The sequence below is a fragment of the Haliotis rubra genome, unplaced genomic scaffold, assembly GCF_003918875.1.
Source record: "Haliotis rubra isolate DU_JTF1 unplaced genomic scaffold, ASM391887v1 Scf1028, whole genome shotgun sequence".
Lineage (NCBI taxonomy): Eukaryota > Metazoa > Mollusca > Gastropoda > Lepetellida > Haliotidae > Haliotis > Haliotis rubra.
Window position 1 is genome coordinate 14,610 of NW_025764924.1, and position 72,089 is coordinate 86,698.

General features: G+C 40.3%; 3 protein-coding genes across 4 annotated transcripts in view; 2 read left to right on the forward strand and 1 right to left on the reverse strand.

Moving 5' to 3' along the window:
* Nucleotides 1-1,994: 1,994 nt before the first annotated feature.
* On the reverse strand, nt 1,995-17,343 carry LOC124271612 (hercynylcysteine sulfoxide lyase-like). The gene is made up of 7 exons (XM_046706769.1): nt 17,204-17,343; nt 16,883-17,025; nt 10,909-11,022; nt 9,457-9,609; nt 7,848-8,056; nt 6,343-6,501; nt 1,995-2,174 (listed from the first exon to the last, which is right to left on the reverse strand). Exons 1-7 carry the CDS (start codon nt 17,341-17,343, stop codon nt 1,995-1,997), a joined length of 1,098 nt encoding a protein of 365 aa, XP_046562725.1.
* Nucleotides 17,344-33,611: 16,268 nt separating this feature from the next.
* LOC124271566 (hercynylcysteine sulfoxide lyase-like) lies at nt 33,612-51,173 on the forward strand. 2 transcript variants are annotated; one of them, XM_046706724.1, is made up of 9 exons: nt 33,612-33,699; nt 36,415-36,778; nt 38,558-38,700; nt 39,593-39,709; nt 41,154-41,267; nt 41,788-41,940; nt 46,223-46,431; nt 47,076-47,234; nt 50,844-51,173. In XM_046706724.1, the coding sequence occupies exons 2-9, from the start codon at nt 36,636-36,638 to the stop codon at nt 51,021-51,023; spliced, it is 1,218 nt and encodes a 405-aa protein (XP_046562680.1). In that variant the 5' UTR covers nt 33,612-33,699; nt 36,415-36,635; the 3' UTR covers nt 51,024-51,173. The 2 variants fall into 2 exon arrangements, with proteins under 2 accessions (XP_046562680.1, XP_046562675.1); XM_046706719.1 differs by having other exon boundaries at nt 33,616-33,699; nt 36,635-36,778.
* Nucleotides 51,174-64,792: 13,619 nt separating this feature from the next.
* The window catches only part of LOC124271622 (gametocyte-specific factor 1-like), a 13,655-nt gene continuing 6,358 nt past the window's right edge, over nt 64,793-72,089 (forward strand). The window contains exon 1 of the mRNA XM_046706780.1: nt 64,793-64,838. The gene's annotated coding sequence lies outside the window, so the exon portion shown is untranslated. The remainder of the gene's footprint in view (nt 64,839-72,089) is intronic.

The window sequence follows — 72,089 nt, forward strand, 5'->3', positions numbered from 1 at the left end:
TTCGTTCGAGAGCTATCGAACGAAGCCCATTTAATCTGAATTTAACATCCCACGTGGATTTAATTTCGTGTTTGCCTTGCGCATGTAAGTGACATTTTAGGTTTCGGAATCTGAAAAATTGGACAGTGTTTTTCGTGTTCATCATATCACGTTTGAAAATCCTTTGAAGAGAATTCAATACACTGGTCTTTCGCTTCTGAAACAGCCCAGTAATCAGGTAAAATTCATAACCTGAGTGACATGCGTACTTGATTGATTAATACGTAAACGGAATGAATTAATTCGATATACATCAAGGAGAGTGGAATGAGTTTGGATAGGAACAATACGCGAAATTAAAGTAGACTCTGCAGTGCGAGAACAGTGAGCAGTACGTTCCCTCTAATAACAACTTGGATCCTTTTGAGCAACGTGAAACAATGGGTATTCCACACTGAATCGTTTTTTAATCATATTTAAAGCTAACTTTACTTCCTTTACTAGGAGCAAAGATGGACTGACACGATGATTAACTGTTGAATTCCCAAATACATTTCACCAATTTCTTGTCGAATAGTTGTCAGGAATTTATTGCGATCAAACAAAATCTTCATTGAAATAAAAATACTTTTCTCCACATCTTGTATGTATCCAGCATCTTCCTTAATGTGTCTATGTGTCGTTTCAATACCTGTTAGAACGGATGAGACACGTTCATTTAGATTTAGACATAAAAGACGACATTTGACGAACTTGCACTTTAAAAGCACGAGAAGTATTGGTCACATACGACGATATTTGTTTGACATACTGCTCTAGTCGTTCTACATATTCGACTGTTCCAGTGCCAAAAACGACTAATTGATCCAATAAATGAACGAATTGTTCAGAAGAGGGTTTTGGGGAATGTCAGCTTCTTTATTATGAGTAACACAACGGTTCGGAGTATATCCTTACTCCTTCACCCAGGTGCAGAATGGTATGAGGTTTCCGGCTATCCATTGTTCATCACCTATCACTACTTAACTCTTAAGTGCTGGCTTCCACTTGTCATTTGCCAATCACACATCAACGCCAGTTAACTGTTGGTTTCCATTGTTTAGCCTGCATATCTGTTGTCTTATTACTTTCGTTGTTCTTGCGTGTACATGTTAATATCTCTGCCTCATATCATTCATTCACCTGATGAAGGAGTAAGGATATCGTTGTGTTCCTTATAATAAAGAAGTTGACATCCATTAAAACTCTCATTGTGTATCATTTTTTTTATGCCAATCAAGCATACGTATTGTTAAGATAATGGAATTGGCCATCACACCTTTTGTTGTTATCGTTTACTGCAGATTCGGCATCAAGGTGGGCGTAATGCACGACCCGTGGATGTAAGGGTGTCGGTGACGGCTGCAAGGTGGTGATTGTAAAAGTTAATGATGAAACTAAGCTTCTGGGAAGATTCGCTTGTGAAACAATAGAAGGCCAAACGAAAAAGACACAAAACACATTGCTACAAGGTGTGAATTTTTTCGAAAAAATATCGTAAAGCTCAAAGTTGCAATTAAAACAGATGTCTGGTTTTGAGATTCCACCCTACCAAAACAACATTGTCCCTACCCTGAGGTATGTTTTCAATAACTATTTACGAAAACAAGAAGGTGCCAATCTGTTTAATTCTGAAAATGCAACCCGTGAAGATCCGGGTTAGAATTGGTCTTCAGCAACCCATGCTTGTCGTAAGTGACTAACGGGGTCGGGTGGTCAGGCTCACTGAGTTGGTTGACATGTCATCGTATCCCAATTGCGTAGATCGATGCTCATGCTGTTGATCACTGGATTGTCTGGTCCAGACTCGATTATTTACAGACCGCCGCCATATACCTGGAATATTGCTGAGTGCGGCGTTAAACAACAACCAAAGCAAACCCAACCAAAGCTGAAAATGCAACTACTCAAAACGTTTGAACATTACACAAATTATACGTGGTATGTTCACACTTGTGAGGCTAGAACTATTTTGTCTAGGGTTTCCTGCTAGTTTGAATGACTTCCAGGAGACAGTCTGCCAGTCGCTTGTACTCCTCCATCGTGTTGTATATCTGGCTACTGATGCGGAGATGTAGATGACCCTGGATCAACTCGATGGCACACTGGATGTTGTACTTGTAGCGTACGTCCGTGTGGAATGCTATCGATCCTTCCTGTAATTTAAATGGCATGACTATTACGCTTTAGACTATGCCTTTGGATAAATATTAACAATGAACGGTAAATTCGACTGCAGAATTATGCTTAACCATTCAGACCTGTGATGATCCGGGTCAGAACTGGCCTTCAGTAACCCATGCTTGTCGTAAGAGGAGACTAACGGGATCGGGTGGTCAGGCTCGCTGACATGGTTGGCACATCTCATTGGATCCCAAATGCGTGGGTCGATGCTCATGATGCTAATCACTTGACTGTCTGTTCCAGACTCGATTACTTTCTGACTGCCGCCATATAGCTGGAATATTGCTGTGTGCGGCGTTAAAGAACACCAGACCAACTTAACCATTAAGTTGAAGAATGGCTTCCGTTATATTAACATTATCGTTTTTTATACAGAAGGGTTATCTAAATTTTAAATGATATGAATATGACTTTCATCCTTGGTTTAACATATCAAAGAGACACAGCGTCCTGTGGAACGGAATATAACCAGAAAATAGAATGACTATATGTGTTTCTTTCAATGAGCGCCCACATAAAGGTAAGAAAAATTACAGACATAATTTCAGGATGACTGTTATGTCATTACACTGTTCACCTTAGTTTTCTTATCTTGAAAGACATCCATGTATACCTGACTCAGATATAAATAGAGTTTCTTCGTCTATTTCACGAAAGCGTTTTGTAAGTAGCACGTTGAAAACACGTTGACTAATTGTGAGACGCGCTGAAGTACATTCTTAGTGCCACTTAGTCTTCCATCGTCTTCACAGCAGAAGCAACCGCCAACACCATATTAACAACTCTTAAATATACTCAGCAGCAAACAAAACGTCAGTACGAATTCAAAATTAGATAGGCACTGTAATCAAATCATGACAGAAATGGACATTATAAGCGGATCAAAAACATTGTTTTGTGTATAATCTCTTGACACATCAATGAATAACTCAGCACAATTCCAAGACATTATGTGAACGTTTGCAGTCCATTCAGACTCTGATTACAAAGCCGTCATTAGATCCTATATCCGTGATCTAATGCAAAAAGTGGGAACCTCAAGCGGGTATTAATAAATTACATGCAATTAAACCAACTATCGGTCACGCCTATATGGGCTGTCAGTCCAGATTTGAAGATGTCATTACACGACGATGTTGTATTGGCCACAGCAGATACACACATGAATATTTATTGAAAGTTGCGCATTATCTGTTTTGCATCCCTTGTGATGAAAGAATCACAGATAAGCATGTCCTGCTTGACTGCGTTGATTTTTCCATCACAATGGATAACAATTTCAATTTAAAAACGATTAAGGATCTTTTTAAACATGTACATGTTCATTTGATTATTGTTTTTATTAAAAAGAAATTGATTTAATTGATAATTCTCTATTTTGTTTTGTAATTAGTAAAGGAATTTTAATTTGTTAGAATGTATTATTGACTTGGACTATTTGTGGCAATACCTTCAAAGGAAGTAGCGTAAAATGATTGGCCCCCTGAGAGGGTATGTAAGTCTCTCTTCATTCAAAGATTTGTTCATACTACATGTTCTTAATCGTAGAAAATGTGTTCTTTTAATGTTTACTCTAAACTGGAATACAATCGCCAACGACTGAAGGGATGATGTAAATCCAGCTAGGGTCCATGCAGGTAGCAAAAGCATTGTAAGTCCCCATGGTCCCTACTATGGTGATCAACCTGTTTGTACATTGTAATGTGTAAGAAAGATTTAGATTCACAAACTAGTGATCTTCCTGGACAGGATTTTTATGATTCAACTCTGTATTTATCATGTCTTTAGTACTTGTTTTAGTCACGATATGGCTGAAATATTGCCGATGTGACTTAAAATATTAACTCACTCATTCTCCCATTGTCATGTCTACCACATGCAAATCCGGGTAAGAATGGGTCTTCGGCAACCCATGCCTGTCGCAAGAGGTAACTGAAGGGATCGGGTAGTCAGGTATTATCCTAGTTGGTCACACATTGGTACAGTGTGTAAAGCCCATTTCTGGTGTCCCATATTGCTAAAAGCGGCGTAAAACTAAACTCAGTCAGTCAGTCAGTCATAGTTGGTCACTTTTCACACGTTATTACATACTTAGGTGTCATACGTCTTTTCCATGATCTATATTCAATTGTAAGAAAGGGTAAAATTTTTGGTAACAGTTCTAAAAAAAATGTTTATGTGACTTTTGAGGTAACTGCATATTTATAGTTCGTGCATTCTACATATTTGTCTGAGACAATGCAGCTTTGGTATATGTGTTTTACACATTACCGCATGTTATTACTTGTTTAGTTTTAATCTTTAAAAAAAAAACACATTAATTCAAAACCTGTACAAGGACATTTGTCACAGCATTGAGAGGGAATAATGAACAAGGTGTATGAGCCGAAGGCTGCCAGGCTTGAACCTTGCCTCGACAGCAAACAGCCAACAAAACGATATTTTCTTTCTTATGTTTTTATGTCACATTCCGAATAGCGTTTCTTGCCATTGTAATTACTTAAAATGTAAATTTGAATTAACAATGCAATCTTCAGGTCTACTTTCTGGTGTTCCCAAATGTCTATGGGACTTGAATAGATACAAAGCATGTGCACTTCTGTCAACTGTCAAACAATTGTTAAACATTGTTTGATAGGCATTCTAGAAGTTGGTGAGTCAAAAATGAAACATGCAACGTTATGGGTGACAACGTTATCAAGCTTCGATGTAACGTCGCTCTATGCAATAAATAAGAAGTTGTCATCCATAAAGTTGTACGTTTCATAATTGTTCAACAGTTGGTTTGACTAATGGTTTTCCAATACAGAATTTGTTAAGGCAGTTTACTGAAATCATGGGAGGTGCCAAAGTGGCAGTAGTCAGAAAGAATGTGTAGATGTAACAGAATGAATTGAAACCAGAATTGTTAATATTGTTCTTACCAAGCCCGTGCTGATTTTGGGGAAATTGTCTTGTACATTTAATTTGTTTGCCGTTTCAATAAACGCATGATACAGGGTTGATGCCCCGCGTCAACGTTTTCTTGCAACAACTGTATGATACTTAAAAAGATTAGATGTTGGTTGCTCTGATTCAGGGTTTTCAAACCAACACATTACGAGTGAATATGCCCGAGTTGAAATAGTGTTAAAAACATTATTTCAACGAGTGCATATTTCCCGTAATCACTCGTACCTTGTTGGCTATTCTATTTATTACCCATAATGTAATTCAAAAAGAGGAACCACGAAATGCAAAAACACCCGGAGACAGGACCTCAAACAGCTGATTCCTATGCATGAGCGTATTAAACCTAACTTCTTCGGCTGTAATAACATAAATACGCTATGGAAAATAGTACTTCGTAAAACCGCTTTAGGATACAACCAAAAAAAATGTTTAACATTTGTTAATATGATAACAATGATCTTTTAAATGCAATATCATTGAACTTAATAACAGCTAAAACGTTATTTGATCAAGTCAGTGCGCTGGAACATCGTTAATTCACGACAGACGTGTGTGTAGTGACGGGTGACGGTGTAGTGTTGAAACACACTTTGACGAAAACCTGTCAATTTTTGGGAAAGTCAACGGTTAAAAGTTGGGAAATCTAAAAGTTAACCATCCCACGAATACATCTAGAAAACGTTTTCTGTCAAGAAACTCAACAAGTCTGAAGATAAAACAACGTTTTGTTCTGTGGAAGGCGTGTTACAGCAGTTCCAAGAAGGATAACTCTAGTCGGAATCCGAGTCAATGGGAAGAATACGCCTATTTGGAGCAGATGGTCGACTGACAGAGGAGTCATTCGAGATGTTGAAGTGGAATACACCATCGTAAATTGGACCTGAGAATAGTGCATGTACAGAATGAAGATTTACGGCATGCGACAAAGACTGTGACGTCATGGTTGCAGTCTGAGGTTGACGATGAGTGGGCAGAGTGGTGGCGTTACAGGGGTTTGACAACAATTTATTGAATTTGTCAATGAATTTGGATCATGAAAAGTAGTTCCGTCAACCAATCATATTTCTTCTGCTTAGCTGACCAATCAACGTTGAGAATCACTGAAAAGCACATGTGCGATTCTCACAAAAATAATCACCTGCGTATCCTAGCCCGTATGGGTAATAAATACAAATGTTTGGCACATACCAGTGTACAGGGGTACTGAGGCAAGTCTGGCAGTCGGATCACCCTCATTGTGGGAGACTCCATACTCTGAGGTATCTGTAATGGCTCTGCTTGGAGCTTCTTGAGAATATACTCATGTGCCTCTGTGGCGAGACTAGATGCGTAGCCGATGATCTTATCCTGAAACAGATTCACGACATGAACATGACTAGGTAATTTTTCCAATTGTGTCTGCAAGCATGTAACACCCTTACCAGTTGGTAATAATATCTTTTGAAAATTCAACACATTTTACATACATACAATCCATCACAATCAAAAATAAAAAAGCAATATACACATTTCCGTCTATATTTTTATGACCGTCTATATCTTTAGCATAAATGTTCTGTCATCTGCTATATCTGCATGTTTCTTTTTTCCATCACAAGGGATAAATATGTTAGTGCAAAAACAGTTAAGGATCTTTTTAGCAGTATTAATTATCATTGAATTATTGAATTTTTTAAAAGAAATTGAACTAACTGATAAATGTTGATGGTTATGTTTTGTATATAGATATATATTTTATCACTGGTTGTTAAATTAGCCCCTTAGATTGTTAGTGGCAGTATCCTCAAGGAAGGTTGAAGTACCGTAAAATTATTGTCCTCCTGAGAGGATACGTAAATATTCGAAGAAAAATTTAATCTTCCACCTTTTTACTTGTAGCATTATTATTTTTATTTTAATTGTGGCTAAATTTGCTTACAATCGCCAGCAGCTGAAAGGATGGTGTAAATCCTGGAAGGATCCATGCAGGTAGCAAAGGCATTGTAAGTCCCCTTGGTCCATAGTATGGTCATCTACCTTCAGTTGTTGGCGATCAATAGCCCACTTTTACATTGTATTTTACTTTTAAAATATACATGCTAGCTAGTTTTAACTCTTTTTTTGTCATACTCTATTTAGTTTACAGTCCGTTGATTACTAGTTATTTAACTACTTGTATTTATTGTGTATGTACAACATTTCTCGTCACTATATGGCTGAAATATTGCCGAGGCGACGTTAAATTTTAACTCACTCACTCACTCACTCTCCATGGTTCTCATTTCATTAAACCCTGGCCATTCCCGTGGTTCTCCCGATCCCAGATTACCTGCCCTTAACTTAACCAACCAGTTTGATGCTTCTCAACTCCAACTAACCAGAATGCTAAACACCAGGAAAGATGTTGTGTTGGCGACCTCAACAACATGGTGGCCTGTCCCATTCCATACGATAAGTTTTGCGATAAATACAATCTATAATATTCCCTGAAACGCTAGAAAATCCTAAAATTATTTTTCGTTCACCCAATTCTCTTCGGCTGGTAAAAACATTGATGAAACTTAAGGGCGTGTAATTTTAGATCGCAAGAATTACGGGGATATATTCGAGTGGTTTGGTTAGCCGAAAAGCGAGCAAATGAGTTATACACTGCAAGGATGTCGTTCTGGAAACAAAACCAAAATATATTCAGCCACCGAGCTGCTGTTAGTTACCATTCCTCCAATCCGCTGGTAGAATTCAACTGCATAGTTGGCAGTGGTGAATGGGGTCTGGTCTGCAGTAGCCACTAGGAAGAACTGTTTGTCCAGGGACAGTCCGTGGAACCAGCATGTCACCAGCGGGCGAACCCAGGTATGATGTTCCCGCTTCACGTATAACATTCCACAGCCCCTGGGAGTGAACAGCCACTTGTGGAAACTGCCTGTATAAGACATAAACATTAAAGCACCAAAAAGTGCAGAATTCAGCACCCGTGAAGATCCGGGTTAGAATTGGTCTTCATGATTGTCGTAAGAGGCGACCAATGGGATCGGGTGGTCACGCTCGCTGACTTGGTTGACACATGTAATTTTATTACAGATCGGTGCTCATGCTGGTAATCACTAGATTGTGTGGTCCAGACTCGATTATTTACAGACCGACGCCATATAGCTGGACTATTTCTGACTGCGGGGTTAAACAACAAACAAAACAAATACAGAATCCAGCTGACCGAGTTATTTCTCTCACTTCTAAGTACAGTCAAGTGTTCTCGTCACGATATGGCTGAAATATTGCCGATGTGACATTAAATAATAACTCACTCACTCACTCACTCCTCAGTACGATCACATTATTCCTGCTTTGGAATCTCAACACTGGCTTCCTGCTAAATTATATAGTTTCTGTATGATGTTTAAATGGCTTCACATTCTTGCTCCAGCCTCAACATCTCTCCTCACAGAAACCAACTACAACTCTCTGTTCTCAGGATCAACATCTACTTTCAGTTCCACCTGCTCGTTTCCGTCTTTTGGAGGAGCTTCTATCATGTCGCCCCACATCAATGAAACCCTCTGTTACAACCTATTAAACTATCTACATCTCTGGATTGTTCTTAAAGGAATCGACTGACTGACTGAGTTTGGCGTAAAACCAAACTCAGTCAGTCAGTCGATTCCTTTAAGAACAATCCAAAGACACAGCTTTTCACGGCTGCCTTCAAATGATTTTACAGATTTTATACTTTTATGTCTGTAGTTTACTTGCGCCATGAGCATGCCAGTGGACACTGGTACAAAATAAACATCCACTGTTATTATTTGATTATTAAAAACTGGGAACCTTATACAGAACATGTTAACAACAGCATTACTTCCGGATTTAGGAGAAGTGGTTTGGGTGAAGGTAGGGCTTAAAGGGTTAGGGATTCAGTTAGTTGTTCTTTGTTCATTATGTTACATTTCCAAACATAGACGGGCATCGAGTCAGTCTGATAATGAAGGCGGTCGCCCTTCATGCCGAAGGACTCGATTCTCGATTCTCACGTGGGAACAATGTTAGAATATAATTCATAGGTAATACTGCTGGAATATTATCATGGGCGGCGTAAAACCATACTTATTATGTACACCAAATTCTCTATGATTTGAGCAACACATTTCACAGCTGCAATACTGATGACAACTGTCTCATTTGCCCGCTCGAAATATTATCCATTTACGAAAATGCTTAAAGTTACTTTAATTTGTGTTACAATTTGTTTTTGAATCGGAAACAAAAACAATCCGTGAAAACCTGTCCGTATAAATTCTCTCTCCTAAGGTATGAGATCCAAATTACCCGTAAAGACATCGGCGCCGAGTTCGGTGAGATTGACTGGAAGCGTACCAACAGCATGTGCACCGTCTACAACGGCCATAACTCCATACCTGTGACACAGATCGACGAGGCGCTTCAACGGCATCACCACAGCTGATGGACTGGTGATGGCATCTGACATACAATTACAGGTTAGGGTCAATACATACATAAGACAATATTTACGTTATCCAGCAAAATCATTATTTTGGTCATTCATCCGAAGATGCTAAGATGCCGAGAAGATACCCAGATCCTAAGATGCCCAAGATGCTGAGCAGGTTCCTATTTCACGAGGAGTCGTAGAGCTAAGACTGTCATAAGTGTTCGTTAAAATGTGAGAATCACAGCTCTACGATCAGTTCGTGAAACGGAGCCCTGGCCTTTCTTTGGGTTTATGTGTCTGATAGAATCGAAATCATTATTAAGCGAGTGAATAGAGCATTTCGCAGCACTCCGATATCTCAGGGGGTTGCAGTTAGCGTTGCGGTTCGGCCAACTTCACTGATATACAAAGAAAGTACACACCTGGTGTTTTGAGACTATTAAAACAACGTAAATATTTTGCTAGCAATGTTCCAATTGGGTACGATATCTATGGTGCTATTGCAACACGTAGACAATGTGTGCGACTTGTGAGTCGCAGTCAAAACACTTTTCTACATAGTACGCTGTTTTCAGGAAAACATTTTACCAACGCATCAGGTGTGTACTTTCTTTTGTATGTCTGTTTAGTTTGGTGGACGGCTAACTGTCCACAGTGTCGGTATACAATGACACACTGAGACAGCATGGCTAAACATTACGAGGGCGATTTTGGACGACTCTAGGCGACTCCCATACAACATTTGATTACAGACATAAGTACGTGGCCATGAGGGCTGTGGAACATGTGCTTTTGAAGCAGATATTACTAGGTTTGGTCATGGAAACACACTCATATTATACTGGGGACCGATATTTGTTATGGGTATACTCTTTGGTTAGGTGGTTGGTGTTTTACGCCGCACTCAGCAATATTCCAGCTACATGGGACCAGACAATCAACAGCGTAAGAGTCAATCTTCACAATTGGAATACGATGTCAATCAAGTCAACGAGTATGACCACGCGATCCCGGTAGTCGCCTCTTACGAGAAACATGGGTTACTGAAGATTGATTCTAACCCGGATCTTCACGGGTTCAGGATGGAATGCATTTTAATACTGGTACATGGTTCATGTATGTTTCCATATTCCTTTCAAACATTATGGATTGCAATATTGTTAACTAATGAGTTCCGGAATATTGGTTACACAAATGTTTTAAAAACTGTTGTTCTCATTTAATTGAATAAAAGACAAAATTAGTCACAAATGATGTTTCCCTTGGGTTGCTGAAGATCAATTCTACCCGGATCTGAACAGTTTATGGCTATACTGAACAATACTTACCTATGATTGCAATTTTGGTGTTAAGGTTGGATTTGAAGAAGTCTTCATATTTCTCACAAATCTCATCCTCACTCGATATCGGAAATTGGATCTCCATCTCAAAGAGTTGAACTCCTGGGAATCAGAGGAATATAGTCAGTGGTTATGAGACAAACGCAGGTGAGACATTCTCAAAAGTTACAGCTATTTGGTGTACAAAAGACAACATAATTGAAATACAAAATCGTCAATCTTTTCTTTCACAAATGGCAAGATACGTTGTTAAGGTTCACATATCAATAGTATTTGAGGCTTAATTATGTGCCATATTTTTATGAAGACTAATTAAACTAATTAGGACGAAGACACAATGTCTTTCCTGCAACAACAGTAATATCCACATTTTTCTTAAAAATACATTGATATGTAAATATATTGTATTGTAAAATCTACCTTATGTGTTATTTTGTTACTCACACTTAAAAAATCAGTTCTAAAATTGCATTTTTATGAAATAAACCTGTTCTACACTGTGTCAGATGAAAAGGTGAAATCTGTGGGTACTTTGCCTTCCCTCAAAAATTATTGCACTGAAGGTGATTTGAAGAGAACATTTTGATATTTCTGAGTGATTTCTGACAATGTCTGACAAACTCTTTAGATTATAAAACATTTACTTAGTCCTGTTATATGAAATACAGTATCGTTATGCCAAAGACACCCTATGTTATTGGAAAGAAAGTATGCCAAATATATTTGAAAAACTATTTAATTGTAGCAAATATCTTTGATCAATCTGTAATGAAAGGAAGTTTTTTTTGCCTGTTACCATCAGAAGTATAGTAGGTGTTACATGATATAATTATATCTCCAAATAAGGCGAGTAACAATTACATGTTTGTTACAGAGAAGACAATTCAATCGTATATTTGAGCTAGGATAAGAATACATCTATGGCAGTGAAGATAAGATAGGTTCACATTAATCAATTTATGAAAGTATTGTTTTTACCATACTTGAAGTGCAAAATATATAGTCTGGTGTTCAATAAAAACTTTAGACATTGTGCTTGAATAAACAACAATAAAAGTAACAGTTACCATTTTGAAATTTGTTTTCTAGGAACTCAGAAACTCATTTCACAACAAGTTTGACTGTAATTGCCATGAATTTATCAAACTGTCAAACAGGTTTGCAACTAGCAAAAGTATCCAAGTTTGGATCACATTCCTCAAACTATCAAACAGGTTTGCAACCAACAAACGTATCCAAGTTTAGATTATCTTCCTCAAACTGTCAAACAGGTTTGCAACTAACAAAAGTATCAAAGTTAAGATCAAGTAACAAATCAATCACTAAAATTAATCTCCGCATTTGTCATACCCATCTTGCCAGGTCTGAAAAATATACAGAAATGAATGTTTCATTGAAATTTTGTTTCAGATTATGACACATTAACTTTATATAGGAAACTAGATGTTAACACTTTGATGGTTTTGCAGACTGATCATTACGATGTCATATTTATTATAGTCACAGTCACACACTGTCTTTCAAATAACAGTCTTTGAAAATGCATAGCATTCAAAGTTTCTAGAACAGACTTCTTGTGAAGCATAAAGAAAGCTTACGTCATATATTTGATGCTCATCTGAATGAATCAGGAAAGACAGAAAAATGAAAGATAATTAGTATTAAACTGTCTTTGCAGTAACAACATAAGTCTTTTAAGTAACAGCTATTTTTGAAAGACATAGCATACAAATTTTTAGGGAAAATAGGAATTGTTACTCAAAATATAATCTTAAAGGTCACAAAGCAAATCTACATGAACAAAGACCTACCAGAGATAACGTTTATTTTCAAATTTGTATTTAATTGTCTTTGCAGTTACAGAATTGTCTTTCCAATAACGACCTTTGACAAAAGTTAGTATGATTGCATTCAGACCAGAAAGTGTAAAATATGTTTCAGCCTCAGCATATATAAACCTTAGGTCATTACCACAAATCAACTGTTAATGACATTGACATTAAAATAAAAGAATATGTGACTAACCAATATTGATGTTTCTTTGAAGCAACATTCAAGGTCTTTCCCAATAACAAAATAGCTGTTACAGAAAGACTGTTATATGAAAGACAAATTGTAAGAATAAAATTAAGAGAAAAATAATGACTAGTCCCTTTCCAATTCAGGCAACATTCTTATGTTAAAATTATGGCTCTAAATGCAAAGTGGTATTTTTTGGATAATTGGTGTTATCTAAAAGGCACCGATAAAAAATACTCGCAAATGCTGACCTTTTCAACTTGATTTTCTTTAAAAAAATTGTCTTGAACTCAACACCACATGTTCATCACTCTCAACCAGAAGTTGTTGATAAGCATAACATATAGTTCCACTTTCACAGGATGAGGGATCAATAATTATTCATAATTCTATGGAACTGTTACTGGAAAGACATTTTTCTTGTATACAAGAGAAAAAAGTTGTTTTTTTTATATCAAAATTCAGCTTGAAAATGATGAACGTCTACCAGGAATGGGCAAAGGGTCTATTCTTTTCAACCACTCCAGAAACAATACCTTCTTAAATAAAATTTAGTGCGCAGTAGACACATGATGTTAGGTTTTTGCACCTCGATACATGGCAAAATGCATGTCCCTGGTTACAAAAAAAGGAAAAAAATAAACATTATTTGGTCCTTTTGTTTGTGATAAAAACATTCCAAGTAAGGTTAGATATTGTTTATGAAGGAGAAATCAGATTGTTAACACACTGATAAAATTTGACGGTTTTATTGAGGTTTTCATCCTGATACGGGAAAAAGCGGCATCTTTTGAGAATGACTCAGGTATGTTGTGGAACTTCTCCATATCACTAAGTACTACCACATCTACTTTCCAACATGACGCCTATGGAGAACCCTGTCTGGAGTCATTATGTTGTCAGTGTTTTCATAATAGCATTGTGGGTATTATGCTTCACAAGTTGCGAATTGTCTTTCTCATAATTTGGAGTTTCTGTGACATTCCCTGATTCCCTGCTATCCCCAAACATATACACACATGTATACACACACACAACGACACAAACGCACTCACATATAGATGCAAACCAACCCACACATACACACAAACCAACACACATACACACAAACCAACTTACACACTCACAATCCAACACACATACACACACAAACCAACACACATGCATACACATCAACACATTCACACAAACAGATACATGCACACCAAAACACATGCATACACATCAACACATTCACACAAACAGATACATGCACACCAACACACACACACATACATACACATCAACACATTCACACAAACAGATACATGCACACCAACACACACAAACCAACACACATGCATACACATCAACACATGCACACAAACAGATACATGCACACCAACACACACACACACAAACCATCACACATACATACACATCAACACATTCACACAAACAGATACATGCACACCAACACACACACACGCACAAACCAACACACATACATACACATCAACACATTCACACAAACAGATACATGCACACCAACACACACATAAACTAACAGATACATGCACACCAACACACACACACAAACTAACACATGCATGCACGCCAACACAGACACACCAACCAAAACACATACACACAGAGCAACACATACATGCATACACATTCACTCAAACTAACAGATACATGCAATCAACACATACCCACAAACTAACACATCCATGCACACCAACACAAAAACACAAACCAACACCAGTGTATGAAATAAGGCCCGTCCGACCGACCGAGACGGTCTAGTTTTCTGACGGACAGTCTACATTTACAGCTAGCCAGTGCGATGGTCCGGTAAAAAATTTATATGTTCAATATATTTGAGTAAATTCATCATATTTGGTCTAGTTAAATCCATTTTGGGCTGATAACCCTGATGTTGGACATTTGGCTTATTTCATACACTGCCAACACAAACACACACGCACACACACACACAGACCATTCGATACACCCTTCCCTTTACCCCAGATTCCTCCACGTGTAGTTTTAAAAATCCTGTTAAAATTTTGAAAAAGAGAAACGTATATATATTGACATGGCTAACTCAATCATTCATGTTTTCTTCACATATATACATTTGCATTCCTAAAATAATTGCTCACGTCACACGATAAAGATGCAATGCCAACCAGCACCATGTCAGTATCACATGTATCTTTCACTCTTCAAAATATCCTCGCTTTGTCTGGTTGTCCTATTTTAGCTCTGTATCGGGAAAGAGACGCCCATGGTGGGAGCTGAGAAGATTTGTTTGTTGTTTAGCCAATTTATCAAATACACTTTCAAAAAAAAATTGATACGAGTTTCATATGGATTACCGCATCAGCAGATTGTGGATCCGCGTTCCAATACCTTCAAGCTCATTATGATTATTATCTTAATTTTCCGCCGCCTCACCCTTAAAGAGATCCGCTGTGGCCTGACAGGTGTAGGCTACAGGCCTAAATGTCAGAGTTGTGTACATCAGAATATCCCCAGGCTTGTAAGGGCAGCACTTCAGCACTGTGTTTATACCTGTGATTAAATTTATCATGTTGTCATTAAGCATTGAATTTGCATTTACAAGATTTCCCTAATGTCAAAATGTGACTTTATTTTGGAAATAATTGCTGCATGATTCCTTAGTTGCAGGTGACCTACGTTTAAAAGGTTAACAGCCACTTTACTGTATCATTCCACCGGTACCGATTAACTGCATGGTGAACAAAGTGGACATTTAGACAAATGTCTTTTGTCTTAGCAGAAAAACATGGGATATATGCATTGAAGAGTGCGGAAGGATCGGTGCCTTGAGTTACTAAAAACCATGCTGGCGAACCTGTCTCTATCCCAAGGCCTCACTACCGGGTACCCAGAGTAAACAAAGGCATGTTAGGGTAAACGTAGTCTGCCTAATTAGACACAACATGGGTCTACCAATCTAAGAACCTCCCAAACCGCCCTCCCCTGCGGTTAACATTGATAAGGGCCAAAGTGAAACGATGATGATGATATCGAATCACAATGAGGAATTATCTTTAGTGAGTGAGTGAGTTATTATTTAACGTCACATCGGCAATATTTCAGCCATATCGTGACGAGAACATATGTGACATGGAAATATCTTTAGTGAAACAAATATGGTGCTGACAAACCCTGAATCCTGGACTCGAACCCGACCTGTACGAGAATCTAACTTAACATAACATATTGTATAATTCAGGAACAGGAATCCCTGAACCATCACTATATGCCTGATACATATACCTTTTTTCAGTTGATATACAGGGCACCGGCCCATTACAACACAGATAAGCACATAAACTGACCGGCAAAAGAACGAATACCAAAGGTTACCATTTCTCAAATTTTAAAGAAAATTTTTGAAGGTAAAATATACACTGAAACATGTCGCCCCAACGTAGTAATTTGATACCTGCAGTGAAATTCACTTGCGTATGTCTGACGCCACGTGTTTCTGTAGTATGCGTGTGATATTTATCTCAGGTTGAGTACAGATGTTGCTAACACCTCTGTATTATGTTTTGTGTGTCTAGGTAGTCTGGGTTAATGGTAATGACCTCTTGAAAACCATGTATACTTTCTTTTGCCGGTCAGTTTATATTAGTTTCTTTGTTCATGCGTGAATATAGATAATGCTTCTCGTACATGCATCAATTTCGAAGTAGGTACAGACTTTTAAATTTGAAGGCATGCAAATGACATATATACATAGCTACATTTTGCTTTGTATCAATGTTGTAACTGGACATTATAAGTGCAAACTGTTGCCCTGACGGATGTTGTATACTGTTTTGGCTATGTATTTGTGCCTGAAACATGTCTCCAACGTGTTAATGAATAAGGGCGACAAAAGCTGATTACAATGTCAGACCGGTAGAATCATTACAACTGCTACCTGTGGTCGTATTCTCCACAAACACCAGATCCTGCTGTTCACAATGCATGAAGTCTGCTGCTGCCTTCTGTGATTCCTGCCAGTACGTGTAAGCATTCCTCCTGTACCAGTCATCGGGGTGTCTTTCCATCTCATCCAGGAATCTGAAGTCACCAATAGATATGAAGTTTGCTGTCTTAGGCGTCTGAGTCCATGATGGAAAGTAAATCTTTTTCAACACTGATCATATTTTCAGTAATGTTAAGAAACAAAATTGATCGAATAACTTGGTGTTAGGTCGCACACACAGCCTTCCACAAAAGTAATCCGCTAGAAATTTACCTTCGTTGCACTTGTTGGACACACTTTGGAACAGCACCAAATGATCCATGGTTGAGAAATGTCTCGCTTTTCTGGAGGGAAAACTCTTTTCTAATCTTTGCCCCGTACTCTACAGATTCATTTAGACCTTCCAGTTCCATGCTGTGGAGATAAACATCGATATTGTGAGTCACATCGTTGTTTCATACCGATGAGATAAGAACTGATGTGGTTTGGTTGTGAGTTGACCTTCCAGCTTCATACTGTGGAGATAAACATGGATATCCTTGGGTTGTGAGTTGACCTTCCAGTTTCATACTGTGGAGATAAACATGGATATCCTTGGGTTGTGAGTTGACCTTCAGCTTCATACTGTGGAGATAAACATGGATATCCTTGGGTTGTGAGTTGACCTTCCAGTTTCATGCTGTGGAGATAAACATGGATATCATTGGGTTGTGAGTTGACCTTCCAGTTTCATACTGTGGAGATAAACATGGATATCCTTGGGTTGTGAGTTGACCTTCAGCTTCATACTGTGGAGATAAACATGGATATCCTTGGGTTGTGAGTTGACCTTCCAGTTTCATGCTGTGGAGATAAACATGGATATCCTTGGGTTGTGAGTTGACCTTCCAGTTTCATACTGTGGAGATAAACATGGATATCATTGGGTTGTGAGTTGACCTTCCAGTTTCATACTGTGGAGATAAACATGGATATCCTTGGGTTGTGAGTTGACCTTCAGCTTCATGCTGGAGATAAACATAGAAATTATTAGGCTGTGAGTTGACCTTCCAGTTTCATTCTGTGGAGATAAACATCGATATTGTGAGTCACATCGTTGTTTCATACCGATGAGATAAGAACTGATGTGGTTTGGTTGTGAGTTGACCTTCCAGCTTCATACTGTGGAGATAAACATGGATATCCTTGGGTTGTGAGTTGACCTTCCAGTTTCATACTGTGGAGATAAACATGGATATCATTGGGTTGTGAGTTGACCTTCCAGTTTCATACTGTGGAGATAAACATGGATATCCTTGGGTTGTGAGTTGACCTTCCAGCTTCATACTGTGGAGATAAACATGGATATCCTTGGGTTGTGAGTTGACCTTCCAGCTTCATACTGTGGAGATAAACATGGATATCCTTGGGTTGTGAGTTGACCTTCCAGCTTCATACTGTGGAGATAAACATGGATATCCTTGGGTTGTGAGTTGACCTTCAGCTTCATGCTGGAGATAAACATAGAAATTATTAGGCTGTGAGTTGACCTTCCAGCTTCATACTGTGCAGATAAACATGGATATCATTAGGCAATGAGTTGACCTTCCAGTTTCATACTGTGGAAATAAACATAGATATCATTAGGTTGTGAGTTGACTTTCCAGTTCTAGATCCTCTACTTTCTCTTCCTACAAGATCGAAAAAGTCTCAATAGCTTGTTTTCGTGCAGCAGTGAGGGGAGACGCGCTTGAAAATCAGACGCCATTTTTGTCACCTTGTCGTCGAGTCTCTTAAATCTATTGTTTAGATCCGAGGAGTTAGATTTTACGTCTTTAAACGTAGCCATCAGCTCGTTGCTTTTACTTTCAGTTCCCGATGTCCGATAATACACAGATATCTTCCTGGTCGTGACATGAATATGAGCAGCAGGTCATGTTAATATTTTAATATGAATGAATGAATATAATACACAGATATCGTCCTGGTCGTGACATGAATATGAGCAGCAGGTCATGTTAAGTTTTTAATATGAATAAATGAATATAATACACAGATATCGTCCTGGTCGTGATGTGAATATGAGCAGCAGGTCATGTTAAAGTTTTAATGTTATTTTTTGTCTTTTAAACAAGCCTCTATCCCAATTTGAGGAGATTGCCCACAGCATCAAGGAATTGCATTGGTGTTTTCAGCCCAAGATTGAGCTGCTCCTTGAGGCGACACAAACGATGCTCCATGGGTAAGTTCATTATGCCAGACAGGTAATGTCGTGTGTTGTTTTAACTAATTGTAGGGGTACTGGGATGTAGGGGTAATGGGATGTAGGGGTAATGGGAAACAACCATCCAGTTTTAGATACGGGCACGGTTGGCTGATTTCGAGCCGTGTGTTGAGCAGGATCCATATGAACCTGGGTTCGTCTCGACACAACCATCTACTACAAGTATTAGACTCAGACGGATCGGAAGTCGCCGGCACATCGAACAACACCTTTTCTTGATTTCAGTAGTGAGTGAGAGAGTTAAGATTTTAAGTCACATCCATAATATTTCAGCCATATCGTGACTGAAAACGAGTTATAATTTCATACTAACTAAAGGTGAATTATATAACCCTGTCAACGAAGGACAGTAAAATAACTAGTTTATCACAGATTTCAATTTTAAACTAGTAATGAACTCTAAAACATTTTAAATATATATGACAATACAATATAAAAAGCAGGCTATAGATTCCAAACAGCTGATAGTAGTCTTGATTTCAGTACCTATCACGCTTCTTCGCGCTTTGTCTGGGTGGCCTATTTTAGCTCTGTATTGGGAAAGAGATATGTCCATGGTGGGGAGCTGAGAGTTAATTTGTTTGTTTGATGTGTACGTCCACCCTCTTCCAAAACACGCATGCGCATCCAGGTAAATATTGTTTTTATTTACTTAAACAAAACATGGAGGCATACGATAAATAGAATATTTCATGCATCTACCATTTCGTGACGAGTTCCGTACGAGTGCAAATATCTAGGTTTCAGGTACATAAATAATTCACTAGGAACATCAAATATACTGTCATAATATGTGTTTTATTCAAATGTGCCAACGAAAACTGAATTATTTAAACGTTTAATGATTCTGGTTGCCCAGACTTCAATTCAGCCTTTTCCAGGTTATGAGACAGCATAACGACTAAACGTGTACATTCTCCGTCGGGAAACTGACAAAACACTTTCCACATCAATAAAAAATTACAATGTGTTACAATTCTGACAATATCATCAGCATGCGTTTATGAATCATTATCAAAAATAGATGATACCAGGTAAGACGAATCATGAACCACAGAAAGCACCCGTCATAAAAACATTCAAAGGCTAGTGAGTTGTTCACCATCGGGCCCTGGTGGCACAAGTTAAAATAAAGATTTGCATCGGACATCATTTTTGTCTCAGATGCATCCATTTTTGAAATTAAGAAAACAAAGCCAACCTACCTCCAACAGGGAGTTTTAGAACAGTTTGGTTTCCTACTGTGGTTTTCTATATTGATAAGTTAAAATCCCAACAGCCAGTACGAAGTCCTGGATCTCCTGTTGGTGTGGAAGCAGATGTTAAGTGATCTCTTTCATCAGCTTCACAATTACACATCCATATAATATTCCTACGCGCGTACCTGTAACGGAGTGATTGACACAAACTATAGTCCGTTGAAAAACACAATCAATTTGTACAATTGTAGCATTAAGAATAATAGAACTACATAAATAATTGATAAAAAGGAAAAGATGATATTATCGCAGATATTTGGCAATTTAGAAAACAGCCGTCCTACTTACCATATGACCGTGCCTGTTGAGCCCGAATATGTCCTAGGGTCTCTGTGTGTGTGTGTGGAAGAAGAGATGGGGAGGGAGAGTTTTTTATATAATTTTTAACACGAAATGATTATATTACTGATTCATTGTTTGTTCTCTGTCTTTCGGTTTTATCCTGGGATGAGAAGTGTTTGTGTGTTTGTTGTTTAACGTCGCACTCAGCAATATTCCAGCTATAGGGCGGCGGTCTGTAAATAATCGAGCCTGGACCACACAGTCCAGTGATCAACTGCATGAGCATCGATCTACGCACTTGGGATACGATGACATGTGTCAACCAAGTCAACGAGCCTGACCACCTGATCCCGTTAATCGCGTCTTACGACAAGCATGGGTTGCTGAAGAACAGATCTGGTGGCCAGAAGACGGTAACGTGTTTGTCTGCTTAGACGCTGCCTTAGCATATGCCAAACAAACATAGGCAAAACGAGACCTGCAAATAGGGTATTGGTCCTTCAGAGAAGGTTAAGTAGTTCCCTTCCACTGACAACCCTATCTGAACTAGAACTGAAAGAGACCGAGAATCGCCGTTTATGTCGAGAATTGTCCCAACCTCAGGCGCTTGGTGGCTACGTTTTATAACGGTTGAAATGCAATTGATCGGAGATCTCAAATGGCGTAATACGACTTTAGCTGAAAACATTCAAAATATAATTACAGCTCACGATAATAAATTCCTTTCTATACTTCATCCTCTCTCACATACATTGTACCACATGTGATAGCACCAGCACCCGCAATGCACATCTCAGGGTCTGAAACTGACAAAGCTGAGGAAAGAGTGGACTCTGGTATCCCTGGTCTGTTTTGGACGGGGTCAAAATAAAATAGATAAATATAATTTGTGCATTAAATACAAAGAAACGTATTATTACATTTCACGATAATGAAACACCACACGTGTTTCTGTAAATATAATAGAATAATGTAATAGGACGAGATACAAATATATATGTTCAAATGCAATATCGCAACATGAAATAAGACCGATTCAATATTGCACAAAAACATAATCAGTATGGATAAACACCTTTATATATATGGTGTCAAGGGCTTAACACACGGAGCGTTACAACAATCACAATAGACAATGGCTGTGAGGTAAATAACTGCTGAGCGGTGTGTTATCAAATATATGCGCGTTTTGAAAGTAAAGGGTCAACGCTTTTTTTTTGTTCCATGAAAAGTAAAATGACAAAACAAATTGAAGATGTATGATGTTCAGCTCAACTGGAAAAAGGCTATTGAAGTACCAAACAAAATATATGGCACTGAACTTAAGAAAATATATATATTCTCCGGGCATCATAACCATCACTACCAGCTACTGTTTCGTATGAATTTACTTAATTAGCTCTTTAGCTGGTAGGGGCGGTGGGGTAGCCTAGTGGTTAAAGCGTTCGCACGTCACGCCGAAGACCCGGGTTCGATTCCCCACATGGTTACAATGTATGAAGCCCATTTCTGGAGATTCCCGCCGTGATATTGCTGGAATATTGCTAAAAGCGGCGTAAAACTAACTCACTCACTCACTCTTTAGCTGGTAACGCTGGCAGTAAGTTATATATTAGCCGTCGTGTAACTCAACTAAGGGAACCTGGTGGTCAAGCTCTCTGACTTGATACTCTTAATCGTACCCAAGTACTTAGTCTGTCTCACAGCCCCTGAACCATATTATTTTCCCCAATGCTTAGCCCTCCCTGCAATGCTAAAGCCCTAAATGAAGCAAGTCTAGATTTCCTCAGGTTCAGGACCTCTGGTCTCACTTGGGCTCCTTTTCTATTTAAATGGGTTTATTTGCTACTATCAAACTTATATGTATTCAGGGACTAAACGTTAGTCTACCAAGTAGTCATTATTTCAATCACTGGATCCAGAGTCGATTATATTTAGTCCGCCGTTATATGGCTGAAACACTGCTGAGTTCATCAACAAGTAAAACAACAAACCGGAAGTGACAGCGGGTTGTTCATCTTTTACCAATACGTGATGGTTCTGTATGTTAGAGTCTACAGTCTGTTGTCGTCCAGATCAAAGCAATTCACCATGTAGAAAGCTGCGTCCCTTAGCTGTACCTAAATACATGGAAATCCGAGTTAGAATTGGTCTTCAGCAACCCATGCTTGTCGCAAGAAAGGACTAAAGAAATCAGGTGGTAAGGCTCGCTGACTTGGTGGACAAATGTGATCGTATCCCATTTGCGTAGATGCTGTTGATCACTGGATTGTCTGGTCCAGACTTCTTCATTTACAGACCGCCGCCATATAGATGGAATATTGTATTGAGTACGGCGTTAAACAACAAAGAAAATAAAAACAGTATTCAGCTGCCGAAGTTGGTTTTTTTTAAAGTTTTTAGGGGTGAGTGTAGTTCGTATTTGGTTTGGGATTAGGTTAGTGGTGCTTTGTTCACTGTGTTACATTTCTTATCGTAGACCGTGTATTTTATCCCAGTAACACTTTCCTTGGACACTCGATTTAACAAATTCCTCATCCCTTCTCCCTTCCCGTCCACACAAACTTGACAAGCAGTGACAGATGTGAGTGAGTTTAGTATTTACGCCGCACTAAGCAATATCCCATCTATATGGCGGCGGTCTGTAAATAATCGAGTCTGGGCCAGACATCCCAGTGATCAACAGCATGAGCAACGATCTACGCACGTTGGATACGATGACATGTGTCAACCAAGTCAACGAGCTTGACCTCCCGATTCGTCGGCTCTTATGATGTGAACCGATCCACATTGCAACAACTCAGACGATGCTGGCTGTAAACCCATCATCTGGCTAGTGGGATTGTATTTGCTTGATACTAATGTGAATCCAACACAATGGGAAACATAGTAACTCATCTGACATGCAGCTGTTACAACAAGCTGAAAGGTTATATTCAAACCATTTGTCATTCATCATTTCAAATAACTGCTTTTAGTTTATGTAACTTTAATAGCATATGTAGGTGAATTCCTGAACCATAACGCCTTGATGTTTTTCATGTCAGATGATGCCACAATGCCCCTGACGCCCTTTGTCTTTGAGGCATCAATGTTGAAGATGGTGTGCTGGCAAGGGTTCGTGTTTTAAAGCTGAGCAAGTTGCGATCTTCGCGTGCTTGTGACTGGACTTTTGAGGACCTCTTCCCCATTTCTTTGTCGAAAAGTCTGTGCCGGTCTGACACGTGCAGATCCGGGTTAGAATTGATCTTCAGCAACACATGCTTGTCGTAAAAGGTGACTAACGGGATGAGGTGGTCAGGCTCGCTGACTTGGTTGACAACGTCATCGTAAACCAACTGCGTAGATTTTTTTGCTCTTGATGTTGATCACTGTTTTGTCTGGTCCAGAGTCTATTATTTACAGACCGCCGCCATATAGCTGTAATATTGCCTAGTGCGGTGTTAAACAACAGACCAACCAAACCAACTCCCCGTCGGGCTTTATTGTATCAGTGATGGAATTTTATACACCCTGTGCCTTTCATCTGGTCTTTTTATGTGTGCATATTTCACACATATATATTTCTTCTATTATGTGAAAAAGGTACTGTTCTAAATGTATGTGCCATAGTCTCTCATACTTCTACAAGAATGGTTCATACGTATATGTCTGTCTGTTCCCATGCATATCCCAACTATCGAGGGGCGGTGGGGTAGCCTAGTGGTTAAAGCGTTGGCTCGTCACGCCGAAGACCCGGGTTCGATTCCCCACATGGGCACAATGTGTGAAGCCCATTTCTGGTGTCCCCCGCCGTGATGTTGCTGGAATATTTCTAAAAGCGGCGTAAAACTCAACTCAGTCAGTCACCGTGGATCAATCGAGCTTGCGGGTTGGCTCTTCGCGGGGCCTTCTTCCGCGTCGTTTGGTAAGCAACGGCCAACTCAGAACTGGCACGGACCAGGGGAATCCGACAGTGCCACAATTCATCGACCGACGTGGTAGGTGTGTTTAACAAAAACGTAATAAAATTATTACTTGGGGAATAAAGCACTATATCATAAAACACCTGTTTATTGAAAATAATTTAGTTTAGATGAGAAGTTGGGTTGGGAAGTTGATTGCGTATATGTTCAACTAAGTAAGTAGTGTAATGTATATTGTGACTTATTGTGCAGAACAGTAAAACTGTTGCTGATAAGCTAATAAGGAGTCTACTAAATAGATGAAAAGGGGTTCAATGTTAAAAAGTAGGGCTGGGGAGGCAGGGTACGGTGTTTATGTTTTTGGTTGTGAAACTGCGGTGTGTGGCCTTGACATTGTGAGTCTGGATAATCGAGTTTACGCTGTAATGTGTGGCTGGATAGGGATGTTTTAAAGGGTTTATTCTGAATTAAAGGGTGCCTTGTTTGTTTGGTGTTTTGATATTTTGTTTTCAGACCCAGTCTGGTAGTTATTGAGTAATTTGGTTTCTTCTAGTAACTACTAGGTATTATATATTGTAACGAGTTTAGTTTATCATGATTGGTAGGGGATGGAGAAGGACGGGAGCGACTCACTCCAGTGTGAACATGATAAATGTTTTGTATTGTAACGAGGTTAGTTTATCATGATTGGTAGGGGATAGAGAAGGACGGGAGCGACTCACTCCAGTGTGAACATGACAAATGTTTTGTATTGTAACGAGTTTAGTTTATCATGATTGGTAGTGGATAGAGAAGGACGGGGGCGACTCACTCCAGTGTGAATATGATAAATGTTTTGTATTGTAACGAGTTTAGTTTATCATGATTGGTAGGGGATAGAGAAGGACGGGAGCGACTCACTCCAGTGTGAATATGATAAATGTTTTGTATTGTAACAAGTTTAGTTTATCATGATTGGTAGGGGATGGAGAAGGACGGGAGCGACTCACTCCAGTGTGAACATGATAAATGTTTTGTAGATGTGTAGGAGGGTTTATTTGTCTGCATTCCAGTGAATGTCACCTATTGCTCTCATTCGATTTGAATCGGTTTGACATGAGTTGACCAAATTATAAACAAGATGATACAGGTAGATAGTTCCATGTATTGAACGAGTTTAAATTCCTCCTCTGGAAAAGAAAATGTTACGAAAGGTTAATTGGATACACGTGTCACCAATCAGCTTATCAAAACCTATGCGACCACGTCCAGCTGTAGCCTTTACTTTACTTCTATTCTCGATAGACCACCAATAGTGGTATAGAAGTACATATCACACACATCAATAATTACATACAGTCAAAATGGCAGCGGAGGGTAACAATATATTGAAGAAAATCAGTTGTTGGTATAACATGTGTATTATCTAACTTTTGTTAGAAGAAAACTTGGGGGAAAAGATGGGTTTTGATAGATATTTTGATAGCAGAACGGGTTTGAAATTGGCGGACCAAAACGTCGTTTACATTAATTTACTGTTGTATATCCATATAACTTTCCCCTGTTGTTCAGAACACCAACTTCTAAATGCCATCCAAAGAAGTTCACTATATATGGCTAGACCAGGGTTTAACTGCGTACTATTTTCACCTTTGATTAGACGAACGTTCGACTGCATCGTTTTATTTGCTTAGATTACACCATTGACTGTGGAATGGTTCTGTTACTACATTGAGGTACCAAGGTGCTTTACTGTCACGTGCGTCTCCTCTTTCTTTGTGTAGGAGCGATTTAGGTTCATGTAGGTGAAGATCTTCAGTTAATACATTTCATCCTCTTTATTAAGTCAAAGAAACTACAGCTAAATTTTGATCGCCCTGAAATACAATAAAGTGACATAAACATAAATGGTTAAGTTCCCATACCTCATTTCTAATTCTTTCACCTATAACCAAACAGCGAGAACTGATACTTATGGTAAAATTGTCTACATACGGCTCATTTAAAGTGTCACATACTTCAGAACTCTCTGAATGTGATGTATATGTAATAAACTGAGCTGAAAAAGAAACGCAAGTTCAAATTTGTTTGAAATGTCAGTGTAACTCACCATTCCATTAAGTAGGAATTGAACTGATGGCGTACAATATGGCGTCACAAAACCATCAACAATGAACCTAAAACATGAATAGTGCTCTTAGGCAACATATATTGCAATTCACACACTCACTCAGTGAATTTATTTTAGGATGATGGCTTGGATGTGGTTGATTGTCTTAGTGCAGGCCACTATTACCATGACAAGATACTCGTCACAATGCCTTATTTGTCATAGGTCCCTCCCTTTCATCTGGCACTTCCGACACATTTGTCACACAATATCTTAATTCAAAGAAACCCATAGAAAAGAACCAGCCAGACTCCAAAATTCGTAAACTTTTGGAAGCAGTACACATCAAGAAGATAGGATCCGCCCTCAACAGAGATGAAGGATACTACATTCCCAATGCCTACCATCACTTGATAAAGTAATCAATAATATTCTTGTTTCAATTCAACTATGTACATCAACCCCCATCCATTGTATATACATCCACCTGGTTTCCTCTCAGTTGTATAAGTTTTAATTCAGTCCTTGTATATCACCCTTCTGGCTTCCAATCAACTTACTCAATCTCTTATGTATACAAGCGTTGTACATCAACCTCATTTATTGTATGAACAACTCATTCCCTATCTACTGTAATAACAACTCATGTATATATTCTCTCAATTTGTTACTCATGTATCACTTGCTTGACAACGACATTAGAATCTATGTCGAAACGTCGCCTCCACAGAATACAAGAAGTTGTATATCCATAATAATTGTCATTATTCTTCATCAACTCAACTTCAAAAATGCCCATCAAAGAAATAAGTCAATTGGTTGGTGTGATTAAGTTGGTTCAGACAATTCGAATCCAGTCATGTCATGAAATATGTAATTCCCTTAGTCACATCACAAAATGAACGTTTCCGTTATTTCACGATATGACCATTACATACGTGCAAATTGCATGACAAAGGAAAGTCTACATCTGTATTAGATATCCTCTAAACGTCAAGTCATACAACGCCATTTATGGGCAAGAACATTACTGAAAACCATTTAATACTATCCAGAAATTACGAATGGCGACTGAGCTCCCGTTTGCAGTCGATCATGCGCAGACAGGACTGAATTGTGGGTAATATCGCTTTCTAGCGCAATGATATCGCTTTCTCGTCTCGTGCTGTCGCTTTCTCGTCTCGTGCTATCGCTTTCTCGTCTCGCGTTATCGCTTTCTCGTCTCGTGTTCTCGCTTTCTCGTCTCATGATCTCGCTTTCTCGCCTCCGAATTTTAAGGCGAGAAAGCGATGGCCCTAATCAGCCACCATAATTTTCCCCTGGTTATAGTGCCAATTACACAGGCTGCACGTAGAATACATACCTTAATTGGTTAATTCACATACCTCAGATTAACTGATCACACTCATTAATGCTTTAAGTAGTCAAATGGCTAGATATGATGCTAACGATGTGTTTAACCAGGATGAGACTGGACGGTTCTACCGCATGTTTCCTGAGGAATCCTTGTCAACCTAAGCCAATACTAAAGGGCAAAATATAAACAAAAACAGAGATTTACTGTTGTTCTGTGTTATAATTCAGATGAAGATTGTCCCATTTGTAATTTTGGTAAAGCACTCAATCCCCGTTGTTTCAAGCACTTTAATTACAAACATTATGTAGAGTATGATGTCAGCAAGAAAGCTTGGATGACAGGAGCCATCTTTGCTGAATGGTTGAACAGACTCCACAACCCATCTTCAGTAACCCATGCTTGTCGTAAGAGGCGACTAAAGGGATTGGATGGTCTGGCTCACTGACATGGTTGACACATGTCATCGTATCCCAATTGTGTAGATCGATGCTCATCATTGATCAGTGGATTTTCTGGTCCAGGCTCAATTATTTACAGACCGCCGCTATGTAGCTTGAATATTGCTGAGTGCGGCGTAAACCTAAACTCACTCACTCTTTTCTGAACACTAGTTCCCTGTGAACTATGAAGATTTCAATAGAAGAAGGGGCAGAGGCGGTGGGGTAGCCTGGCTTGTCACTTCGAAGATCCAGGTTCGATTCCCCATGGGTACAATGTGTGAAGCCCATTTCTGGTGTCCCCCGCCGTGATATTGCTGGAATATTATTAAAAACGGCGTAATACCATACACACTCACTCACCCACAACCAGGGGCGGGCATTCTTCAAAATAAATAACTGACTAAAATATGTCTATTTATATAACAGATAGATACACAATTTAAGTATTTATTTAGAATGTCAGAAGAGTTTAAAACATCACCATAAACCAATTATTACAACTGCATCTGGGCTAATAAATCAACAACAACAACAGCATCCCCTTCCGGAGAATCGAATGCACAAATCTGTGCCCAATTTTTAAACAGAATACAAACCGATCCTCCAGAACACGAGATGGTGAGTTTAGATTTACGCCGCTTTTAGTAGCATTCCAGCAATGTCATAGCAGGGACATCGGAAATGGGCTTCACGTATTAAACCCATGTGGGGAATCAAACCCGGGTATTCGGCGTGACCAGCGAATGCTTTATCCACTTGGCTACCCTCCAAGACACGAGGATCGAGTCAATGTCTTTCGATTGATAGACGTCCGTGCGTCTTACAGAGGAAATACGGTTAGTTCGATGCACACGACACTGACCTCGTTTCGTCTGACCAACTTGTAAACTTTAGGCGTTTTGACCTACTTCTGTTAACCGTTTTGCTTGGTACCTTACAAAACCCGGATTGCCTAAAAGCCGGGCCGGCCGGGCCGGGCCAGGCATAGACGGGCCAAATATGTTACTGGCCAAGTACTCAATTATCGACAGCTAAGATAACAATTTATTTATGTAACATACACACCTGACAATAACGAACAATCGCAAATAACATTCGTGCATCAATACAATGTCATTGCGACTAAAACGCTTAAAACTCCAAAGGCGAGAGGCCTGTGAATGGGGCTGAGCAAGGTTACGTGTAAATGAGGAATCGGCAAACGAAAAAGGATTTCAAATCAAGATTTCACCATCTACAGAACATTATTAAAAGATGTCTACGAGATAAAGAAATTTATCGAGAAGAAAAACGATAATATGAAACATTTTTACAGAAAATGGAATGTCCTAGATGCAGTCCTGTAATTTATTTTTTAGTCTTTTAATTCTCTGTAATATTAGCTAGCATCTCAATTATTAATCTATATTCCCAGTACCATATGTTATACATTGTCTGCTTTCTATTATGCAACCTGTACCGTTCTACTCTACCCACATATCTTGATCAAATGTAATCAAGTAAAGTGAATAAAAATACTTTACAAAAAAAAAGAAAAAGGATTTCAAACGTATGGATACTTTAATGGATCCTGATACACATTTCCATTTGCTTTTACATATACATGTATATCCAAGCAAATACCACGTTAGAAAGTCACTATTCATCGTATTTAAAGCATATCCACTGGTAAATGTCAAGATTGTTTCCCCACACTCTCAACATTATCGCCGTCAGTATACTGTTCTAGTCTAAGCAGGGATAATCTACAGCCTATTCTATTCTCCCTGGTGTAAGTAAACTTAGACTCAGTTTTATTCGTTACACTGCTATACAAAGTCTAACAAACCCTAGTAGAAAGTCGCGTCAGCTAACCTTTGAGCGAACTATGACCGTCCAATCAAACGCGAGACGGCCGAACGGATTTAACCAATAAGACAACGGCTGCTATTTAGGAATCGGCGGGACTTACAAAACGGTTTTTGGATTTTCTCTTCCCTGATCATGACACTGATCTGTCAACAAACGAAAATCCCAAAAAAACTAGGGCTGGGACGGGTTCTCGGGTACTCGAATCCGGGTCGGGTACAGCTGGAATCGAGTCCTATTTCAAGGAATCGAGTATCCGGAAAGGGAGAGAACTCAAGGTCAGACAATAACTTGTCTTTCTCATTATTGACGTAACACACATTTGCATCATTGGTATTGTCCGATTAATGGAGGTTATTATTAACGACTGTAATTTATCTGCGCATGAGCAGTAAGTAGTCAAGTTACAGTAACAGTAGAAACGAAAAGTTTATTTTAACGAGCAATGTAAGTAATGGTGTTACTCGTTATATTGGTTATACAGACGTCAACCATATAGCTTGAGATCATTCTTAATGTCTTATTGACACCCTTATAAGTTTTCTAATAATCTCTGTCAAATCGTGATTGAATATTCAGAAAGTTGACAGAAGAGCTGTATTCCTTACATTTCCGGGTACTCGATTCCGATTCGGGTAAGTACATGCGGGTGCTCGATTCCATTTTTTCCTACCCGTCCCAGCCCTCCACAAAACACAGATATTTGACATGCAGTATATACGCTTAATTAGGGTTCCTAATGACGCGGTTACTATTCCGCAAGATGGCACCTTGGAATATTGACGAAAACGCTATTTTCAGCGACTGTTTTACTCGCTGTTGTGAATAATGCGCCCTCCATGTATAAAACTCGGAAGCGATCGTGCGGAAAATAGCATTCGGAATCGTTCGAGTTTTCGAGGTAAAAGTTCAAACGGTATGTGCGAATGTTAACTTTTGCCATTTAGTAAGCTTTTTCTGATTGGTCAATCCAAAAGGTTAGCTGACGCGACCTTCAACTAGGGTTTGTTAGACTCAGTTTTAACAGTGTAACGAAAAGTACTGAGGCTAAGTTTACTTAGACTGTATACTGTTCGGTCCGACTTGACCCGAGCGGTTAAAAACATCTAAAACGTCAGAGATGTTTCATCATAACTGTTTACAGATGTAGATCAGTATTATATCTACATAAACACCACATTATAGTGACTTCAGTCAACTACACATGTTGCAATACTTTACCTACATGTGGTCGCACTCGACCTGTACACTGACCCCAAAAGTGGCCAGTGGGGATTCGCCGGGACATCAGTCTAAGTAAACTTAGGCTCAGTATTATTCGTTACACTGCTATACTGAGTCTAACAAACCCCTGTGGAAGGTCTTGTCAGGTAACCTTTCCAATTGACCAATCAGAACACAGCTTACCAAATCGCGAAAGTGGGCATTCGCACATACCTTTCGAACTTTTACCTCGAAAAAGTTTGTACCCGAACGATTCCGAATGCTATTTTCCGTACGATCGGTTCCTAGTGATGCACGCCACAGCAGTGAGTAAACATTCGCTGAAAATAGCGTTTTGTCAGTATAAAGCATGTCAACTTGCGGAAATATTAGCTAATTATAACCATGTCAACGGGAACCCCAAAGCGTATATACTGCAGGTTAAATGTCAGTGTTTTATGCGGATTTTCATTTGTTGGAAGATCAGTGTTGGCGACCGGGTACGAGAAAATCCATTTTGTAAGTCCCGCCGAACCCTAAATAGTAGCTGTTGTCTGATTGGTTAAATCCGTTCGGCCGTCTCGCCTTTGATTGGACGGTCATAGTAGGTCGCTCAAAGGTTACCTGACGCGACCTTCCACAAGGTTTTGTTAGACTCAGTATAGCAGTGTAACGAATAATACTGAGTCTAAGTTTACTTAGACTGGCCGGGAAATAAGTCAGCCATTGTATGTTCCGGGAAATTAATTACTTGCACTGTTGCATGCTCAATTTGCTCTTTAAGCTTCATACTGTTTTACGTGTCGGCCTTCAGTCACCTTCGATTGTTTATGGCGTTACGTCGTTCTTAGCAATATTCCAGTAATATCACGGTAGGGGACAGCAGAAATAGGCTTCACACATTGTTCCCATACAGGGAATTGAACCCACCGCCCCGCGACAACAGAAAAGGCCCTGAACCGCACAGGTGGTCCATTTGTACTTTGTTGTTGATTATGGGACTGTTTTGCATTCTAGGAGAACTATTTGTTCTCCTACGGAAATGTTTGGACGTTATGTTGGTGTAGGCATCTAGTCTTTGGTTTTACCTTAATCTGTCAAACCCGTGAAAATCCGGGCTAGAACTGATCTTCAGCAACCCATGCTTGTCGTAAGAGGAAACTAACGGGATCGGATGGTCAGGCTCGTTGACTTGGTTAACTCATGTCATCGTATCCCAATTGCGTAGGTCGATGCTCATGATATTGATCATTGGATTGTTTAGAGATCACCGCCAAATAGCTGGAATATTGCTGAGAGCGGCGTAAAACTAAACTCACTTACTAACAAACTGCCAACACAACACAACGTCCCACTCAGAGGTGTGAGTGAGTGAGATCAGTTTTATGCCGCACTCCACAATATTCCAGCTACATGGCGGCGGTCTGTAAATAATCGAGTCTGGACCAGACAATCCAGTGATCAACAGCATGAGCATCGATATTTATACAGATGACATAATGCCCATGTAAACAGATGTAATTTAAAAATTACAAAAAACTAATAATTTAAAAACTAGACAATTCCCTCAAATTGATTTGCCCATCGAAAAAAGAAATAAGGCAATGCCAACATTCACACGTTCACATAAAGGTACATCAGCAAAAGACGTATTTACATTCAACCAAAATATGATAAAACAAACACATTTCATTTATATTATCTCGGCCATAGTCCACGCAGAATGCTGGTGTGGTCAGGTAAAGCGATCGCTTTAGAAAAAAGTGAAATAACAATTATTTATTTATTTATTTATTTATTTATTTGAAAAAGTGCAATAACATTCATTCATTCATTCATTCATTCATTCATTCATTCATTCATTCATTCATTCATTCATTTATTTATTTATTTATTTATTTATTTATTTATTTATTTATTTGTTATGATTGATTGATTATCATTCATTCAGTCAGTCATTTATAAGTGTATTTATCCGGTTTCGTTTTAATATTCTGCAATCCATATTTTAGTATTAGACGAAGCCAGGCCCGGTCCGGCTTATATTGACCCCGGGTTTCGTGGATGTGGCAAGCGGTGCAGTGGGAACATTTCTTTAAGCGCGTCACGTCAAAAAAACAGAGGTAGGTCGAAAATGACATTGATCACAACTTGCGGCTGAGACTGCATAAGTGTATGGTACATATTTCATGCAATGACATAACACTATCACAGCACAAATGATGAGACAAACGCGCTATCACGTTGACAGCTGTTCCGCACTTGAACATTTGTAAAATTGGAATGGCCGATGCTGGTCGTATATTTTCGGATGCAATCGAGGCACGACGTGATCGACATACCCGCCAAATCTGACAGATGACAGATCTTGACCGACAAGACCACTGAACAGACGGACCTCATCGAACGAACCAAAAAGTCCGCTAGCTCTCCCCGATCATCAGACTAGATCTAAACTTCTTTCTATGCCACTGGGGGGGCGGTGGGGTAGCCTAATGGTTAAAGCGTTGGCTCGTCACGCCGAAGACCCGGGTTCGAATCCCCACATGGGCACAATGTGTTAAGCTCATTTCTGGTGTCCCCCGCCGTGATGTTGCTGGAATATTGCTGAAAGCGGCGTAAAACCGAACTCACTCAGTCAGTCAGTCAGCTATGCCACTTGGCTTTAGTTTCACAATCACACTAGTCACAGTCACTGCATGTAACTGGAATATTGTTGTGTGCGGTTTAAAACTAAACTCACTCACACAGTCACGTTATTCACGACAGAAAGAATTATAAAGATCACAAATAGTTAAATCAACCTGTCAGATATCCCCAAGTAGCAAAATGATAATTTGACGGGAACACATATCATGGATGGAACTAGAACATTAAATCACAAACTAATGCATTATCAATATCAAGGTTTATTACATACCTATTTAATGTAATCATGACAGCTACTCAAATACCATGACATCTCATTCAATGCGTAATGTCCAAATGCAATAGAATGACATTCATTTCATACTTAGTTGTACGTGAACAGTGCGACATAGCCACTGGCCTGCTAGCTTGTGGCTAGTAAAAATCCATTTGGGCCAGTAAATCTTCACAGTCACTGGCCCGACGGGCTAGTGAATTTTCATGGGGTTATTTTGTAAATATATCACTCTCTCCGACTTGTTAAGTTAAACTACACTTTTAAATCATGCAACATATTATGGCCTGATAAAATGTCCCTCACATAAGCAGCTTAAGGATGAATCTTGTGTCATGCCGACAATATCTTATTCTCATCTATTTTTGTAATCTTTTGTTTAGTTTCTACATTCAAATTTCGGGCTAGTGAATTATTTTGTGGGCTAGTATCTTTCAGGCATAGGTGAGCCGACTGGCTAGCACAAGTTGGAAACTATTTCACTGACTGATTGTGAAATACTGATATTTCTGATTTTGAGAAAGGTGATATTTTCACTGCAGTGACAGAAATTTGATATGTTCACTGCAGTGAAAATATCACTTTGCAGAACTACAACACAATAAATGGCAATGTAAACATGTGCATTTCATCGGATGCACTTGGTGAGCATGAGCATCAGATTGTCAACCTCCAGCGAAGAAAACTTGCACTGAACAGCTGATTGTTTAGTCATTCAGTGCACTGGTACTCGGCGAGTGACGCTGTGTGGCAGTCCTATCTTTGATAATCTCCAGGGTATGCACTCCAACAAATCTTCCCTACATCCTGGATGCATCTACAGCTTGGCCCGATAATTTTATTACCTCCCCTTGCTGGCTTTTATCATTAATCAACAAGCATGTGCAGTGAAATTTCAATTTCACACGTACAACTCGTTCACCTGTCTGTTCTACCAGCAAGCGGTTCTCCCTCGTAAGAAATAGCGAAAAGTGACAACAAAATAATGATCGTTTGTTAAACAACTTTTTTATTCGGGTGTCCAAAATTATGACACGAATCATCAGAGTTGGTCTGTCGATTAATACTTTTTCTTATCAATGATGTTTCTGATTATCGATCATTTCAGCCAGCCCTAGTAAATAGTTGGGTGGTTTTATTCTCAGTCACGCTCTTCAATTTCCCTCAGCGTACCATGTTTGTTTCTGGTTCGTATGTATTCGTGTGTGTGTATACAGAGCGAATGATACAGATATGTGTTATTTTTTATTAAATAATCAAAAAACAAATTATGTCATCTGCGTCACAGTGCGTGCCTGAACAAAGAAAAATCTTTTGTTTACAATTGATAGTATTTGAATTTCAGTAATTGAATTTTCTTGGATTGATATTGTTTCAATGTAATTGAATATAAATAGGAAGAATATGATACATAGAACAGCAATTTTGTCACGGTCAACTCACAGCCCAATGATATCCATGTTTATCTCCACAGTATGAAACTGGAAGGTCAACTCACAGCCCAATGATATCCATGTTTATCTCCACAGTATGAAACTGGAAGGTCAACTCACAGCCCAATGATATCCATGTTTATCTCCACAGTATGAAACTGGAAGGTCAACTCACAGCCCAATGATATCCATGTTTATCTCTACAGTATAAAACTTGAAGGTCAACTCACAGCCCAATGATATCCATGTTTATCTCTACAGTATGAAACTGGAAGGTCAACTCACAGCCCAATGATATCCATGTTTATCTCTACATTATGAAACTTGAAGGTCAACTCACAGCCCAATGATATCCATGTTTATCTCCACAGTATGAAACTGGAAGGTCAACTCACAGCCCAATGATATCCATGTTTATCTCCACAGTATGAAACTTGAAGGTCAACTCACAGCCCAATGATATCCATGTTTATCTCCTACAGTATGAAGCTGGAAGGTCAACTCACAGCCCAATGATATCCATGTTTATCTCTACAGTATGAAACTGGAAGGTCAACTCACAGCCCAATGATATCCATGTTTATCTCTACAGTATGAAACTGGAAGGTCAACTCACAGCCCAATGATATCCATGTTTATCTCTACAGTATGAAGCTGGAAGGTCAACTCACAGCCCAATGATATCCATGTTTATCTCCACAGTATGAAACTGGAAGGATTGAATGAAGCTGTGGAGTTCGGTGCTAAGATGAGAGAAGAGAACTTCTCTCTTCAGGAAGGCGAGACATTTCTCAATCATGGATCTTATGGCAGTGTTCCAAAATGTGTCCAACAAGTAAGACTAAGGTATAACTGATGATATTTTATATCAATTTCCACTTATCAGCTAAATCTGATTTCTGTACATGTAATGTTTGTTATAGTTCATGGATATAATTATCTAAACAACCAAATCTGATTTCTGTACATGTAATGTTCTATCATAGCTATTAGAAATGAAATAATAAAACCGACTGTTTGTTTAATGCCACCGTCGGCAATTTTCTAGCTACATGTATATGGCAGCTGTCTGTAAATAATCAATCTGGATCAGACAATCCAGTGCATCACATTAGTGTTGGGAATTGGTTGAAATCTCGCAATTGATGAGTGGTTCAATACCAACGGTTGTAGTTGCAAATAAGTATAAAGAAAAAAAACATTTGGTTCTCTGTTGTTGTTTTTTTGTTTTATTTAGAAACTGCACAAATTACATTTGCAAATTTCACATCCAGTGTAAAATGATTCAGTTCCATTGTAACATAAACTTCTCAGATTCTTCAAGAAATATTCAGTCATGACTTTTCAGAAAGTGAAGTGAGTTTTCTAAGAATTAAACACGGACAACGTCCTAAATATGTTCCATCATCAAGTATTTCAAACTCTATTACAGCGGTTCCAAAATCGTTTGTAATTTATGAGAACATGTGATCGATTGCTTGGTCGTTTGGCCACTGCGACCAATCTTCGATTATTTCAATTAATCGGAACACCACTACTTCACATCACAAGCATCGGCATACGCTATTGACACTCGATAACGTGCATTAACCAGTCAGTGAACCTGACCACTCCAAGTCTGTTTGTTGCCACTTGCTACAAGCATGGGTTGGTGAAAATTGTAATTGGGACTTTTAAGGGTCACAGGCTGAAGAGATTTCAAACCCTTCCTACTTATCTACTGAGAAGAGTGACGCGACAAATGGACTTTGCACATTGTACCCCTGTGGGCAGTCACACCTGGGACTTTGATGTGACGAGTGAATGCTTTAACCACTTGGCTACCCCACCGCCCCATGAAACCAATAAGTGATGAGACACATAGGCCCAGATAAGCTGCGTATCCGGGTAAAATACGCATAGAAAATTTCCAATTACGCATTGAAAAAATAATTGTTGCGTACCAATTACACATTTAAAATGTCAGATACGCAAAAAGTTTAAAATAAATGCATACAGAATATATTTATAAAAATCGCTTGCGTAATGAAAAAGACATCAATTGCTATCAAGTTGTACTGTTAGTATAGGACAAGTGTTGTACTGTCAGTATAGGATGAGTGATTTTTTATGAAATCATTTCCATTATATTAAAGTTGGTTTTGATTGGGTATGACATAAGGCAGAACATACCTGCTTAGTAAACTTACTCAATGACATATACTTAGGTGAGTAAAATGACTGAAATATGCAGATATTTGAAAGCAGTGGGTAACGGAAAATGAAATACCCACTCAACATTCATAATACCCACTCCAAAAAAATACAGTGGGTACAGTACCCAAATCTTATCTGGAGCTCTGGAGACATTGGCCTGCTGTTTCAGTGAAACCTGATTCCACAATGGGATAAGTGGCCAAATATTTCAGTGAAAGGGCTCCATGAGGAGGTAACAGCACCTTGAGTTACAGTCGACATTTTTCTGTCAACAGTATTAGTGCCATCTGCATCCTTACATCAATGCAGTGTCCAATAGGAAGCCTCAGTCCTTCCCCAGCCCACCCTGCCTGTCCAAACACCACCAACTCTCCTGCCTATTCACTCACTCACTTAACCAACCACTCACTCATTTACTGGTGACTTCAGATTCCTGGAAGAGGTGGATCGACACCCTGATGACTGGTACCGGAGGAATGGCTACAAGTACTGGCAGGAATCACAGAAGGCAGCCGCAGACTTCATGCATTGCGAGCCTCAGGACTTGGTGTTTGTCCAAAATGCAACTACAGGTACACACAGTTGTTGTAAAATCACTGTACAGTTATATCACAGCTTCTTACTTGGTTAGGACCTGTGAAGATCCGGGGTAGAATGGGTCTTCAGCAACCCATGCTTGCCACAAAAGGCGACTATGCTTGTCGTAAGAGGCGACTAACAGGATCGGGTGGTCAGGCATGCTGACTTTGATGACACATGTCATGGGTTCCCAGTTGTGCAAATCGATGCTCATGCTGTTGATCACTGGATTGTCTGGTCCAGACTCGATTATTTACAGACCGCCGCCATATAGCTTGAATATTCCTGAGTGCTGCGTAAAACTAAATTCACTCACTCACTCACTCTTTAATGGTTAGGCCGGTGGGGTAGCCTTGTGGTTAAAGCGTTCACTCATCACGCCATAGACCCAGGTTCGATTCCCCACATGGGTGGAATATGTGAAGCCCATTTCTAGTGTCCCCACTGTGATATTGCTGAAATATTGCTAAAAGTGGCGTAAAACTATACTCACTCACTCACTCTTAAATGGTTAATCTGGGGCTTTACAGTAGGGATGGTAAGAATATAGGTCCCAGGAATGTATGGGGTTATTAACTGAATCATGTGGTCAGTCGCAGCAGGTGAAATCAATTTCATTGTATCCCAGTAGCATGGAACAGTGCTCATGATTTCAATCACTGGATTTTCAAGTCCAGACACAATTGACCAAGATATTTTATGGATTTAAGCTTCTTTAATTCATAAAATATGTTGGTCATCTTTAACAACTTCTAAATGTTGCTAACAGACATCAGACAAAATTGTTTACAGACTTCCATCGTATATCTGGAATATTACTGATTACAATAAAAATCGAGATTCAATTAAACAAACATGACAAACAAATATGTGTATCATTCACAGGTGTGAATACGATCCTGAAGTCCTGCCGCTACAAGCCAGGAGATATTCTACTGTACACCACGCTGACATATAGAGCTATAGCCTATACCTGCGATGCAACATCGGAGCTCTATGACGGTAGGTTGGGAACAGCTTGGGTGTTTGAGTTGGGTGAAGGGGAGGGAGAGAATCAGATGGGGCGGCTTGATAGGTGGTTGGATTGGGGGAAGGGTGAGAGAGAATCAGATGGGGACTGCTTGGTGGGTGGGTGGGCTGGGAAGGGTTGGGAAAGGGATGGGTGGGAGAGAATCAGACGAAAACAGCTTGCTTGGTGGTTGGGATGGTGGAAGGGGTGAGGAGAAAATCAGATGGGAACAGCTTGGTGGGTGGTTGGGTTGGGGGAAGGGGTGAGGAGAGAATCAGATGGGGACAGCTTGGTGGGTGGTTGGGTTGGGAAAGGGGTGGGGAGGAGAAATCAGATGGGGACAGCTTGGTGGGTGGTTGGGTTGGGGGAAGGGGTGGGAGAGAATCAGATGGGGACAGCTTGGTGGGTGGTTGGGTTGGGGGAAGGGGGGGAGAGAATCAGATGGGGACAGCTTGGTGGGTGGTTGGGTTGGGGGAAGGGGTGAGGAGAGAAATCAGATGTGGACAGCTTGGTGGGTGGTTGGGTCAGGATGGGGAAGCTTGGGTGGGTGGGGGTTGGGGAAGGGGTGAGGAGAGAATCAGATGGGACAGCTTGGTGGGTGGTTGGGTTGGGGGGAAGGGGAAGGAGGAGAGAATCAGATGGGGACAGCTTGGTGGGTGGTTGGTTTGGTGGAATGGGGGGGTGGGGAGAATCAGATGTGGACAGCTTGGTGGGTGGTTGGGTTGGTGGAAGGGGTGGGAGAGAATCAGATGTGGACAGCTTGGTGGGTGGAATTGGGGGGGTGGAAGGGGTGAGGAGAGAATCAGATGGGGACAGCTTGGTGGGTGGTTGGGTTGGTGGAAGGGGTGAGGAGAGAATCAGATGGGGACAGCTTGGTGGGTGGTTGGGTTGGTGGAAGGGGTGAGGAGAGAATCAGATGGGGACAGCTTGGTGGGTGGTTGGGTTGGTGGAAGGGGTGAGGAGAGAATCAGATGGGGACAGCTTTGGTGTTGGGTGGTGGAAGGGGTGAGGAGAGAATCAGATGGGGACAGTGGTGGTGGAAGGGGTGAGGAGAGAATCAGATGGGGACAGCTTGGTGGGTGGTTGGGCTGGGGGAAGGGGTGGGAGAGAATCAGATGGGGACAGCTTGGTGGGTGGTTGGGATGGGGAAAGGGGTGGGAGAGAATCAGATGGGACAGCTTGGTGGGTTGTTGGGTTGGTGGAAGGGGTGAGAAGAGAATCAGAGGGGACAGCTGGGGGTTCGGTGAAGGCATTGGGAAAAATCAGATGGGGACAGCTTGGTGTGGGTCCCCACTTGGGTACTATGTGTGATGCCCATTTCTGCTGCTCCCCGCTGTGATGTGTGCTGGAATATTGCCAAAAAGCGTGAAACTTCACGAACTAATGAGACAAATGTAACTCATTGTGCTTTCATACAATTCTTGTTATATTTTTCAGGCGTCAAGTCAGTTGAGCTGGATATACAATTTCCGATATCTAGTGAGGACGAGATTTGCGAAAAATATGAAGATTTCTTCAAATCCAATCCACAAACCAAAATTGCTGTTATAGGTAAGTAAAGATTGTTTGTTACAACTGACTGATAACAATAATAGTGGTCCCCATAGGTAATCTCATTTAGAAGGAGTTATTGGCCATTCTTCAGATGATCACTGAATTGTCTGGCCCAGACAAAGTTCTTAAAGTATATACATATTTTTATCTCTGGAATCATAGAATAAACATTTTTGCTATTTCTGGGTGCCAAGACCATGTCTTAACTGTCATTTTGGGGTGGTTAGGTAGCCTAATTGTTAAAGCATCTGCTCATCACCCTGGAGACCTGGGTTCAATTCCCCACATTGGTACAATGTGTGAAGCCCATTTCTGGTGTCTCCCTGCCGTGATATTGCTGAAATATTGCTATAAAACGGCATAAAACCATGCTCACTAACTGTCATTTTGATTTATAACCATGATGACATGCCATTGGCACAATATACAAACAGTATCAAATATGGATTATATTATGTCACAATAAATCATCTCATGTACTAGTATGTATCGACCTTAACCTGTCATTGTATGTCAGATGCCATCACCAGTCCGTCAGCTGTAGTGATGCCGTTGAAGCGCCTCGTCGATCTGTGTCACAGGTATGGAGTTATGGCCGTTGTAGACGGCGCACATGCTCCTGGCACACTTCCGATCAATCTCACCGACCTTGGCGCCGATGCTTTTACAGGTAATATTAATTTGGTATTTTATTTGTTGAAAAATTATAACAAATATCTTCACATGCAAATGTCTATGAAAATATGAAGTAGATTTCCTGTGGATCAATCTCACCGACCTCGGTGCCGATGCTTTTACAGGTAATATTAATTTGATATTACATTAAAGGAGAATATTAGACAATTGCAGTAATTTGCTGGGTGAAGGATAAAGTCATCAGAAACATGTACCCCAATTTTAATTTAAAAATTATGGTTTATTATGTTTTTATCTCGAAAACAGTTTCTGTTATCTGAGCTTCAGCCATTATGCATATTCCGCTGGAACTCCCGTGACCTTTTCGCTAGTGACGTCATATGTGACTAGCATCCGCCATATTGCCAAAGAACAATCCCTTTAGTAATACAAATCGTGCTGTTTCTGTCGTTTTTGTAAATGGTACGATGGTGTATTCCGTTCCCTGGTTATGCACGGAATAATCGAAAAAGGAAAGAGGCACCATTTCTCCCGTTTCCCAAGTAAAGAGACAGATTTAGGCAGGGTATGAAAATCCCAAAGCTAGGCTGAAGAAGGAAGAAGTACCCACGAGATTCATTTATACTCCATCATTCCCTGTTACAACTTACTGTCAGTGGTATTTTTAACATAAATTAAATCAAGTCCGATTGCCAGTCGAATTGCCCCCGCTACAAATTGTCTCCAGCAAATTTGGTCAAATTGCCTCAGGAGGGTAGTCAAAATGCCCCAATTTATTTAAAATGATTAAATATAGGACATAAATGCATAGTTTTGTCAACTTTGATATTATGTTCTTCATATAAAAGTATATACATAGTTATGAGTTTACTAATGGAACACTTATCAGCAATATTACTTCCTATGATAACTTTATATGAAGAACATAATATCAAAACTATGCATTTACGGCATATATTTAATCATTTTAAATAAATTTGACCAAATTAGAATGAATGACCAAATTTGCTGGCGCATTTTGTAGCTGGGGGCAGTTCAACTGGTACCCATAAGATATGTTATTAAAATCAGTAAGAGATTTCACATTGGCTTGAAAATGTTTCGCTATAACGTTCTTTTCGGTTTGGAGCCCAAAATGCTGCAGTCTACCCGAAACATTGTCGAATACAGCGGCAAATCATGAAGTACTTGTTGCTTTCATTGTTTTCCATTTTGTCCAATTACGCACGTCGGCATCAGACTCGCTATTTGTCAGTAGTGTGTGCCGTGAAAGTTGTTCTGTATTCTCATTGGCTGACAAGATGTCATTCTAAGGCTATGACCGAGTACCATGTAACTATTTCCATAACCAAACACTAGGGAAACATAATTTTAATCTTAATCACGGAAGGTGACTTTTAGAATTCCTTTACAATAATCAAAAGTTTTGTCTCTCGTTCGACCTTTAAATAAAAATTATAATGAATATCTTACACACAAAGTCATTATAAAAATATGGAACTAGGATTCATTTTAGATTTCATTTATAAATGGAAGTCTCCTGGCATCAAGCTTCAATTTTGTAGCAAATAACATTCTAGTTTTACTACAATGTTAGTATGAAGGATATGTATTTCTGTGCAGATAATCCCACAGAAAGAAACATGGATATAAGTGTCATGATATCGAACAAATAATGTATGTTGTGCTATGTTCAAAACCACAATGGCTGATAGTTGGTTGAAGCTTGCAAAAAATTTAGTTCTTACCAGCTGGGGAATAAGATTTATAAATCTGTTTCTGATTGTTTTATGACACATATGGAGTTGACTTTCAGATTATGCTGACAAATAGTTATAAAGAAATAAAATGATATAGGTCTATTCCAGTTGGCTTTGTATCCCAGCTTGGAACGAATTGGGTGTATTAGTCCAATGCTGTGATACCCCAACCTCAACAAAATACCCCTTTGTTTGCCTTCCAGTTCTTGTATAAAGTGGGGCCTCCGGGCATGGTTGGGTCAAATTTGGATTTTGAGGGTGTCCAATTTTTGTCCAATCATAGAAGATTCAGAGAGTCTTTGATGTGTTTAATTCCCAAAGACAACCAATTTGTTTTAAAGCGGGGCTACGAAGCTTGTAAGCCCCTGTCAAATCAGGTCGTGTTTTCTTTGATTAGATCATCAGCTTAATGCTGTCTGTGCTCTTCTAAGAGCTGTCTGACATTGACTTGACTCCCCACAATGGCAAAGCCACCATGAATCATGACCTGAATTTAGAGCATCATTGCCTCTCACAACCACATTCTGTATACCTTGCCATTTAATGTCTCTGTTTTTTGTAAATGCCTAGCCTGTAAACTGGCATATGTCCTGGTTCACTCTTTTGTGTAAGTAAAAATAGTTCTCAGTGGCCGTCTGCCACTTCCTTCAGCTTCTTTTGGTTTTGCAACCCTTGGGTTGATGGAAATTTACATAATTTACGTGAACACAAATACACAACACAAAAATCCTGAATACGTCAATTGCGATAGTTGGTACTCACCCTATATCCAGTCTAAATGAACCTCACTTTTCCCCCTAATTAACCAACTTCAAGCCATAAGGGCCTGGAAATATTTGAAACTGCCAGCCCAATACAATAACAACCGATGCTGGCACTCTGGGCCGGCGATTATTTCGAACGTTGAGCTGCAGTGATGTTTTGCAGGCATGGCATACTCATTGATCCAGTGAATTATATTTCCACTTCTCCTTGGATACTGTGTACCCACCCATTTGTTTTGAATGACATAGTGCTAGAAACTAGAAATGCTAGATAGTTCTATAAGCCTGATGGATCAGGGGAACATATGCTTGGAAGTCAATGTGTGACTTGATCACAATACAACCTTCATGGGTGATTGGGTACAGCGTGTGAAGCCCATTTCTGGTGTCCCCTGGCATGATATTGTTGCAATATTGCTAAAAGCAGCGTAAAACCATATTCAAAGCGTGATAGTTTTTAACCTCACTGTATTTTCATCCACTTCATCTGTTCACTTTCAGGGTTCGAAATACCCCATATATTAGTGTGCCATGGCACGGTAAATATTGAAATGGCACGGTTAAAAAATGTTCCTGTGCCGTTTTGACACGCCTAATTTTTTAGAGACATAACTCACATTTAGTCATTTAATCCCCAATACAATTATTTTTTCCAAATTGAATAATACCATACATATTTGAATGCTCATAAACCCATTTCTTTATTTAACAATAAATTTCAAATGATCATCATCATTGTCATTTATTCTAAAAACATGTGGGCGCGCGCGATTTCTGAAAGGCACACCTAAAATATTTGTCTGGTGCCCTAAGGCACACTTAGAAAAAAAAGTATTTCTATCCCTGACTTTGTACAAGACTGCAGTGGGTTTATCCTCATGCCAGAAAGTAAACTGTGATCTTGAACTTGTGTTTATCGACCAATCAGATTGCTGGACACATTTTCATCTGTTCTACTGGTATATAATTCCATGTTGACAGCTAACTTCCACATTGACAGGAGACTTCCACAATTGCAGCTGGGTGTACTCTCCACTTTATCATCCAAACCTGTGTACCACAGGAGATATTGCTTGTGTGAGAATAAACGATATCTCCTGGGAGATATCATTTTGACAGTAGATTTTGTACAATGCCCTGACAATGCTATGACATCATGAACTTGATGATGTCACAATGCTATGACATCGCTGCACTGCAAGTCTAATGGCAGTGCCGTGTTCAGAGATGTGCATTTTTCTTTGAACACAAATGAAGAGTGATTTTTGATGATAAATAGAATGTCACCCTCGTGTCTCCTGATATTAAATATATCAACACTCGGCAAGCCTCTGATATTTATAACTTTATCAACTCGTGGTGATATATTTCATATCAAAAGCAGGGGTGGAAATAACCCATTGCCCGACGTCCGAGTCCAGTGTTTTTTTCTGTCGGGCAAGCAAATTTGTATATCACACTGTACCAGTGTCCAGTTGACTTTCCAATGTTAATTATGTTGTTTATTTAAAAAATCAGCAAGAAAACGGTCGGCATAGTGGGAAAATTATCAGGGCAAGTGACTTTACATGTGCCACTGTACCGGAGTACACTATCAATTTTAAAGTTATTTCCACCCCTGACAAGACGGTTGGGTGAGATTCACTGTAGATTTCTTTACATTGTCCAAGATTACAGTGAGTTTCCACACATGCCAGAAAGTAAACTGTGACCTTGAACTTGAGTTTATCGACCAATCAGGTAGCTGGACACATTTACATCCACTCCACTCTATTTGATTCAACATTGACAGGCAACTTCCACAAGTGGGTGTACACTCCTCGGAGCTGTGCCATTTTGCATGTGAAACGAGAGCATCACAGCTGGGTCCACCCGCTCGTCACGTCTTGGAACCACGCCCTAACACTGGACAAACAGTTCTTCCTTGTCGGTACAAATGATCAGACAGCGTACGTGTCTGCCAAATATGGAGTTGAGTTCTACCAGCGGATTGGAGGCATGGTAACTAGTACCTATATTGTGTTAGGGACAGTTTTGTAAATAATCATACAATGTTAGGTGATTCCACTGTGTGGGTGGCCAAGTGACCGATATGCAGAGTTGCCTCTCTTACATTTGTCAGGAATGCTATAATCTGGGTTGGAATCCTAGATTTGCACTGATGCCAGTGTAAAGGTCTTTAGAGTTATTCGACCCGTGAAGATCTGGGGTAGAATAGGTCTTCAGCAACCCATTCTTGTCATAAAAGGCGACTATGCTTGTTGTAAAAGGCGACTAACGGGATCGGGTGGTCAGGCTCGCTGACTTGGTTGACACATGTCATCGGTTCCCAATTGCGCAGATCGATGCTCATGCTGTTGATCACTGGATTGTCTGGTCCAGACTCGATTATTTACAGACCGCCGCCATATAGCTGGAATATTGCTGAGTGCAGCGTAAAACTAAACTCACTCACTCACTTATTCAATTGATAACATCCATACCTTGGGGTTTAACCGCTTTAGGCATGCAGACAGAAATATACTCTAATGTTGTGTAAACTCCAGCTATTAAGTATAACCCTTGTCATCCTGTATATATCAGCATGGATACACACTTCATTACCAACAATCTGCTTCAACACACATGTTGTGGATCTGTTTCAGGATAAGATCATCGGCTACGCATCCAAGCTCGCTACAGAGGCACATGAGTATATTCTCAAGAAGCTCCAAGCAGAGCCATTACAGATACCTCAGAGTATGGAGTCTCCCACAATGAGGGTGATCCGACTGCCAGACTTGCCTCAGTACCCCTGCACTCGGGTAGGTCACCTCATACCTCAGTGACCCATGGAAATCCGGGTTAGAATTACTAAAGTATGTTTGTCGTATGAGGCAACTAACAGGATCGGGTGGTCAGGCTCGCTGACTTGGTTGACACATGTCAACGTATCCCAATTGCGAAAACTGATACCCATGATGTTAATCACTGGATTGTCTGGTCCAGACTCGATTATTGACAGACCGCCACCATATAGCTGGAATATTGCTGAGTGCGGTGTAAAACTAAACTCACTCACTCACTTGTACTCTCAGTTGATTACTTTTGAGATAGTACAGGTCCCCAGTTTAAAATATGTGAAGCGGGTTTGGGGAGCCTGTTTTTTATAAACTCTGTCAGTTTTTAAATTGAGCAAAACGGTGGCCTACTTTGTAGGCAGAGAAGTACTCTGTGTTGATGGATGAATGTGTCAAATGTAGGCAGTCATACCGCCGATGTCATCCTCATCAGGGGTGGTGAGGTAGCCTAAAGTTACGGTTGGTAATAGAAAAAAATGGCTGTTGCTCTGTGTCCGTAAAATTTAGACCACTGCAAATAGCATATGTCGAAATAATCCACGTCGGCCTAACTTAGCATTCAGTGGGATGTGTAATAGGATATCCAGAAAAGCATGTTTATGCATAAAATCGGGCAAAACTTATGCATAGCTGTTGAAAACAATAGATCAGACTGTAGATGTGAATTGGGTCGCTCAGCCAGGTATGACGACGGACATGTGCTACCCAGGGCTACAGATAAGGGGCGTACATGCGTAATGTACGCCTCAAAATCAATTAAGTACGACATAATATAAGATTTCAAGCGTATCGTGTACGCACATAAATACTTTTGTATGTCTAACATTTAATTTCCGTGCGTATCGTGCAAATGGAAATCTATTTCGGATAAATACATGTTTCTTTTGCGAAACACGATTTGACACATGAGGAAACCCCGACAGTAGGAATCCCTTGCGTTCCCATGCAACGATATGCGTCACTATTTTTCGATTGGCTAAAAACTACACTGTTCCTATTTATATCCAGTCGGACCTGACATTTCGCGCATCACACGGTCGCTCAGTTATTTCTCACGCGTCTTCAAATACAAATACATGGTTGGAAATAGTGATCGATGAATCGTCCAGACAAACCAAATCACCAACTCGCTCACACAAAAACATGTCAGTACTCCTTCAAAATTCTCAGTACACCTCCACTTGCAATATGATGTGTAAGTACACTCACACCCCCAAAAGTTATCTGGAGCCCTGCTACCTACAGGCACAAGGGGTCGTGTCAAAGATGTTTTATGCGTTCTTGTGTGTTGAATATTTCTCATCTATTGATCAAGTCTTAACGTGTCTTTCTTTCATAAAGTTTATGTTGAGATATGTAAAAAGTATGATACCCATAGAAAAGCTTATATCAGCCATCGTATTAAATGTCTCAAATTATATAGGTTGCATGACCATTGACCATCCGAAGATCGACAGGACTGGATATTATTTGTAAATTGTTTTGACATGCCGTTTACTCCCTCAGTTTATGATTACACAATAGCTTTCGGCAGTGGGAGCCGTGCCAATTTACACTTATCAGAGGGGTATACAAAGTCCGTGGTCTAGACTACCAGTTGTCCGACTTCCATTTTGGTGGAAGCCGCGGTGGCTGAGCAGGTTTGGCGGCTGACTTTGTGTGCTGGCGATTAGGTGCCTGACCCTGAGGTTGTGGGTTCGAATCCCGGATGGGACTCAACCCAACAAAAGTGGTAGAATCTGTACTTTACTACACTTGTCTACTGCATATGCTTGATGTTTGATGCAGTTATGATGTATAGGAGAAAACACTTCCCTCGGTTTTGGTAGAGAATGTAAAACCGAGGGAGGAGGGAAATCCCGAGGGGCTTTAGCCCCACTTTAGCCCCGAGGGTTTTCCCTCCTCCCAAGGTTTTACATTCTCTACCAAAACCGAGGGGAAGTGTTTTCACTAACATATAAACCGTCAATGATGGATAATTATAATGTAGATGATCATTTAATGAAGCTACATAACAATAACTGAAGCGCAAGTAAAATCAATTTAATGACAGTAACTATAAATAGATAATTTAACCCCAACATCTTTGTCGGCTCGGTGGCCGTGAGGTAGAGCGTCCACTTATTCACCTGATAGATGCGGTTCTAATTCTGCTTGGGAAAACATTTGCACTTTAAAATAGATCTTAGACGATATTTTTCAATTGATTTCAAACACTCATATATCATTTGAATGTTAATGTTCTTATAGAGTTAGGAAAAACCTGGGAAGAGGTCTTACTTACAAAAGTAAAACCTGAGAGCAAACAAAAACCTCAAATGCGGTTATTCCGGGAAAAGAAGAGATGCTTAATATATAGTGAGAAACATACTCCAGGTATATATGAAGGACATGATACATATTAACAGGCTGCTGTGGAGAGAAGCTGAGGAGCACAACTTCAGTGGTTGTCATGTATGGGAGTAGAGTCTGATCACATGTAAACGCAATGTTTGTGCAGACCTAGTGTAATTGTTATTATTAGCGTACCAGATTTGTTTGTATTCCAAACCCATTTCACACAATTCTCTTATCGGCATCCAAGATGTTGGTGAGTAGATAAGGAAGCATACATTTCTGTGGATAACAACTTCTTGTTTTTGCATAGAGCGACATTTCCGTGTAGATTCTTACACCATAAGGACTGCCTCCGTGGTGTAGTGGTTAGAGCGTCCGCCCGGAGAGCTGAAGGTCGCAGGTTTGATCCCCTACCGCGTCATACCAAAAGACTTTAAAATATGGTACTTGTTGGTCCCTGCCTGGCGCTCGGCATTAATGGGTACAACAAGGACTGGTCGGCTCGGAGTCAGTATAATGTGTCTGAGTGGGGTATTCATGCTTCACTGCGGCATGGTATCTCAGTGGGCTAGCACTATAAAACCAGCTTCAGTCTGGGCTAGTACAAGCAGCCGCACATACCCATACACACGCATGCACGTCGTCATATGAGCGAAATATTCTCAAGCACGACGTTAAACCCAATTTCACCTCACCTCTTACACCATGAAACTAAAAGTCTCTAAAACAAGAAGATGTTATCCACAAAGTTGTATGCCTCATTATTGTCAAATTAGCACTGATACTGTACAGCTCTGCACTTTCAACAGTGTGTTTTGTTCTCTGGATTGCTGAATATATTATGTAAAAATATTGAAGGCAATCAGTTTTTGAAGTACCTCTGTTGCCAGAGATATTTTGAAACAATGTGATACATGAATAGATAGCATCCATACATTGTGAGCTTCCTGATAGGTTGAACCTCCTTTTGGGCAAGATGACTGACCTCAAAAGGTTTCAATCCCAAGAATTTAAAAATGTTTTGGCTGCTACAAAAGCATGAATGGATGGTATGTTGATGTCTTTGAAGTCTCCTTGTGGATGTCTTTGAAGAGTCCTTGTGGATGTCTTTGAAGTCTCCTTGTGGGCAAGACATCTTACCTTGGATCGGAAGGTTTGAATCCTGAGAGTTTTATAATTTGTGGCTTCTACAAAAGCATGATGGAAAGTGCAATGTTGATGTCTTTGAAATTACAGGAAGGATCCATCGCTTTCCACACGGACGTACGCTACAAGTACAACATCCAGTGTGCCATCGAGTTGATCCAGGGTCATCTACATCTCCGCATCAGTTGCCAGGTATACAACACGATGGAGGAGTACAAGCGACTGGCAGACTGTCTCCTGGAAGTCATTCAAACTAGCAGGAAAAATTGAGGATAAAAAGTGAACGAAGCTGATTCTCATACCAGTGATTTGGGTAAAATGGTATCGAAAGGTTGTTTAATGAACAGGGTTTTACACAGACTTTAAAAAATTGGAGTCATGGTGACTCACAATATTTATTACTGGGAGTCATTTTCAATATTTAAGAGTCATGAAAATTTTAATATTTCTTTGTGTTAATCATTCTCAGTATGTAACTGTCTATGTCACACCACCAAATGAGACTACAGCATTGTTCAATTCAAACAGCCAGGATTACTGTCTCCTCTGAGTTCTCTGGAACAATCTGACAGCTCTGTAAAAGTCAAACTATCATCAAACAATATCATTTTTGCTTATCAAATCGATTTTATTGAACTGAATTGTGAGGGCCAACCATAACACTTGCGTCAAGCTTGACTCGTATGATAATATTTTGAGAGTCTTTTACAAAATTGTTGCGTCAAATACGCAGGAATCATTCGTCATGTAGAACCCTGATGAACAGTATATGATCAATAAGTTAATCTATCAGTCTTTATTAAAATTATTTAATAAGGCACTCCGATTGAAACAGCATGATAAGATCTTTATGTTTTTTATTTGTTTGTTTTGGTGAACGGACACTACGAAATTGTTGAAGTGATACATTTTTACATCTATTTCATGCTGATATGAATTTCATGATTCACAGACAATTTGTTACCTTGGGTCTCAGCAATGATATGTTGTTACAGGTTATATAACTATGTTACACCATTAAGTGCATACCATTGTGGTGGTGTGTGGTCCTGTGTATAGAGCTCAGGTCACAAATCAGTTGAAGTTAAACAATGTTGGGCGCGAAGAGTTCTTGGATGGGTGAACGTGTTTGGCAGCTTGACTCCTGAGAGTTTCTAGGACTTCAGTCCTGCCCCACAACGAAGCACATGTGATACATGTGGTCTCACCTTAAGCAAGTAAGTTTGTTCATAATGTTCACCCAGCAGAAAATGGGTACCCGGTGGGATAAGTCATGTGACTATAGCCTTCTAGCGCCTAACAAGTAGCTTGGGTTATCCAGGGTAATTATGTGCTGTGCTATTCATTGTTAGCGCTATGAGCATACCTGTGGTGGAGTTTGGCGCTATATAAATGGACACATTATTATTATTACTAAATGAATTTAATGCCATAAAAGTTGTTTTTGTTTGTCTTTTAGGGGTGAATATTTCATAGTTTCATGAATAAATAGGATTTTTTGTTTGAGTATTTCATAATTTCATGGACATTGAGTATATTTTGGGTGAATATTTCTTAATTTCATGCATAAATAGTAACAGACTTGTTTTCTACCTCACAATACCTCAAAGAGCCTTCCTGCATAATGTATCCTGGAGTATATTTGTATCCAGGGGTTGCAGGGATGTACTCAGTCAACAACTGTATTCTTGATGTTTGTGTTTGACAAATACATTTGATGACTGGTAATCAAACTATATGCAATATTTAAATGAATTGGTGTTTTATGCGTTTTGAAATGTTCGATCCACATGTTGTTACACTGACATACAAAAGAAGGTACACACCTGCTTTAGGGGGATTATTTTCTTAACACCACTGTAAATATTTTGAAAAGAGTTTTGATTGTGACCACAAAATGATCGTGTACATGTTGCCAATACATGGCAGATATCCTTTACATTGTTGTGCATGGGATATCATGAAAGTCAGGATTATGGTAAATCGCATTTGCATGCTATGCAGCAACAGTATAAAATACAGTTGAATGAGATTGTTAGTGGTATACTTGTTCAAGCCACTCCTGACTCGTTTATCTGTAACTGTAAGATGTGGATTGTCGGGGCTCGGATTTCAGTTTTTCATGTTTTGGGTTGTAGCGTTGTACAGTTCATTGTTCTCTGTCTGTTGACATCTCAGTACCCAATAGTATTTTTCGTTTCGTGAGGTAGTTATTTCCATTAATACTAGGGGCGGTGGGTAGCCTAGTGGTTAAAGCCGTCGCTCGTCACGCTGAAGACCCGGGTTCGATTAACCACATGGGTACAATGTGTCAAGCCCTTTTCTAGCGTCCCCAGCCGTGATATTGCTGGAATATTGCTAAAACAGGCGTAAAACTAAAACTCACTCACTCACACACTAAAAATGTCAAAGGGGCTGTGGGGTAGCCTAGTGATTAAAGCGTCCGCTCATCACGCTGAAGACACGTTTTCGATTCCCCACATGGGTCCAATGTGTGAAGTCCATTTCTGGTGTCCTCCGCCGTGATATTGCTAAAATATTGCTAAAACCAGCGTAAAACTAAAACTCACTCACTCACACACTCAAAATGTCAAGATTATCATGAACAGAGCGATGACAAGGCTTTGGAATGTCATAGATGGGGCCTTCGAACAGCCACATTGCCAGAACGTTCTGCTGTAGAAGGCAGGCCATCATCAGAATAACGATATGCAAGAGCCAGACTTGACTGAGAGTGACCGACTCCTCAAGATGACCATCACCTGCGCATTCTCCATCCAGGTGCTCACAGCGACGTCACCAACATCAGCAGCGTTGGGTCACTATATCAACATGAACACAGTGATTAGACTACTGGGTGTTGTCTGCATCCAGCCCTATCTACCATTTTGGGGCATGTCATTCATCCATCCAGTGGACTGAAGCCACTACAGTGGGTGAGGAATGTTATATTCCGTGGCGTTTAGCAACACATAGTCTATGCTCATGATTCGTAAGTCGCACTCAAAACACTTTCCAAATATTTACATTACTTCCAGGAAAATAATCCCACATCACTTTTTCAACAGGTGTGAACTTTCTTTTGTGTGTCAGTTTATTTGGGAATAGATTGTAATTTAAGTCAATTGTTATATTTTTTAATTGTGTTGTGTTTTATGGGTAGAGTTGTTTTGTTTATCACCATCTGTCCAATAATGACAAGTTACTATTCCTGTGTTAATATTTTCATAACACACAATCAGTAAAATTTTATGTTTTTTAATTGTGTTGTTCTATTCAGGTACAGTTTTGTTTAATCATAGGTTCAATCTTTGGAATTTTTTATTCCGATGTTACTGTTTGGGATGTCATGGATGTACCTAAAAGTCAAATATTATATGTTTTAATTGTTTTGTTCTATGCAGGTATAGTTGTTTTGCTTAATTAGAAATATTTTACCTGTTGCAATTTTTTTATTCCCAGTATGGTACTGTTTACATTAAAGCAATAAGTACTTATACATAAGTCCTTAATGCCATACTTATGTTGTTTTGGGGGCTTTTTTGAGTGTTTACCTGAAATAATGCAATAGTGGGAAAGCAATAAAACAATATTTTTCATTGTGCATGTGTTTTTTAAGATCTGTTTCCATTTGTACTTGATAAAGATTTACCTTCAAATGAAATATGTTATCTTATATCATGAATGTTAATGTTAGCTTAGATGATGCAGCTTGATTGTCATTCAATGAAGACAAGGGAATTATTTCACCCTTGTTGACCCTTTGTATCTTGTGTTTACTGAACAGCAAGAACATTTATATATTTTTATTTTTCGTCTTCTTTCAACTGATTCGGCGGTGGGGTAGTTCAGTGGTTAAAGCGTCCGTTCGTCACGCCGAAGACCTGGGTTTGATTCCCCACATGGGTACATTGTGTGAAGCCCATTTCTGGTGTCCTCTGCCGTGATATTGCTAGAATAGTGCTAAAGCAGCGTAAAACCATACTCACTCACTCACTTTCAAGTGATTCAGATACATTGAGGAGTTGGCATGTGTACAGATTGTGATAAGAGCATTTGTGTCATGCTGATTTATTTTTGCCGTCATACTGAACTGAACATATGAATGCTGCACTGCAAGCAATGAAGGATATTACGTGAATTCCTACATGTGTTTCGTAAAATATGATTGTCACACATGTATATGTCATATGATTTCTTTGTTAACTGTTTTATCATAATCCTTGCACTCAAAACTGATCACAATCGCCATCTTTGAAAACTGCACCTGTCGAATCACATAAACTGTCGTAATTATGAAGAGGCTTCTAATATGACGTCATTTTGACCTTATGTCACAAAAAGATTCCATTGATGTCAACGGTATTGTCAAGATAACACCATCAGTGAGTGAGTATGATTTTAAGCCGCTTTTAGCAATGTTCCAGCAATATCACAGCGGGGAACACCAGAAATGGGCTTCACAAATTGTACCCATGTGGGGAATCAAACCCGGGTCTTTGGTGTGACGAGCAACCACTTTAACCACTAGGCTACCCCACTGCCCCTTATGACACCAAAAACACACTGGTGCACATAAAGTGATATTTTCAGTAATGCACATGATTTTTATTAGCACATTATTCTTATGAACTCAGCTATTCCTAACCCTGTGGGTAATAAATAATTAAATGTTTTGTTAAGTCTAGTAAATAAATATATATAACCTATATTTGTACAATGAAATTATTAACTGAAAAATGCTATGTAGGTTAAATTTGTTTGTCTCTATGAATGTTGTACTTATATAATCTAACATTTTACACTTCTGGAAATGAATTAAGTATTTAATATTGCTGCTGAATATACTGATATTATCTGGCACGATTATGTGAATATTTTTATGTCAATGTGGCTAATAAAGTGCTGGTTACATTATTTTGTCTGGTTCATTTCATGATTGGCATAAGAGTGAGTGAGTTGTTAAGTAATTACTGTGCTGAAGTAGTTTCCAAATTTTGCTAGCCAGTCGAAAATTTGAATGTAGACATGGGTTTCAACATTAGCTGCTAAGGGACCATTAGTAAGTTTATGGGGAGTGATGATGATTTTTATGGGGTGTACAATGATGACCCCTAAAATTATTTTATAAGTCAAGCATGTACAAAATGAATGACCCCCTCCTCTTAAAATATATGTATTTTAAACATATTTAATGTACTTTATAGTTTGGCATGCATGCATGTACCCGTGTAAATAAGCAATGACACCGATCTCCCTGTCCCATAATTTAACTCAAGCATAATGTTTCAGCTAACATGACAGGTATTTATGTACAAAAATTGCGGGTCCCTCCCCAAACTATACATGTGTACAAAATTGATGACCCCCCCCTAGCTGCCCAGAACAAAATGGGTGACCCACCTTAAAATCATCACACCACAGACACACACACACAGCCATAAATTATGAAGCGGTCCCTAATATGATGAACATTTTTATCAGACCATAATCGTGCATGATTTAATAGTGTATTATAACATAACAAGTGTGAGAGAGTGATACATTTACAAAATAACCCCATGAAAATTCACTAGCCATTGACTGTGGAAATTAATTGGCCCGACTGAATATTTACTAGCCACAGGCTAACGGGCCATTGTCTATTTTGCACACTGTCAGCAATGCAGCCACCAACGATCACATAATATCAATGTGGACTGCACACAGTATCTAAATTATACCTGGTTTTACGCCAAGAAAAACAGGTTTTACTACAAGAACTCCTGGAGATTACCTCATTGTATAGAGGGAATACTTGGTTGTACCTGAAGAGTACCCAACTGTACCTGGAAGATGCATGACTGTACCAAGGGGATACCTTGTACTGTGAGAATACCTCGCTCTATCCAGGGAATATCTGGGAGTACCTGGCTGTATCTAGAAGATGCATGATTTACCGAGAAAAAAACTAATTGTATTGAGGGAATACCTTGTTGTACCTAGAGAGTACCTGGCTGTATCTAGAAGATGCGTGGTTGTACCCAGAAAAAAACTAAATGGTTTCACTATTTCTTACGAGGGAGGACCAATTGCTGGTAGAACAGCCAGGTAATCAACAAGCGTGTGCAGTGCAATTTCAATTTCACACGTACAACTCACACACCTGGCTGTTCTACTAGCAAGTGGTTCTTCCTCGTATGAAATAGCGAAAAGTGACAACAAAATAATGATCGTTTGTTAAACAACTTTTTTATCAGAGTTGGTCTGTCGAGTTCATGTGACTGTGCAAAATTTGGTTTCGTTGCAATTATTACATTTTGTGTTAGTGAGCAATTCATCAGTCTCAAATGAAGTCAAACGGACTATAGTAATACGTATTTCGACTAAAATATACTATTACTGTGCATTACCTCGAAACAGGTCATTCAAAACATAACAGCACAGAAATCATCAACATGAACTTTTTAAACAGACTCTCAGATTTGTCTTAACTAAATGCATAGACAACATAAACTTCAATTTGAACATTTTTTGAATCATTGACACGTTCTTCATTATAAATTGCCCGTATCTCTCAACCAATATCCATGCACGAATACTTGGAAACAATGGAAGCTGAGAAATCCAACGTAACATTGTATGTACTCAGTGTCCAAACTGATTCTCTGCACGCTTAGCGGAACAATCTTTGGAACCTTTATCATACACACAGTGCGTTTCACAATGTATTACTCTTCATAAATAAAACTAACAGGCAATATATTTCATCAGATGCATCGGGTCAGCTCCATATTAAATTCAGCCAAGCGACACACGTCATGCTTCGTTCTGTATCAATATATCACGTCTGAAATTATTTCAAATATTTACACAGTACAATTGTACTCACCGTCTTATTGATTTATACAATGGTGCTGGGATATGAAATATAACGTTCAGTGTGTCATTACTGGTTTTATATTTTACATTGAAAGTGTGATTTAGAAGAAAACAACATTTCATTTTGTTTAGTCATTTCAATTGGAAAACAAAAAATTCTGTCATATATTTCCCAAGTGCTTCACCATGCAAGGTATCGTGCCGTGACTTTCGGGACAGCACCGGGACACACTGGTGACACCTAAACAAACCATTTGGACACCTTGGTGACACCTAAACAAACCATTTGGACACCTTGGTGACTCCTAATCAACCATTTGGACACCTTGGTGACACATAATCAAACCATTTGGACACCGTGGTGACACTTAATCAAACCAAGATTGTCATCAAGGTGTCCAAATGGTTTGTTTAATTGTCACCAAGGTGTCCAAATTGTTTAATTGTCACCAAGGTGTCCAAATGGTTTAATTGTAACTAAGGTGTCCACATGGTTTGTTTAGGTGTCACCAAGGTGTCCAAATGGTTTAATTGTCACCAAGGTGTCCTTGTGGTTTGATTAGGTGTCACCAAGGTGTCCAAATGGTTTAATTGTCACCAAGGTGTCCAAACGGTTTGATTGTCACCAAGGTGTCCAAATGGTTTGTTTAGGTGTCACCAAGCTGTCCTGGTGGTTTGATTAGGTGTCACCAAGGTGTCCAAATGGTTTAATTGTCACCAAGGTGTCCAAACGGTTTAATTGTCACCAAGGTGTCCAAACGGTTTAATTGTCACCAAGGTGTCCAAACGGTTTGATTGTCACCAAGCTGTCCTGGTGGTTTGATTAGGTGTCACCAAGGTGTCCAAATGGTTTGATTATGTGTCACCAAGGCGTCCTGGTTGTTTGATTAGGTGTCACATGGTGTCCAAATAGTTTGATTAATTGTCACCACGGTGTCCAAATGGTTTGGTTAGGTGTCACCAAGGTGTCTTGGTGGTTTGATTAGGTTCACCACGGTGTCCAAATGGTTGGATTAGGTGTCACCAAGGTGTCCAAATGGTTTGATTAGGTGTCACCACGGTGTCCTGGTGGTTTGATTAGGTGTCACAAGGTGTCCAAATGGTCTGATTAGGTGTCATGAACATGATATTTCATATCACAGTCTTAATTTGAGTTAATATCATGGCGTAGACCATTTAATGTGCAAATAATTGAAATAAATATTAGACGTATTATTATAGAACGAAGCTAGCCAAGTGTCACGTGAATTTAATATGGAGGAGCACCCACCGATGCATCTGTTACATATATTGCCCACTACATTTATTCGTGAATAGGCCGCCATATAATATAGATGGAATATTGCTGAGTGCGGCGTAAAAACTAAACTCACTCACTCACTATTCGTGAATAGTAATATACAGTTAAATGCATTGTGTTTATGAGGTGTCCTCCCATAAGAACTACAGCTTAAAACAACACCTCTCCAGTGCACAGATTAACTACTTGCTGTCACCTGCGTCTGCTGACCGCCTCCGTGGTGTAGTGGTTAGAGCGGAAGGTCGCGGGTCCCCGACCGCGTCAAACCAAAAGACGTTAAAATACGGTACTGGTTGGTCCCTGCCTGGCGCTCGGCATTAATGGGTACAACAAGGACTGGTCGGCTCGGAGTCAGTATAATGTGTCTGAGTGGGGTATTCATGCTTCACTGCGGCATGGTATCTCAGTGGGCTAGCACTATAAAACCAGCTTTAGTCTGGGCTAGTACAAGCAGCCGCCCATACACATACACACGCATGCATGTTGTCATATGAGCGAAATATTCTCAAGCACGACGTTAAACCCAATTTCACCTCACCTCACTTCTGGGAGAGCTGATGAGCTGTGCTCATTACATGCCATAGGGGTACCTCTACTCAGATGATTAATCCCTAATTAATCCCTGTAGTTTATTTGGGATGTAGTTCTTATGGGAGTAAACCGTGTATGATAAAGGCTTCAGTGATTGGTTCAGTGAGCGTGCAGGGTATCCGCTGCAACCACTGAACACATACAATGAAATGTTCGATTTCTTACACTGGTGGGCGGTGGTGTTGCTTAGTGATTATAGCGTCGGTTTGTCATGCCGAAGACCCGGGTTCAATTCCCCACATGGGTAAAATGTGTGAAGCCCATTTCTGGTGTCCCCCGCCGTGAAATTGCTGGAATATTGCTAAAAGCGGCGTAAAACTAAACACACTCACTTTCTGTCTCTCTCACATTGGTACGACGTGTGAAGCCAACTTCTGTGGCTGTATGCACATGTCGAGCGTAGCTAACGTCAGGCGTAACACACTACGTCGGGCTTAGCAGCGCCCTCCTCTTACACGTCATGAGCAACGTCGGTTAAGCCTAGGCGTTACTACGCCCGACTTAACGGATTTACGCACACTCCGGCACAGCGATGACTTAACATAACATACTATGCTGGCTTGCCGCACGGAACTCTGGGTAGGAGAGTGGGATTTACGTCGAGGCGCAGTGTGCTATTTTTAGATTTTCGAACGTTTTTAAACCACCGGTAAAAGGCGCGAAACAACTTCGCGGTACATCCCTTTCAGCCGTAATCATGGAAAGCCAAAGAAAACCGAGAAATCCCAACTTTACCGATGGATCCTGGTGGGGAAATGACATGGACTTTTAAAAAAGGCTTCATCAGAAATGTCACCATTTTTGACACATTACAAAATAACGATTCACAGCGTTATTTGGTGTATGTTTTGAAATGTTCAAATCGGACAATTACTATTCAGAAGTATTGAATTTCAAAAATAGCGTGTTAATGATCACTGATATCAGGTTTTCATGAAATCACTAATGATAATTCTGAAAATACACTTACACGAACGCCAAAGTGCGCTTTCCGTCATAGAATCTATAGTGTTTACAAAATCACGTTTCGCGAAGGCCGGAATTGAGACGCCAATTACATCACGTAATCTATATATCATATTCAGCTGCGACAAATGCATCACTGAATTCCCCATACATTTTAGAATCAAATTACTACGTAGCATTTTTGTGAAATTTTCCGACTTTCAGCCGTCTATTCATTGCTTGCAATTGCTCAATATCTTTAGAATATGCATGGAAAGAGTATCGTAGCAAGAAATGGGAAATTAAAAACAGATACAGTGCAATGATTTGATATTTCATAAGAAATTGTAAAAGTTTCCGTGCAGCGTGACGCCATGACTGACGCAAAATCACGCAGAACGACAAAGGTAATTATCAGCATTTCTGGCTTCTTCTCTTACTTACAATGAAAACGATAAAACATATACAATACACATATAGTCAGAATCATTCTGATTACTTACATATCATATTTATGTACAAACGATCCCTGAATCAAGGGAAAGGTCCTCGCAAAATCCTGTGTACCCTTGTCAGCGAGGCAGCCATTTTATAAGAAATCGGTCGGCGGTAGTGATGTCATACGTCAACATTGTTGTGCATGTTAGGCAATTTCTTTGAGGTGAAGGTCGGTTGAACAAGAGTAAACACAATCGCCCTATCCTTCTGAATACACTTTCAGTATTATGATGTACGGTACATTTTGCATATCGTTCAGATATTTTTTCATCAAACTAATTTTAGTATATACATTTAGCCTTGTTCAATACCATATCATACGTGGATATAGGGTAGGTGTTTTTATTCTTTGAAAGTTTTTGATTGTTTGAATAATATTTACATAAGAAATTGACATATTTAGTGTAGTACACCATATGTTAAACCTTTACACAAGTATTAGAAGATCACACATAGCCATAACTGAAAAATATTTGGGCGTTGTGAAATATTATTTTTCATTTACGTTAAATTGGTGCCAAACAGGTGCGCGTGTTGCTCACAATAAGATACGCAGTCAAACCGTCCAATTGTTGATATATTCAGGACACTATTTAATTGGTAAAATCATTCATGTAATGTTTTGCTAAAGAGAGTTTAATTATGACATAGAAGCCGAGACCTTTAATACAATTAATGGAATTTAGGTAAGATATATACTAATCAGCAAACCAATGTCGTCTTTTTCCGATGTCGCAAAATGCATAAAACAAGTCATGACGTCAACTAAAATGTTGTTTTATTATCAGTAATTTCAGTACATTTGAAGATATGGCTAGTACTCCGTTAATAATGATGCAAAATTAGTCAAACTACATCTACACAAACAGGAGAATATGGGAATCTAAGAACTAACTTAATTACATATCGGATAGGGCCATCCAAATCGCTATTCTGCTTTCTCAAGTAGTTCATTGCCATTTTTTCTTATAGATTGTGAAACATTGTGATCCGCTCACATTGGTGAACTTTGTAATGGAATATGTTGGTTCACCGTGAACACAGCATAACGACAATTTAGCGTCCGTATCCACAACAACTTTTCTCCAAGTGATCTGAGTTACATTGACCTAGTATTAAACATAGCGGAGTTATATGCCCCCTTATCTTTATACGTGTATGACCTCTCTGTCGTCGGTTGACGTCATAGAAGAAAATCCATTTTTGACACTTATTGCAAGTCATTTTTAATGTTGAGCGTGTAATGTTATGCATTAGCACATAAACCCAATTCATATACACTTATGTCGTTCAGATATCAGGCTATATTTTCTTCGCTCACACTTTCTGTAAAGATGCCAAATTAAAAAAATCGTAGCAGAGTGCTTTTATCGGTGCACGACAAAAAGCTGAGAAATTGACAGTTTTTTACCGCGTAACAAAATTTTGGACAACATGTAGCAGTGTCTATTTCTAAAACCGCCGAGGTAGTCGCACTTATATTTATACCAACGAATAGGAAATTAAATATTCTACATTTCTGTGTACTTGTATAGCCGTACGCAGATCCAGGACCACAAGAGCGCAGTTCTCGCACTACGCTCACTTTTCAAACCTTTTAAAAAATGTGCGGCTGAAAAAACCCCACGGCATACAGTGCCTCCAATACAGGGCTACGCCTGGCTTACGCCTGCTGGGTAGGTGGCGTAAATATAGAGCGCTAGGACTGGACTTACCGAAACAAATCGTCAAAAATGCAAATTCAACTTATAAAGTTGAAAAATAACGCGATGAAAAAAAACGCGCGAAATCGGAGTTCAAACGTTTCACTAATTTTCCCCAGACTTTTCTGGGGAAAACGGGTTTCAACAGCTGGGCTGCGCTCATAGCACGTGCGCAGTGAAATAGGTTCGCGCAACTTGGAAGCGGGCTGTCCGGTGAATACTCGGTTAAGTCTTTGGTGTGAGCTACTTTTCTAATGTTTTGTTGATATCTCACAGGCGCGAGCTTTTTATATGTTATGACAGTAAATTAACTGTTTATATAATTTCACCACACGTTCTTCTTACCGAGTCACTTTCTCAGTTCGATACTTAAAAGCAACGTCATTATTTAGCGTTGACAGAATTTCTAACTGTGATATAGATATGTTGTTGTCACAGACAATACTCAATGTCTTGTTTTATTGACATCTGTGTGTCTGCCTGCCTGTCTGCTAATGACAATATTCAATACACAGCTGCTGTCACTGACCACATGCAATTTGAACTTAACACCAATCAGGCTATACACCATAAACAAAATGCATTGATTTATGGCCCGAGTTCGGTCTCTGTCACATTATGTAATTACACAGACAGGCAGGTGTGATAGTTGAACACATGACATGTTATGATGTCTGTTGGTTGCAAAATGTTATACACAAAAAATGAGCATGTATTTACAAAACCCAACATCTCTACATATACACACAAAATAAGCCGTGAGGGCATATGCAAATGAACCAGCGGTTACACTTGAGTGCACACCCACCCGCTCTGACTGGGTTCGGTATCCCGGCTGCTTCGTTTCTTGGGAAGTAAACCGAAGTACAAAATATTGCACTTTTGATTTGCGATTGTACGCTTATAATTTTGTTTATATGTTTTTTCATAACCAGCAATGTATATTATATGTCACGAATAAGTGATAATTGTGTTTTAATTATGTTTGATTTTTTGGTTGCATGTGACCTTTAACTACGTCTAATATGTGCATACCGGTTTACGTTACGTCCGGGCACACATTTTACTTACGCCCGGACTAGATTTTACGCCCGACATATGCATACGGCCACTGGTGTTTCCCATAATGGTATTGCTGTAAAGTTACTAAAAGCAGCGTAAACCCATACTCACTCGTTCACTCCCCAGATAGATCCTTATATGTCATGGGAATAGTTTCCGGGAAATGACGCATGTTATGCACAGATCGTCTTTAAAGTCAAGTACATATTAAAACCGCACTCTCTCCATCTCTCCTAGCTCCTCTCCGTGGTGTAGTGGTTAGAGCGTCCGCCCGGAGAGCGGAAGGTCGCGGGTTCGATCCCCGACCGCGTCATACCAAAAGACGATAAAATATGGTACGTGTTGGTCCCTGCCTTGCGCTCGGCATTAATGGGTACAACAAGGACTGGTCGGCTCGGAGTCAATATAATGTGTCTGAGTGGGGTATTCATGCTTCACTGCGGCATGATATCTCAGTGGGCTAGCACTATAAAACCAGCTTCAGTCTGGGCTAGTACAAGCAACCTTACATACACATACACACACACGCATGCACGTCGTCATATGAGCGAAATATTCTCAAGCACGACGTTAAACCCAATTCCACCACCACTACAGACATTGTCAGTCATTCACACAATCTTGTTTAGATTACTGACTAGTGTAATTGTCACCAGTGACTCTGTTAAAACCTCATGTAATCATTAAATAACAGTTGTATGGTTAACTATACTCATAAAATACACACTTAACCACTCTGAGAAGGTTTAAATAAACAACACTGAGACACTCTGAGATGTTTAGGATTGTAACTACTGCAACAAAATGTAATGAATTTCTTCTAATCTTACTATTTTCTAAAACTTAGGCCCTTTTGACTTCAATCTATGGCCCTTTTTGACTTTTCCTTGGCCCTTTTGACTTTTCTGTGGCCCTTTTGACCTTTCCCGTTTTGGCCCTTTTGGCCTTTGGCCCTGTTTTGGAAAAAACAACTAAAAGGCTCTCAGCGGACAATGACCCAGTGACACATCATCCAATCGAAATCGCCAAGCGCTAATTAACCAATCAAAAAAGTGCGATCTGTTGTTCTTCGGCGCTGGCTTGCAGGAAGCACGAGTTCATGTGTCATCTGTGTCTTATATTAAGGTATGTAAACGGTGCCATTAATACGTGTGTATTGGTCATGGGTTCTATCTAAGTTTGTTTTTGAAAGTGCATTGAATGGGATGTGTAGTTTAAGATTAATGTCAGGCACGGACCAGTCAACAAGGACAGGTTTTATTCTTATTGATCAGGCGTTCTCAGCTGGTTGTTGGAAGAGCCAACCCACCATTCATTCAATGATCCATTTCAAAAAGCCCACTGTAACAACGGTCTGTGAAAGTGACACGTGTGTGAAGGTAGCAGAGATGCTTTTTACTCAGCCACTGGTCGTTTTTGTCAAGTTTTGTAATTCCCCTGAACTGAAGTTACATACAGGCGACTCCTTTAGGAAATAGAGTTGCATAGCTATTCTAAAACTGACCCGTTCCAGTTATATTGCGCCACTGGACGTAATTTCTATATACTTACATGTTTATTTTGTGTAGCATAAATAATTGTTATGAATTTAATTTTCGTAAGATCCAAGTCGAATTTTGCACATTTGTGAGGAATCATCTTACCTACAATCACATAATTTCTGTTTCATTTTCCGTTGCATATTTATCGAATGGCAACAATTTAATCAACATGTACAATGCTGTGAACTCCATTAACATGGCGGCCAATGGCATTGTGGAACCATACGTAAGTTGATAGATGTCGTTAGTTAAATGGTTGGAAAATTGAACAGAAATTATGTGCGTAGAGCCGAAATGATTTCACATTTGACTGTCAAATTTTACAAAGATCCATCCTAAACTCACTTCATGAAAATTATTTATGCTTCACTGAAATAACATGTAAGTCTACAGAAATTACGTCAAGTGTCCGAATATAACTGGCATGAGTCTGTAGGTTTATGAATCCGTCAACTCCCCCAAACAAACCAAAAAAACAAACAAACCCCTATTGAATATAAAACCTTTTCCTAACCATAGGGGCGAACAGATTCTATAGTTACACCCTAACCCTGGGCTGAACAGAGGATTAGTACATTTTACCAAGCACACTTTTCACATTCCTCCTGGGGACCATTACAGTTGATGAGCGCGTGCTATTAGCAGTGAATAGCACCTCTTTGACATGTATAAATATTGAAAAATGAAAGCAAACCATTGCGCATACAGGTATGTGATGGAGGTCATGCCCTCCCAGTCATCTTTGTCTTAGGCCACGCCCGCTATTGTTTATCAACCATTAGCAACCAGTCAAGTGGTCAAGTGATGCTATGGGGTACATTAATGTTGATTTCCTCACGTTCTAGGTGATGACTCTTGTCGACCGTACGTCTGACCGCCCATCCTGATGGGACGTTGGTTGACACATGTCATCGGTTCCCAGTTGCACAGATCGATGTCCATGATGTTGATCACTGGATTGTCTGGTCCAGACTCAATTATTTACTGACCGCTGCCATATAGATCTAGCTGGAATATTGCTGAGTGTGGCGTAAAACTAAACTCGCTAGCTCACTCACTCACTCCTGATGGGATGAAATGTGTTTCAAATTTATTCAGATTATTACACCAAACTAAAGTAAGCTCTGTGCCAAGCCCTAAACCTTAACACTAATGGCTAGCAAACAGTTAGGCCAAATAAAAATAATGTTGTGGTTCTGATTACAGCTCTTTTAAATTTAGGGTAGGTAGGTAGGACTATTTTTGCTTTGTACATTTTTTTTAGAAGTAAAGTACAAACTAATAACACATTTATCAATGTGTAATTGTTTATTTAATCAAACTTGTCGCCATCATGTCGACTTTCTCTATCAGAATGACTGATGTCCGTCGGTGCCAGGAGAAAACAGTGGTATCTCAACGCTGAATTTTGTTAATACCGCTTAAAAGAAATAGGGTCGGCACCAGAATTCCAGGCTCGGTTTGGTAATCAGAACCACAATATTTTTTTTTATGCCTTTTCTCCGTGTAACAGTTATCGTCAGTACATCAGTATCACACGTGCGTGGTGCCGGTCAATTACAAATTCAGTATTTTTTGCCCACGGTATTTGACAACAAAGGACAGCAAAAGAAAAAGAAAATTCTCTTTATCTTACCTTGTATAAAAACCGGTGTACCGCTTCATTCCCCCATATGCTTGAAAACGGTATAAGAATCTATGCCGAAACGTCGCCATTGTCAAAATAAAGAAGTTGATCATCCATAAAGTCTTGTCATCCCTAAGAGTCTTGTACTGACTGACTGACTGAGTTTAGTATTACGCCGCTTTTAGCAATATTCCAGCAATATCACGGCGGGGGACACCAAAATGGGCTTAACACATAGTGCCCATGTGGGGAATCGAACCGGGGTCTTCAGCGTCACGAGCTTACACTTTAACCACTAGGCTACCCCACCGCCCCAAGAGTCTTGTACCCTGCAAACACTGGAATTCAGAGTTGTCCAGCTAAAAATTATCATTGCTTGTGTTAGTATATTTAGTTGTCTCCATATTCACATGCTTATTTGATCTTAATAAGCAAAGTTTTAAGAAAATAAAAAATTAATGCAAGTCCTAGAGCACAATGTATTGACACTGCTTTGAAAAGTGGTTTTCACCATGCATGGCTGATAGTTGCGATGAGGTGTGACAAATTTCGTATAGTCATGATGGTCATATCTTGATTGTTTGACCCCATTGCCGCTCTAAGTTACAGACCGCCTCCGTGGTGTAGTGGTTAGAGCGTCCGTCCGAAGAGTGGAAGGTCGCGGGTTCGATCCCCAACCGCGTCATACCAAAAGACGTTAAAATATGGTACTTGTTGGTCCCTGCCTGGCGCTCGGCATTTACTACAACAAGGACTGGTCGGCTCGGAGTCAGTATAATGTTTCTGAGTGGGGCATTCATGCTCCACTGCGGCATGGTATCTCAGTAGGCTAGCACTATAAAACCAGCTTAAGTCTGGACTAGTACAAGCAGCCACACATACACATAAACATGCATGCGCGTCGTCATATGAGCGAAATATTCTTAAGCACGACGTTAATCCCAATGTCACCTCACCTCACCTCTAAGTTACACTGAGGTTCAGAGAGGCCCAAGGCTTTGCAATTTGATCTCCATTCACATTCTTCTATCCTGTCGACCCGTGACGATCCGGGTTAGATTTGGTCTCCAGTAACCCATGCTACTGGTGTTCCAATAAATTGAAATAATCGAAGATTGGTCGCAGTGACCAAATGACCAAGCAATAGATCACATTTTCTCATAGTCAAACAAAAATGATTTTGGAACTACTGGTTTATTCTTTGAAACACTTGACAAGGGAACATATCTTCGAAGTTGTCAGGGCCTGAAAATGTGTTTATTGTTATAATACTCACTTCATTAAGTAAAAAGTCATGACACGATATTTCTTGAAGACTCTAGGAAGTTTATGTTCATGATAACATATTAGTCATCACTTTAAAGTAGCAAGTTGCATCATGTTATACTTATTTGCAATTACAACCTGAATAGTAAAATTTGAAAAATGACACTAACCAATTATTTCCGATGATTGATCGGTTGTAATGAACCAATCATGAATTATGAGTTCTTTTTCAGAAGAAGTCCTCCTTGGGGTACATATAAGCATTAAAATGTCCATTTTAAAAGCCTACGACAGTTGTAACAATATTTCAATAAAATATTTTACCAAACAAAAAACTCGTTATGTGTGGTGAGACCACCCCTACAGGGCCCCGTAGAGGGCCCCCTACAGCCAAGAGCAGGTAACTCTGGCTGTGTACCTCGTACCTCACTTTTCATGCTGTCGTCGGCCGTGTAGGTCGATTGCATGGTCCAAGAAGCTACGAATAAGAGAGCGATGAGTGAGATAGAGTCAAATCCTGTATGTATGGTTCCTTTTTTTCGCTCGGCTAGCTGGAATCTTTGTATGACTTTTCATTCATGATTTGTTGTAACTTTACCGGCGTGTTAAGCTGTCTCCAGCCACGTGGCAGGCAAGATGGCGGACCGCGGGGTCCGTTGCTTTCCTTCTCCTGGCTTTAGAAAAGCCTTGTAGTCGGGTTGTGAAAGGGCTGATATTTCATTTTGTAGATTATACTTGCCTAAATTCCTCTTTTCCAGGCTTTAGGTAAGTTTTGCTTGAGAATGTTTTCGTGACGCCAGCGTTACGTGTATGCGGCTCACACATGTTGCTCTTTGTCACCTATATGTGCGCAATGCGGCAGCTATTATGGCTTTACGCTAGTAATTAATAGCTTTGCTGTAGCAGTTAAAATATCGCCCGGCGTTGTATTTTGTTCTGTTTTGTTGTGTGCATATTATATTATGTATATCATTACAGTCCTTGCTATTATCATAGCGTGGTTCTGTTTTTGCAGCCCAAAGGGGTGTGTCACCTGTAGCGGCAGTTTATTAGCCTCAGGATCGCCACCTGGTTTGCTTACGTTGTTTAGCGGAGGAAGCCCATGACGAACAAGGTTGTTCTATGTGTCAGGCTTTCTCCCCGCACCATCAAGTCCAGGCGTGCTGATTACATGTTCTACACGTCCTTACTTCAGGCGAGGGGGACATTTGGGGTCAGGAGCAGCCTAAAGACAAAGATAAAAACAAAGAAAAAAGGCGGCTTCTCTCTTTGGGGATGCTCCTAAGCGAGGCGAAGGTGCGGGGCCTCCGGCTCTTTCACCTGCCATCCCTCAACATCACAGGCACCTTCCCCCTCCTGTCCCTGTTTCTAACCAGCTAACAATTGATTTACTTTCTGATATATTGCAGAAGCAGATGGATTCGGTCCACACTCGTGGCTGGCGATGATGGCTGGCCTCCGACAGGAGATTGGTGTCCGACCAGATACGGGTGTGTGTCGGGTCTATGGCGGGCAGTGCTCCCAACCTCAGCTTAGGCTCTGGTGTGGGGGGGTTTCGAGCCGAGTGCGTCGGCTCGAGTTTCGTCTCGGTTGCTGGCCACCCTCCGCTGTAATAGTAACTACTACCGGCCCGAGCCTTGGCTCGGGGTCTGGTCAATAGTTAGTAGTTTGGCAGTCCCTGTAGTTGCGCTACCATGCGAATTGGTCCCACGCTTGCGCCCGGCTTAGGCGGGCCATTGATGTCTGGATCATTTTGTCTACCATTGAGGAATCCCAGCGCGGGCTCTTCCTCATCGGCGGCGCGACTCAGTCTCGAGTCTTGGGTCGGGTGTGCGGGCAACCCGGCTCTGCTCGAGCCTTTGTCCCTCTCTGTAGACCCCTCGGATGATCCCTCAGAGCTCTCTCTGGAAACAGAGACCTCACTCATTGAGGATCGATTCGAGGAGGCTATGGAGGAGGATGAGGGTCGGGAGGAGTTAGATGCATGCCTTTGGTTTCGCTTCGGTGCGTCCCTGAGGCAGATGCGGGGGGCGTGTTGCTTCTGTCCTGCCCCAGGTAGTGGTCAGTACTGGCGCACCCGACCCTCAGGAGTTTAAGCCTCCCAGGGGAGGCTTTGCTCCACCAAGGTGGGGACACAAGGCTGCGTATATTACCCTCAGTCTTGTCTGAAGTAATCAACCCCTCCTCTGTGGTACCAGGTCCAGGTTCGATTTGCCAGAACTTGACCGTCGGTACCTCATGGGGAAGCTTGCCTCTACAATCCCCAGTGGTTGGCGATTGTGTTTACGCATCCGTAAGCCCTGGGGGTTCGTCGGGTAATTCTATGGCTTCAGCCAAGCAAGGTCGCCCGGCTTCCGCCCGTTCACGACTAGCAGCTACAGCTTAAATCCGCCTATCGATCCTTTGAAGAGCAATACGCTTAATGCGGTTCAATGCCTCAAAGTGGCGATCCATTCCGCCTACATCTCGGTGTTGCAGAGGCAACTACTGGATGTGGGTGGGGTGGAGAAGATTCGTCTCCCTCCACCTTGGCTAAGCAATTAACGGAGGTACAGTCACATCTGGTAGCGATTCTATCAGGTCGTCGGCTTGCCAAATGATGTCGGCGGTGATGGGCCTCCGTCGCCTGTGGCTTTCGTGGCGAGGTATTAGCCTGCCCGCATAACAGGCTCTGCTGGCTGCCATTCCGGATGGGTTCTACCCTGTTCCCGGGGCAGCTACAGTAGTCCGGGAGGCAGCGGAGGCTGTCTCAACCTTCAAGGACTCTAAGCCCTTGCTGGAACAGCCTCACCGCGTCTCGCTTCGCGGCCCCGGTTGTCTCTCCGCATATCCTTCTGGCGGCGAAGGAATCTGTTAAATGGGCTCAGCCCTTGCAGTCCGAGGAGGGTAAGGGCAGAAGGCAGGGGGCAAGGGCAAGGCCGCGGCGCCCACCAGCCTTTTCAGAGGAAGGGAAGTCAGCCCGGCTTCCCAGCTATAATTCCTCCGAGGCCCTTGGTGGTACCAGACCAAGCAGTCAGAGTACTGCCAAAGTCCGGTATTCAATGTCTCCTGCCACATATCCCTGTGGGTGGTCGACTTTCCCTCTTCCTGTCGGAATGGGAAAAAGTCACGTCCAATCCCTGGGTCCTGTCCACACTCAGGGAAGGCCACTTGCCACAGTGGAAGCGAGACCCACCCCCCTTCTCCGGGATCCGTTGCACTCCAGTGCCGGCTGCCCTAGAGAAGGCGGAAGTGCTCCGTGCCGAGGTCCAGTCGTTGCTGGACAAGGCAGCCATAGAGATGGTTCCTGTGGGACAAGAAATGTTGGGTTTTTACTCAACTTATTTCCTTGTCACCAAAAAGGACGGAGGGTTCAGACCTATTCTAAACCTCAAAGGTCTGAGCGACATGTTAGAGTACCGTCATTCAAGATGGAAACACTGCGTTCGGGTGATTTCGTCTGTGGAGAAGGGAGATTGGCTCACGTCAATCGACCTCAAAGACAGCAGATACTTCCATGTCCCTATGCACCGAGTTCGGGAAATACCTAAGGTTTTCCTTCGGCGGGAGGTGCTATCAGTTCGGGTACTCCCCTTCGGCATTTCCACAGCGCCAAGGGTGTTCACCAAACTCATGCTAATTCCAGCTCAGGTAGCCAGGTCACAGGGCAGGTGCTGTCACCCGTACCTAGGCGATTGGCTCTTCGTGCACTTGCCACTCACTTGAGTCGAAGGTTGCGACACTTGCTGTGATGAGTATTCTCACCAAGTTGGGCTGGATTATCAACCTCAAGAAATCAGAACTGGTTCCCACCCAGGATCTGGTGTTCTTGGGGCGAGGTTCGAGACAGCAGGGATAGTCTCCTGTCTCGGACAGCGTCACCAAAGTCCAGAGATTTGTATTACAATTTCTCGAGTTCCCCAGGGCCTCAGCTCGGACTTGGCTCCAGTTGTTAGCAACATG

What these genes read in the sequence shown, in the direction of transcription:
- LOC124271566 (XM_046706719.1), top strand. Translation starts at nt 33,641, where the DNA reads ATGTGGCAAGCGGTGCAGTGGGAACATTTCTTTAAGCGCGTCACGTCA. An exon ending in TGTCCAAAATGCAACTACAG is followed by an intron (nt 38,701 to 39,592) that starts GTACACACAGTT and finishes TATCATTCACAG; the next exon opens with GTGTGAATACGATCCTGAAG. An exon ending in TGGCGCCGATGCTTTTACAG is followed by an intron (nt 41,941 to 46,222) that starts GTAATATTAATT and finishes CAACATTGACAG; the next exon opens with GCAACTTCCACAAGTGGGTG.
- LOC124271612 (XM_046706769.1), bottom strand. Translation starts at nt 17,343, where the DNA reads ATGGAACTGGAAGGTCTAAATGAATCTGTAGAGTACGGGGCAAAGATT. An exon ending in CACCAAAATTGCAATCATAG is followed by an intron (nt 9,610 to 10,908) that starts GTAAGTATTGTT and finishes ATTGTATGTCAG; the next exon opens with ATGCCATCACCAGTCCATCA. An exon ending in CTCAGTACCCCTGTACACTG is followed by an intron (nt 2,175 to 6,342) that starts GTATGTGCCAAA and finishes TTTAAATTACAG; the next exon opens with GAAGGATCGATAGCATTCCA.